Source organism: Elaeis guineensis, chromosome 5 (genome assembly GCF_000442705.2).
Source record: "Elaeis guineensis isolate ETL-2024a chromosome 5, EG11, whole genome shotgun sequence".
Taxonomy (NCBI): Eukaryota; Viridiplantae; Streptophyta; class Magnoliopsida; order Arecales; family Arecaceae; genus Elaeis; species Elaeis guineensis.
In genome coordinates this window covers 93,463,872-93,535,960 of record NC_025997.2, presented here as the reverse complement: position 1 = coordinate 93,535,960, position 72,089 = coordinate 93,463,872, and the positions used below count along the sequence as shown (strand labels likewise).

Sequence of the window (72,089 nt, the reverse complement as noted above, 5' to 3'; positions counted from 1 at the left end):
TTTTCTCTCTCTAAAATTTTCTCTCTCTAAAACCTTTTCTCTCTATCAATTTCTCTCTCTTGATCGATTTATCAATGAAAAAATTCTTTTAATATTTCTGATCTGATGAAGAATCTTGATCCATGATTGTTGGGTAGTGTATTGGCACCCATCTTGATCAGATCATGAATCTTTAGATTTGATCATCCATGATCCCGATCTAGTCATGACTTGATTTGATCATGTTGATTTCACCAATCAAGATATTGGACCAATCGTAATGTTGGATTGTGTCACCTGATCAATTCGAATTGTACCTCATGAATTCTCTCTCCTCTAATTGTCTCTCTCTACTTGATTTTATGAAATCGATGAAGAAACCTCGATCCTATCCCTTCGAATCCGATTTGATCTGATAGTCACACTTTGGATCGTTTAGGTCCTAATTAGATTTTGATTAGATGAAATTAGATGATCGGACCCAATCGAAACCGTTGAAATATGGTATTCGTATTCTTTCTAATTATTGAAATTGATTATGTATAGAATTATGGATGTTTGATCATGGGATATCGCGATATGATCTACGAATAAAATTTTTGAAAAAAAATTGATAGAATTATGTAGATTTATTGGAATACGTTCGAGGTAAGTAATGTTTCACTTTTTCTAGATTTATTGATCAATTATAATGTATTTTTCTGACATGATTTATAAAACGATGCATAAATTGGATGAATGGTATTTTGTTATGAAAATATCTTATTTGAAATGTTATGATGAAGCATGATTGAACATATTGATTCCATGATGTATTATATTGATTGATTTCGATACTACATGATTATATATTTTATTATTGAAATTAGAATATGAAACATGATTTATGAAGAATTCTGATATAAGAACAATATGAATTGACAACCTGACTATGTAAAAGATCCCACCAATGGGGGCATATACGCTGGCAATTGATTTGTCCTGAGGGTTTACGTCGTCAGAGAGACCAGCAGTTCTGAAGGACTTTGCTGTCAGATGATTCGCAGCTCACCACAAGAAGATACGCGGTGTTATGACCCTACCACAGAGAAAATGTGGTCATAGCTCATGGTTGACGAAAAGAATTAAATAACGAAAGAAATTAAAATCTCGAAAGAAACTTAAATTTTGAAAAAGAAATAAATTTGGCATGAACTATATTACATAATTAGAAATTAATTTCGAATTAATGAACTCGATATGCTTATTTTTTATAAATGATTATTTACTTAAATGTCTGATGAAATCTGTTGAAAAGTGATCATTGCTTACTAGGCTGTCTAGGTCATTACCTCTTATTTTATTATTTTTACAAATATTGAGAAATTAAGATGATACAAGATATGAATGAAAAAGTGATCAGAAGTAGAATCTCCATACTTTTATTTTAAATTGAAAATCTTATTGAATTTGATGTAAGGTCTATGAATCATTGTTGAATTTATTGAGATATTAAAGAAGAAATTTAGATCATTATGTTTTGGATTTGAATTATTGACTAATTATTCCACTGTTGTTTTAAGATAACATGATAAGATGCCTTGCATGCTTATGGGAAGAGTTTTTTATGAGTATGCGGCGGTTGCCATGACCCTCGATTCACAATCTTGGGTCGGGGGCGTGACAATTAATATGGTATCAGAGCGTTAGTAGATGAACTAAGATGTGTATAGAAGGAGTGTTAGTAGATAGACACTAAGGATATTATGGTGTAGATCTTTGATGATTGTAGTGGGAAAAATCTTTATGAACTTTTGGTTAAATACTAAGATTATGTATGAAAGGATCGCAAGAGATTATGACATATAGAATTTGAAATATGATGGATGATCTATTGATCATGATATGATTAGTTAGATTTTGATTGAAAGTAATTACAAAAGAATTGACATAAAATTTTATTGTGCATTATGGTTATTAATTTGATCATTGGTTATTCAAGTGAATCGTAAGTTCAAATTCGATGTGAGAATAATACTATGATATTACTTCTAGTTGAGAAGTTGACTATTATTGGCAAGATAAAGATTTGATAATAAAATGCTGTTCCAGAATGGGCTAAGAAAATTTTTTTTATGATGCTTGATTGGAATATTTATCGAAAGTGAACTTGGTATGTAGATCATATATAAAGTGGCATATTAGGGTGAATGCATATTTGGAGGTATTGCAAAGAAGCCTATTTCTTATTGATGAAATTGATTTTGAGATTGTAGGATATTCATCATATTGGAAGCTTTAATCATCATCCTTAGATCTAAATAATGGATCTTATTATGTCTCTTGGAGACTACATGATGTGTATGAAATTTTAATTTAAAGATTTCGTATCTAAGTTGATCAAGAGATTTTCTGATATTATTGTTGAGGTTGTTAATGAAAAATTGATATCTTTAGATTAAGATAAAAGATCTGATTTATATTTATTTAAAATTATTAAAATTATGTGAATTTATAATTGAGAAATTTTGGATTTAGAAATTGATATGGAGTTCCTTTGCTTTTGTTAACGAGGTCCCTAATTGAAACTACTATTAAATAGAGATTTAATTTTTGAGGCTTGTATGATTGTTGTGAAAAGTGTGGAAAAATTCAGTGCAGGGATAAAATGATAATTTTAAAATTTTTTTAAAATCATAATTTTACAGTAAAAAATTATTAATTAATCTAATTAATTAATATAAATTTATCTGACATTAGGATCTAAATATGATATATAGCATGCATGCATTTAAATTTGAAATTCGAATTTGAACAATAAACACTTTATTGTAATGTGTTCAGAACACAATACCTTTGTGCGGATAGTAGATCGTCGCAATCTGATCATCGTCGGACGAGTCTAATCATCACAACACAGCCACACAACGTGTCTGGTCTCTGCGGATCATCCATACGAAGCTCCCGGTCTGATCGACTCCTCATGAGTGCTAGCTCGTTATAGAGCCCTTTTGACAGCCGATGCTGATCGAACTCCTTCGATCGATGTCTGTCGATTCTTCGGATGTTTCAGATCATTAACAAATGTGCTTGAGAGGGTGTTGAAGATCTCTCTGAGATTTTGTGGGCTCACAACACTCGTAGCTCACTTTCTCACTTCCCGAACCCCAAGCTAAAACTCTAGGGAACTCACCGGAAATCTTGCACCCACTTTTCTTTCTTTTCTTTCTTTTTCTCTTAGAAGGATATGGACTTCCTTCTCATGCACAAGACTTCTCACGCTCCAGAATTTTTCTCCAAAAATCTTCTTCTTGCATGCCCCACTCTTCTCCTCCTTTTATAACAACATCAAACGTCTTATCCAAAAGAAAGGATAAAGATGAGTAATTGCACATTTGAATTCAAATCAAATTTTGAATTCAAATGGATACCAATTCATCCTTTATCCACTAAAGGCGTGAGGCATGGCTTAAATTATGTATGGAGTGATTTTATGAGAAATATTTTCTCATGTAATAAATGGGGCGTAAAAAAAAGGGATAAGGCGCAAAGATTGATTGCCCATTCAGATTCAAACTTTATTTTGAATTTGAATGGCCAACTAATCATCCTTATCCTTTCATATAGCACATTAAAGTGGGGTGTGGAGAGGGCTTGGCGTGAGAAAAAAATTCATGAGAAGTTCCTTCTCATGAATTCAAATGGGTGCAATGGAAGTGAGGTGGCGCATGGAGATTGGGTCAAGGTGGTTTAATTATTTAAACCAACCTAATTGAACCAAATAAGTTAGGTCCAATTAGACTAATTTAAATCCAACTTAATTAGGCTTAATTAGGCTCAATAAAATCCTAATCAAATCAGAAATTGACTAAGCCCAACCCCTGATCAAATCAGGGATCAAACCATCTTGACAATTAGGTCAACTCTTAACCTAATCGGATCAAACCCAACTGAATCCAATTCAATTGGACTTGATTCAAAAATAATTACTCAATCAAATTGAGTTAATTAGTGATCAAATCACTAATTAAATCTCTCATAAATACTGAGTCCAAATCCAATGGGCAATCGGGCATCAGAATTCATCGATATGTAACCCTGATCGAAAAGTCCGAACCAGTGAAACTTTTGACCCTGGTATCCATAATGTATGGAACTCATGATCAGAGAATCCTGATTCTCGATCATCGAGTTCCAAACATGTAGGATTCTACATCAGCCATCAGATCAGATAGGAACCTCTAATGTGTGTGACCCCGCAGATTCAAACTTAAGCCGGTAGCACAGGAACCAATTTCTGTACTAATCGAAATGACAATCTAGCAATGGTACCCGACGTTCGGATAGGTCGAAGAGTCGCAATCGCAACACTCAGAACCTACATGAATATGGTTACTGTATAATTCATCCTTTTGACCCCTGTGTTTAGGATGACTCAGGATTAAACTGTCCATCCTGATCAGATCATCCGAATCGTGCTCAACTCAAACAGTTCTGTGACTCCTCACAAGGACTACCCTGGCCAAGATTTTACTAAATTGAAATACGACTGTACACAGCTCCTAAACTAGAGTGGTCAATCCCATCTTGACACACGCACCGACAAGTCAAGTACTTGACTACACCCAGCAGCCTTCCATCACTAAATTAAAAATTCAGGTAGTCTAGTGCCTAAGTGCAGTGAGTTGCTTGCAAGTCACCGTGGCGGTCTCAGGTCGGAGGGATATTTATACCCATATTCTATCGGAGCAAATCTTGACAGCAGAAATAGCTCTGGAGTCGATCACGTTCAGTGCAGATGTATCCTTACATCTCACCTGTATGCCGTACCAGTATCTCCACACTCATTGGTTAAGAGGACAATCAACCTATATGGCACACAACGACCTATGCTTGATAAACGTTGTCGTCCTTAGTAACAACGTATCATTTGATCACGAACAGATTTAAGGACTAAACGATAAATCCTCTTTTGTCGAGTCTAAATAGTCCTAAGGACTTCACCACAACATAGGAGTTCATTAGAAGATGAAATATTTTGTGATGAAAAATATTAAAATAATTTTTATTAATTCATAATTTATGTATAAATACAAAAATGAGCACAACCGTCAACAGACTGACGATTGGCTTTGGGATACTATTCCCAACAATCTTCCACTTCGCCTAAAGCCAATCGATGCAGTATCTAATACCCATTCTCGATTTGTAGTTGTCGAACTCCTTCACCGCAATGGCTTTAGTGAATGGGTCAGCCAGGTTCTCCTTCCCATCGATCTTCTGAAGATCGATGTCACCTCGATCCATAATTTCTTGGATGAGATGGTAGCGGCGCAGAATATGCTTCGTCTGCTAGTGTGCCTTTGGTTCCTTCGCCTGAGCAATGGCTCCAGAGCTGTCACAGTAGAGCAGAACTGGACCAACAAGGGAGGATGCTACTCCGAGCTCGGTGATGAATTTTCTCAGCCACACCGCTTCTTTGGCAGTATCTGATGCGGCGACATACTCTGCCTTGCAAACTGAATCAGCCACTGTGTGCTGCTTGGAACTTTTCCAGCAGATAGTCCCACCATTAAGGATAAAAATAAATCCCGACACACTTTTGCTGTCATCATGATCAGACTGAAAACTAGAGTCTATAAACCCTATAAGTCTCAAATCCGATTCACCATTAACAAGCCACTAGTCCTTAGTATTTTTTAAATACTTCAGGATGGTTTTAACAACCTTCCAATGATTCTTCCCTGGATCAGATTGATATCTACTCACTACCCGTAGTGAGTATGCTACATCTGGTTGTGTACATGTCATGGCGTATATGATAGATCCCACTATCGAAGCATATGGAATCCTACCCATACGCGCTCTCTCTTGAGAGAGAAATTCTATGGCCTATCGGAAGATAGCCTTTCTTGAAATTCTCCATGCTGAACCTCTTCAGCATAGTATCAATGTACGTGGACTGAGATAAACCAAGCAACCTTTTAGATCTATCCCTATAGATCCTCATCCCTAGGATGTAGGAAGCTTCCCTCAGATCCTTCATGAAGAACTGTGACGACAGCTAAATCTTTATTCCCTGTAATGCAAGGACATCATTCCCGATTAAGAGAATGTCATCCACATACAATACAAGAAATACTACTACTGGACCATTAGCCCACTTATAAATGCATGGCTCTTCTCCATTCTTAATGAAGCCATACATCTTGATCGTCTTATCAAAATGTATGTTCCAACTCCGTGATGCCTGCTTAAGTCCATAAATGGACCTCTGTAGCCTGCACACCTTAGACTTATCTGTGGATGTGAATCCTTCAGGTTGTATCATATACACCTCTTCATCCAGCTCTCTATTTAGGAAAGCTGTCTTCACATCTATCTGCCAGATTTCATAGTCCAGATGGGCAGCTATCGCAAGCATAATCCGAATGGATTTGAGCATTGCCACAGGAGAAAACGTCTCGTCATAGTCTATACCATAACGTTGACAATATCTCTTGGCAACCAGACGGGCTTTATAGGTTTCCACCTTTCCGTCTGTGCCTCTCTTCCTCTTGAAGACCCACTTACACCCTATGGGTTTTACTCCTTCGAATGGGTCAACCAATGTCCACACATCGTTGACCTTCATGGACTCCATTTCGGATTTCATGGCCTCCAGCCATTTTTCAGAGTCGGATCTCTGCATTGCATCCATGTAGGTGATCGGATCCTCATCATTTTTATCAAGTTCGATAGGATCGCCATCCTGGATCAAGAAACCATAGTATCTGTCCGGTTAACGTGGTACTCTATCAGATCGCCTTAAGGGTGCTTGAACAATGGGCTCCGGATCTGATCTAACCAAATTCGATTTAGGTTCAGCAACTTGTGTCAATTTTTTTACCTGCCGAATTTCATCAAGTTCGATCTTAGAGGCAACAGTCCCTTCACCAAGGAACTCCTTTTTCAAAAAGATTGCCTTAAGGCTGACAAACACTTTTTGCTCATCAGCTAGGTAGAAATAATATCCTTTGGTCTCTTTTGGGTACCCTATAAAATTACACTTGTCAGACCTAGGTCCAAGCTTGTTCGTAATTAAACGTCTAACATAAGCCGGATACCCCCAAACCTTAAGGTGCGAGAGTACTGGCTTACGTCCTATCCATATCTCATATGGCGTTTTGGTTACAGACTTACTCGGAACTCTATTTAGAAGGTAACAAGCCGATTCGAGCGCATATTCCTAGAGAAAGATCGGTAGACCAGCAAACCCCATCATGGATCGAACCATGTCCAACAAGGTCCGATTCCTCCTTTCAGATACACCATTATGTTGTGGTGTTCCAGGAGGAGTCCACTGAGAGAGAATCACATTCTCTCCAAGATATGTCAGAAAATCATTGGAAAGGTATTCACCTCCTCGATCAGATCGAAGAGTTTTAATATACTTTCCAGTTTATTTTTCTACCTTATTTCGAAATAGTTTGAACATTTCAAATGACTCCAATTTATGCTTCATTAAATAGACATACCCATACCTCGATAGGTCGTCTGTGAAGGTTATGTAGTAGAAATATCTACCTCTTGCACTTAAGCTCATGGGTCCACATACATCAGAATGTACCAAATCCAAGAGTTCACTGGCTCGCTCACCTTTTTCAGTAAAAGATGATTTGGTCATTTTACCAAGAAGACAGGACTCACAGATTGGAAGTGATTCATAATTACCTACTTCAAGAATTTCTTCTTGAGCCAACCAATTTATCCTGTTCTTATTGATATGACCTAGCCTACAGTGCCAAAGGTAAACTTCTGACACATTATCTATTCTAGGGTGTTTACCGGAGGTTTGAACCACATTAACAGGTTGTGATAGAAAGTAAATTCCATTATTAAGTTGTCCAACAAATATTGTAACACCATTCAAAATGATATTGCAAACATTTCTTTTTATTAAAAATTGATAACCGTTCATGGCCAAAAGGCCTACAGAAATAATATTTAATAAAAAACTTGGACAATAGTGATATTCACTCAGAATTATATTTCGAGAATTGATTACAAGGTTCATGATTCCTAATGCTAGAACTGGAACTTTGCTTCCATCTCCAACATTCAGGAATCTATCACCTTCATCAAATCTCCTACTGACCTGCAGACCTTGCATCGAATTGCAAATATGATAAGGGCTTCCGGTATCCAATACCCAGGCAGTAGTATCACAAATGAAAAAGTTGCAAGGTGTTATCATATAAGTATCTTGCTTCTTCTTCGGCCTGTTCGGGTCCAGGGAGGCAATGTATAGAGGACAGTTCCTCTTCCAGTGCCCCTGCTTTTTGCAAAAGAAGCACTCCGTCTGGCTCTGGTCATGCTTGCATTTCTTGGTCTGACCCTGTGCAGATGTTCCAGCATGCAGCTGCACCTTCTTATTCTTCTTCTTCTTGTTCTTCTTCTTCCCTTTCTTTAAGGGTCGACGATCAGAAGAAGACCCTCCCACAACATTCATTGACTCCTTATGAAGTTGGTGATCCTTCTCAAAGTTCTGCAGCAACCCCAACAAATCATGGTAGTTCACTGCAGGCTTTGTCATCCGAAAATGAGTAAGGAAGGGGAGGAAGGACTTGGGCAATGAATTAAGGATTGCATCTTTACCGAGCTGCTCGTGCAAGGGAAAGCCCAGTTTACTTAGGCGCTCAATCATTTCGATCATGTACAGTACATGATCAGTGACTGAGGCTCCATCCCTCATCCGAGCATTGAAAATGGCACAACTAGTTTTGTGCCTTTCAACGTCGTCAGGCGTGCCAAAGGAGTCATTCAACATTTGAAGCATCTCCTGTGGCTGGGCATTCTCGAATCTGCGGCTAAACTCATTATTCATTGCCGTCAGCATAATGCACCAAACGGTGGTGCGATCGTTGAACCACTTCTGATAAGTGTCTCGGACCGTTCCTCTAACGTTCGAGCTGGCTCTTCAGGTGCCGGATCCGTTACTACATAAAGGATCCGCTCATGCTCAAGGATGATTTTTAATTTTCGATATCAGCTATCGAAATTAGGTCCCATGAGCTTGTCATTATCTAATAATGACCGGAGGGACAGGGTAGTGGCGATAGCTGCATAAAGAAAAATCAGACCTCTATTAGTACATAAATTATAAATACTAAAGACTTGGACTTTAGTCTAAAGTTTCTCCCAGTATTTTTATGAACTGGTAGCCTCAACCTCTAATTTGAGGAATTACTTTAATTTCTTAGTGGGTACTAGAATCCACACAGACTACACACGAGCCCAACTTTGGTTGGTCAACCCATGTGCATCTATGGATAGGTTCATAACCAGTTATTTCTCTAAACAACTTCTAGTAATTGATTTTGCCCCAGAACCTAATCAGTAGGCTTTGGCGTTCACAGAAAAGATCTGGTTAGGTCCAACCATTAACATGATTTGATTTGGTGAATCGGACCAACAAATAATCAGGCTTGACTTTGGCCGGCCAACCTGATCACCATCAGAAAGACTCAAACCAAATTATCATATTATGAATGATAATTTCATTAGTCAATAAGCACCAGGCCTTTGGGCCTCCAATGATTATTAAACTAATGGACTCATTATCACTCACTTAATGGGAGGCTATGACTTAGTTATCAATATAACTTAATCATTTTTAGGGACCTAATAATTTTTTTTTTTGAAGATTTTATTAAAGGATAGATGAGAAGAAAATATCCAGCCAATTTCAATCCTCCCACTGACTTCACCAAGTCAGATTAAAAAGGATTTAATTAAAGCTGGCATTAGGAGCACCTAAATCAATCAAACTAATTTACCTAATGACATGGGTGAGCCCTAATCATCAAGTGATCTAATCAAAATCTAATTCACCAGGTTGGCCAGGTAAGTGAGATCAGTGGTGGAGATAAGCCATTAACTCATCAGAGATCAAATCACTGCGAGTAGCTCCCGCTTAAAAATCACTGGTCAAACTGTCAAACTTATCTTAGACACCAACTGGTTCATTAGTTTTAATTTGATCAACTTAGTAAATAGGATTTCAACGCGTAGCCATGAATTAAGTCTATCTTGGTCTAGTTAAAGACATGGACCCATTCAACTACAACTATTGGAGTTGAGTCTAGAGTATCCTTGACCTAATCTAATTCAACTTTTGATTAGATTTGACCAATTACTCTAATTTAGTCTATTTCTTTAAGCTAACCTTAGGTCTAACCCAATTATGGATCTAATCCATCTAACCCATTGACCCACAAGTTTATACAATTGTCTTAGGTCTTAATTCACAATTCTAGACCTACTAGACAACATTTAATTCTTTTAATTAAGTATTTGGGCTGATGGGTCAGGATTTGGTATTTCGAAAATAATTTTTAAATTTAAAAAGTTTTATTTTTTGTTCACCAAATATGTTGACTCATTTCACAAATAGATCAGCACATTTCATAAATAGCAATCCTATTGCTAATTACATAACAGAAAATAACTCAATCAAAATAAATCATGAATATTCTTTTAGATCTAATCTAACCATTCATGATAAATTTCGCAATTGAACCTTTACAATTAATTCCTTTCGCTGCTTCATCTGCATGGGATATAATTGCAGCGGCACCCCTACCGCCATAGGAGACCCCATCGAATGGGAGGAGAGGGCCTTTAAACCCTCATTTTCTCCTATTACCGGATGGCCATGGCAACCAACCCAATTCGATTACTTGCTACTTGGATCAAGTATATCTAAATATACCAATTTCAAAATTTAAATTTTAAATTTCAAATTTTAAATTTTAAACTTCAAATTTCAAATAAATTTCAAATTTTAAATTTTTGAATTTTAAATTTTGAATTTTAAATTTTGAATTTTAAATTTAAAATTTTAATCAAATTTTAAATTTCAAATTTCAAATTTTGAATTTTAAATTTTTGAATTTTGAATTTCAAATTTTAAAATTCAAATTTTAAATTTTGAATTTCAAATTTTTGAATTTTGAATTTCGAACAACTTTCAAAATTTAAATTTTAAATTTTTGAATTTCAAATTTTAAATTTAAACTTTTAGATTACAACTTAATCTACGCATGCAAATATATATATCATATCTAAGAACCCGCTCTGATATCATTTATGGGAAAATTTAGTGCAGGGGTAAAATGGTAATTTTAAAATTTTTTAAAATCATGATTTTACAGTAAAAAATTATTAATTAATCTAATTAATTAATATAAATTTATCCTACACTAGAATCTAAATATGATATATAGCATACATGCATTTAAATTTGAAATTTGAATTTGAACAATAAATACTTTATTGTAATGTGTTCAGAACACAATACCTTTGTGCGGGTAGTAGATCGCCGCAATCTGATCACCGTCGGGAGAGTCTGATCATCGTGATGCAGCCACACAATGTGTCTGGCCTCTGTGGATCATCCACACGAAGCTCCCGATCTGATCGACTCCTCACGAGTGCTAGCTCGTTGTAGAGCCCTTTTGACGGTCGATGCTGATCGAACTCCTTCGATCGATGTCTGTCGATTCTTCGGATGCTCTGGATTGTCAACAGACATGCTTGAGAGAGTGTTGAAGATCTCTTTGAGATTTTGTGGGCTCACGACACTCGTAGCTTACTTTCTCACTTCCCGAACCCCAGGCTAAAACTCTAGGGAACTCACCGGAAATCTTGCACCCACTTTTCTTTCTTTTTTTTCTTTTTCTCTTGGAAGGATATGGACTTCCTTCTCATACACAAGACTTCTCACATCCCAAAATTTTTTTTCAAAAATCTTCTTCTTGCACGCCCCACTCTTCTCCTCCTTTTATAACAACGTCAAACGTCTTATCCAAAAGAAAGGATAAAGATGAGTAATTGCACATTTGAATTCAAATCAAATTTTGAATTCAAATGGACACCAACTCATCCCTTATCCACTAAAGGCGTGAGGCGTGGCTTAAATTGTGCATGGAGTGATTTCATGAGAAACCTTTTCTCATGTAATAAATGGGGCGTAAAAAAAAGGGATAAGGTGCAAAGATTGATTGTCCATTCAAATTCAAACTTTATTTTGAATTTGAATGGCCAACCAATCATCCTTATCCATTCATATGGCACATTAAAGTGGAGCATGGAGAGGGTTTGGCGTGAGAAAAAAATTCATGAGAAGTTCCTTCTCATGAATTCAAATGGGTGCAATGGAAGTGAGGTGGCGCATGGAGATTGGGTCAAGGTGGTTTAATTATTTAAACCAACCTAATTGAATCAAATAAGTTAGGTCCAATTAGACTAATTTAAACCCAACTTAATTAGGTTTAATTAGGCTCAATAAAATTTTAATCAAATCAGGAATTGACTAAGCCCACCCCTGATCAAATCAAGGGCCAAACCATCTTGACGATTAGGTCAACTCTTAACCTAATCGGGTCAAACCCAATTGAATCCAATTCAATTGGACTTGATTCAAAAATAATTACTCAATCAAATTGAGTTAATTAGCGATCAAATCACTAATTAAACCTCTCATAAATACTGAGTTCAAATCCGATGGACAATCGGACATCAGAATTCATCGATATGTAACCTTGATCGAAAAGTCCCAACTAGTAGGACTCTTGACCCCGGTACCCATAATGTGTGGAACTCATGATCAAAGAATTCTGATTCTCGATCATCGAGTCTTAAACATGTAGGATTCTACATCAGCCATCAGATCAGATAGGAACCTCTAATGTGTGTGACCCCGCAGGTTCGAACCTAAGTCGGTAGCACAAGAACCAATTTCTGTACTAATCGAAGTGACCATCTAGCAAGGTACCTGACGTCTGGATAGGTCGAAGAGTCACAATCGCAACACTGAGAACCTACATGAATATGGTTACTGTATAATTCATCCTTGTGACCCCTGTGTTTAGGACGACTCAGGGTTAAACTGTCAACCCTGATCAGATCATCCGAATCGTGCTCAACTCAAATAGTCCTGTGACTCCTCACAAGGACTATCCAGGCCAAGGTTTTACTAAATTGAAACACGACTGTACACAGCTCCTAAACTAGAGTGGTCAATCCCATCTTGACACACGCACCGACAAGTCAAGTACTTAACTACACCCAGCAGCCTTCCGTCACTGAATTAAAAATTCAGGTAGTCCAGTGCCTAAGTGCAGTAAGTTGCTTGCAAGTCACCGTGACGGTCTCAGGTCGGAGGGATATTTATATCCATGTTCCATCGGAGCAAATATTGACAGCAGAAATAGCTCCGGAGTCGGTCACATTCAATGCAGATGTACCCTTACATCTCACCTGTATGCCATACCAGTGTCTCCACACTCATTGGTTAAGAGGACAACCAACCTATATGGCACACAACGATCTATGCTTGATAAACGTTGTTGTCCTTGGTAACAACGTATCATTTGATCGCGAACAGATTTAAGGACTAAACGATAAATCCTCCTTTGTCGAGTCTAAATAGTCCTAAGGACTTCACCACAACATAGGAGTTCATTAGAAGATGAAATATTTTATGATGAAAAATGCTAAAATAATTTTTATTAATTCATGTACAAATACAAAAATGAGCACAACCATCAACAGACTGACGATTGGCTTTGGGATACTATTTCCAACAAGAAATTATGACATATAGAATTTGAAATATGATGGATGATCTATTGATCATGATATGATTAGTTAGATTTTGATTGAAAGTAAGTACAAAAGAATTGACATAAAATTTTATTGTACATTGTGGTTATTAATTTGATCATTGATTATTCAAGTGAATCGTAAGTTCAAATTCGATGTGAGAATAATACTATGATATTACTTCTAGTTGAGAAGTTGACTATTATTGGCAAGATAAAGATTTGATAATAAAATATTATTCCAGAATGGGCTAAAAAAAAATTTTTTATGATGCTTGATTGGAATATTTATCGAAAGTAAACTTGGTATGTGGATCATATATAAAGTGGCATATTAGGGTGAATTCATATTTGGAGGTATTGCAAAGAAGTCTATTTCTTATTGATGAAATTGATTTTGAGATTGTAGGATATTCATCATATTGGAAGCTTTAATCATCATCTTTAGATCTAAATAATGGATCTTATTATGTCTCTTGGAGACTACATGATGTGTATGAAATTTCAATTTAAAGATTTCGTATCTAAGTTGATCAAGAGATTTTATGATATTATTGTTGAGGTTGTTAATGAAAAATTGATATCTTTAGATTAAAATAAAAGATCTAATTTATATTTATTTAAAATTATCAAAATCATGTGAATTTATAATTTAGAAATTTTGGATTTAGGAATTGATATGGAGTTCCTTTGCTTTTGTTAACGAGGTCCCTAATTGAAACTACTATTAAATAGAGATTTAATTTTTGAGGCTTGTATGATTGTTGTGAAAAGATACATGATAGATATTAAGGATCTTGATTATAGAAATTTTAAAAAAAAATAATGATTTAAAGTTCTTATATATTCAGATTATGTCCAAATTTAGTGGAGCATCGAAGGATTTTCTCGTTGATTTGACTTATAAAGATTTTGATTTGAAAATTATCGAATTAAATTGATATGAGAATTAAAATTTGATTCACATTGATTATAGTAAATCTATATGATTTTAAATATGATATTGGACTCAAGAGTTAATCAAGATTATTGTACACCAGTAAAGGTATGAATGAGAATCGAAAGTTAATCTTTGACTTCAATTGAAATTTAAAATTTTAAGTCTTTTCTATTGATAAGATAAAAAAATAATTTGATCAAATTTTTTTTTTGATGAACCTAATTAATTTTGATTGTTAGAACAGAGTGCGCAGCTGAAGCATGGTAATCTGGATTACTTTGAGTAAGTCAGGAATGTTGATTTTTTGAGTCAAAAAATTATGATAGATGATATAGTTTGATACAAAAAATTCATTGATATTAAAAAAAATAATATTTTAAAAATTTTGAATTATTTTAGATATCCTAATGTGATTTTTAAAAGTAGTGCTTCCACCTACTATGCTACAAAAATAATTAGCATTCTAATTCTAGGATGAGTGGACCTTTGATTTTTTGATTTTAGATTTAGAATATTTAGAGATAAATTTTTTCTATCCTAAAATTAAATTTTATAATTTTTTATTTATTAGGAAGAATTTGAGATTGTTTATCAAATGATGATTTTGATCTTAAATTATTATACTCAAATATTTAGCTCCAGGATATAATAAAATTTGAAGTTTGAACTCTTTTGATTATTATTATTTTTTTGACTAAATGAAAAAGATTGAAGTTATCTATTGATATTGACGATTGTTCTACAAAAGATGGATTAGAGTTATTTATAATTTAATTTGATAATGAATCGATTAATTAAGAATAGTTAATATTTAGATAAAATAAATTGATATACTTACTTAGAATAGAGATATTGATTTTGATTATAAATATATATATATATATATAGTTTTGATTTAGATCAATTTTTGAGTTATTAATTTTTATTATGAAATGACTTAATGATAAAATTTACTTCAAGAATTAGAATATTTAAGAGTTTGAGGATTTGAGTAAGAAAATTTTGATGACTAGAAATAGTGGTTTTGATTCTAATCAACATCGATGGTATTGATCTTTTCTTTATGAAATGATTAAATGATGAAGTTACATTAAGAATTAAAATATCAAAAGTTTGAAAATAAAATTGAAATGATAAATCTTCAACTTTTGAAAGTACGAATAAGAAAAAATATTTTTGAATTTTGATTGATTAGGATGTCATAGTATAATTTACGAAAGTATGTTTTCCTATCTTATGATGGATTGAAATTAAGAGTGATTAATATTTTAAAATAAATAAATAAATAAATAAATAATGATGGTAAATAAAATTCTTATTTAGAAATTAAGATATTGATTTTCTTTTATTTACAAGAGATAGATTTGATTTTGATCTAGTCATGAGACATTGAACATTAATTTTTACAGGAAATGAGATCATAATTTTAAAATTTTGAAATATTAAAAATCTTTGAGATATTGATCTTGATAAATAAGAAAATGAATGGTTCTGTTTCAGATCAATATTTGATGTATTAACTTTTTTTTATGAAATAATTTAAGAATAAATTTTATATCAAAGTTTAGAATATTGAAATATTTGTGGATGAGATTCAAGTAAGGAAATACGAAGACTCAAGCAAGAAAAATTTCGAGGATGAAATTTCTTTTAGAGGGGAAGAATGTGATACCCAGCCCATATAACAATCTCAGCCCACCAAAGCCCAAACAAAAAAAAAAGAAAAAAATAAGGGAGAAGACTCCCTTAGAGAGTCTTCTTCCTTCTCTCGCCGGCTCCCAATCAGAGTCAGAAAGAGCCCCCCCTCCGGCTCTATTTAAGGAGGAGAATCCTCCTCTCTCCCTCTCACTGAAGATTCGAGACCCAATCGACGACAATCGCCGAAAAATCACCGCGGAGCCCGTCCTTGTACCGTCCATTTTGCTCACCGAAAAAACCTCGCCGGCGTCGAAGGTGAGCCTCCTCTTCCTCTCTTCTCCTCCTTTCTCCACGTGCCCGTGTGCACGATCGCCGACGACTGGAGTCATCGGATTTTTTTGAGAGAGGGATTCGGTCCCTTTTGAATGTTTGGGTGCCGGTGGTCACCGCTGGCCACCAGCTTAGCCCTCCTCTTGCCACTGGGTCGCCCCTCCTCCTGCCGACGGTCGCCCCATGCCGGTTGCACCGCCGGCCAGCCAGCCAACAGGGGATTGTGAGATCCCCTGTTTCGGCCCAAAGGAAGCCCAGGAAGAAGAAAAGAAAGAGAAGAAGAAGAAGGAAAAGAAAAGAAAAAGAAAAGAAAAAGAAAAAAAGAAAAGAAAAAGAAAAAAGAAAAAGAAAAGAAAAAGAAAAAAAAAGAAGAAGAAAAATAAAATAATAATAATATAATAATAATAATAAATAGGATTTTCTCTCCTCTCTCTTCCGTGAAGAAAAAGAAAAAAAAGAAAAAAAAGAAAGAAAAAATAAAATAAATAAATTAATAAATAAAGATATAAATAATAAAATATGAGAAAGAGAGTTTCTCTCTCTTCCCTCTCTCCCTTCAGCCTGAACTAGTATTTTCTCTCTCTAAAATTGGACTTTCTCTCTCTATTTTTTTTCTCTAGATTATTTCTCTCTCTTAAGATTTTTTAAAATTTTGAGAGGAATGATGATGAATTTAAATAATCCTAGTTATGGATTTTTGATCTGCGATCGTCGGACGGTATACCGACACCCACTTTGATCAGATTAGGTATTTTTAAGATTCTATTTTTCATAATTTTATTGAATTATCCACATGATAATCTTAGCATGATTTGATTTGATCGATCGGATTTGTTGAATCATATCATCTGAGAAGTTCAAGATGAATTTTCTCTCTCTAAAATTTTCTCTCTCTAGAATTTTTTCTCTCTAAAGCCTTTTCTCTCTCTATCGATTTCTCTTTTTTGATCAATTTATCAATCAGAAAATTCTTTTAATATTTCTGATCTGATGAAGAATCTTGATCTATGATTGTTGGGTAGTGTATTGGCACCCACCTTGATCAGACCATAAATCTTTAGATTTGATCATCCATGATCCCGATCTAGTCATGACTTGATTTGATCATGTTGATTTTATCAATCGAGATATTGGACCAATCATAATGTTGGATTGTGTCATCTGATCAATTCGAATTGTACCTCATGAATTCTCTCTCCTCTAATTGTCTCTCTCTACTTGATTTTATGAAATCGATGAAGAAACCTCGATCCTATTACTTCGAATCCGATTTGATCTGATAGTCAAACTTTGGATCGTTTAGGTCCTAATTAGATTTTGATTAGATGAAATTAGATGATCGGACCCAATCTAAACCGTTGAAATATGATATCCGTATTCTTTCTAATTATTGAAATTGATTTTGTATAGGATTGTGGATGTTTGATCATGGGATGTCGCGATATGATCTACGAATAGAATTTTTGGAAGAAAATTTATAGAATTATGTGAATTTATTGGAATACATTCGAGGTAAGTAATGTTTCACTTTTTCTAGATTTATCGGTAAATTATAATATATTTTTCTGACATGATTTATGAAACGATGCATGAATTGGATGAATGGTATTTTGTTATGAAAATATCTTATTTGAAATATTATGATGAAGCATGATTGAACATATTGATTCCATGATGCATTATATTGATTGATTTCGATACTATATGATTATATATTTTATTATCGAAATTAGAATATGAAACATGATTTATGAAGAATTCTGATATAAGAACAATATGAATTGACAACCTGACTATGTAAAAGATCCCGCTAATGGGGGCATATACGTTGGCAATTGATTTGTCCTGAGGGTTTACGTCGTCAGAGAGACCAGCGGTTCCGAAGGACTTTGCTGCCAGATGATTTGTAGCTCACCGTAAGAAGATATGCGGTGTTATGACCCTGTCACAGGAAAAATATGATCATAGCTCATGGTTGACGAAAAGAATTGAAGAATGAAAGAAATTGAAATCTCGAAAGAAACTTAAATTTTGAAAAAGAAATAAATTTGGCATGAACTATATTGCATAATTGAAAATTGATTTCGAATTAATGAACTCGATATGCTTATTTTCTATAAATGATTATTTACTTAAATGTCTGATGAAATCTGTTGAAAAGTGATCATTGCTTACTGGGCTATCTAGCTCATTACCTCCTATTTTACTGTTTTTACAGATATTGAGGAATTAAGATGATACAAGATATGAATGGAAAAGTGATCAGAAGCAGAATCTTTATACTTTTATTTTAAATTGAAAGTGTTATTGAATTTGATGTAAGGTCTATGAATCATTGTTGAATTTATTGAGATATTAAAGAAGAAATTTAGATCATTATGTTTTGGATTTGAATTATTGACTAATTATTCCGCTGTTGTTTTAAGATAACATGATAAGATGCCTTGCATGCTTATGGGAAGAGTTTTTTATGAGTATGCGGTGGTTGTCATGACCCTCGATTCACAATTTCGGGTCGGAGGTGTGACAGACATTCTATTAAATACCTAAGTGATGTTATATGATATGCTAGAGTTCTAAATCTTCCATGTTTGCTTATAATTAAAACAGCTGTGTGGTGGATTGATCAACATACTACCTAGAGAGAGAGATGATTTCTATTCTAAAGTTCTAAAAGTTAGCGTGCAAAGATGCTTCTTTTGTTACATATGTTTAATTTTTTTATATAACTATAAATTTTGCGAGCCAATTAATTAGCATAATCTTAAATACGTAAGCAATGTTATACGATACGCTAGAGTTCTAAATATCTCACATTTGCTTAGAAAAGCAATAGTGTGCATGGTGGATTGGTCAACATGCTAGTGAGTTAGACAAAGAGGGTGGGGGGGGGACCTTATTCAGACATATAATCTCTAGACTTAGAATGCTAAGACGCTTCTTTTGTTATGTTTAAGATTTTTGTATAACTAAATTTTGTCAATCAATTAATTAGCATGATAAAGATTATGACCGCCCTATGTGTAACTCATATATTTTGTAGCTCCTCTACCTGGACCCGATCTAGATTGTTGACCATGGAATAATACCCATTTTGCCAGCTTAACTTTATAACGTAGGTCTATAACTCTATGTTATATTGCTTATTGACACAAAATCATCATCACTGTTCTATTTATATACGTGTTTTTTCAGTAATGGGCCAAGCCTTTACCTTGTTGTTGTGATCAGTTCGAAGAAGAGACTCCCAGGAGTGGTCCTAGGTGGGTTTGGAGTCCCACCGGCTCTTTAAGGTGAAAAAAGGCCTAAAACCGGGAGAAAAAGAAGGATGAGAAAGGCCAACAGATCCGAGCCTAAAGTAAGAGACTTGAGACTACTACCAAAAGTCCTAGAAACAAAGGCCTAGGCCCATATTTCTTTAAATGGAAGTGCTTAGAGTTTGCATGCCATAGGCCTATTGAGCATGTGCATGATGCCCAGGGGCTTAGAAATCAAAAGTCTTGCCCCCCAAGCATACCCTAAAATGCTATAACTACAACATGGGTAGTGCAGAGACTTTCTAAGGAGAGACCAAAGGATCATGCTTGGTATCCGCCCACTTAAATGTTTTGAAAATTGTAGAAGTATGTATGTGTGTATAATATCTAATTTATATCCATATACAGTTAGAATAAATTATATAGATCTAATTTTGGTATATGTTTAATACATGGTTTGCTAACCTGGAACCGAACCTCGTGTCCACTAGTCGGCTGACGGTATGAATCAGTGCACCCTCGTATCAGAGTATACCGAGCTTGAATCAATATAAAAACAAAGGAGAACTAGGAAGAAAAAGAAAGAGAGGGAGACGAAGGTCAGCGGAGATACCAATGGTGGCCACCAGAAAGTTGCAGAGGCTTCGTATCAGAGTATACCGAGCTTGAATCAATATAAAAACAAAGGAGAACTAGGAAGAAAAAGAAAGAGAGGGAGAGGAAGGTCAGCGGAGATACCAATGGTGGCCACCAGAAAGTTGCAGAGGCCTTCAAAGGGCCATCGAAGTCTCCAGAGCTCCGCAGTCCTCCATGAGAGAGATAGAGAGAGGGGTGAGAGAAAAAAATGGAGGGAGGGGAAGGCCTACAGGGAGGCCACTAGAGAGCTGCCAAGCAGCTACTATGATTGTTGGATGATAGAAATTCACTCTATAGATGTTGTTGGTTTGTAATAGGAGGATTTGCCTTTGTTCATCTTTTTTTAAAAAAAAAATATGATGAATAGGGAAGCCGGCAACGGATTTGTCCTTATTTCGAACCCACAGCATCCCCAAGATGGATCACTCGGTGGCCTCCCTACTGTCTTCTCCTCTCTCCATTTCTCTCCCTTTCCCCTTTCTCTCTCTAATCTCTCTTGCATAGAACTACGGAGCTCTAGAGGCCTCGATGGCCCTCTTGTAGTCTCGATAGGCCACCGTTGGCCTTTTCATCTTCTTTTTTCTGTTTTTTTTTTATTTATTCCTTTTCTTTTTCATGCTTTATTTTTATTGGTGTTCCGAATTGAATATCTAAATAGCACCAGTTAGCCATTGGTATGGTTTAGCATACCCGAACCATTCGGTTTGAGACAGTTTGGTGAACCATGATTTAATATCTATGTCTATATTTGTATCCACTAAAAAAAATAAAGACATGGATGCAAATATACCAGTATCCAATCCATATTTGATCCAATTTCAATGATATTAGGACAGCTTCCAAATTTTAATTTTAGGATCAAAAGTTAGTTTGAGATTGAAAAAAAAAAATCAAATCTATTTGATATTCTCACATTTTCTCCATTTTTTAGTGATTTTTGAGTGGATTTTCAAGTATTTTTTTGGTGAACTTTGTTGTAGGGTGGGGCAATTGGGATATATTGAAAATATGATATTTTAATTGAAATACTTAAACTGTGATTTGAGGCCATAGTTCATTTTTAGCCTAATCTAAGCTCAAATGGTTCCATTTCAAAAATCATTAAATTTAAGCTAAAAAATGAATGGAGTTAGATCCGGTCAACATGCATATATAGAATTTGATCAAATTGGACTTGGACAAGTCTAACTAGACCCTAAAATTGTTAATTATGATCGAGAGATATAGTTGATGTGTAATTTGGAGAGAATTGGACCATGTGAGTGAATTGATCTAAATTAAGTGAGCTGAAATTAGCATGTTCAGATCAATTAACGATCAATTGATAAAATTGATGGAAGATATGCTTAATTAGACATAGGATTGGTTAGTTGGGGATGTAGTCAAGTAAAAAGGAGAATAGATTGGATTTGGAATAGAATGAGATGGTAGGAATTGATAAAATTAGGTGCTATTAGGTTCAATTGCAAGTGATTAGCAGAAAATAGGGTTTGCCAATATTTAGCAAATTGGAGAAACAAAAAGGAAGTTAGCAAGATAAAAATCTATCAAAATCAAAGAGCTCTTGATTTAGGAGCATGATTCCCATAAGTTTTAAGACTTTTGGCTCAAAAGTAGATAATGTAGGGTCTCTATAATTATAAGAGTATTTTTTTAAAAAGTCTTTATATGGTTCTAAGTTGTCTTTAGTATATTTTGCTCATAAGGGCTTCTAGATTAATCATGTCCCTAATTGCCAAGTGTTCTGAAGGTAAATATTGATAGTGGTGTTCATGCAAGAAGAGCTTAGTGCATTTCACAATTGTATTATATTACCAATTATTGAAGTCATTGAGGCTATACTATAATCCATCTAAGCCAATTATTCACCTCCTGAATAAAGCTTGCATGGGAAATTAATAACTACATTAAGTGCTAAAAGAAAGAGTCATGGGAGCAAGTCCCCTAACATAATCTTGAGTTTCCATCTCATCACCTTGGCATTTCACATTCAAAGTGCTTCTTCCTTTTGTTTAAGTAACCTATCAATTTTGTTTTCATTTCTAACATAGTGCTTTGCTTACTATACATATGCTTGCAAATTTTAGAAATTTTATATATTTGCTTTAAGAAGACAATGGTTTCATAACATAAAAAGGTTCATAGCAACTACTAATCTTCATATAGAGTAGAAGAGAGAGGGTTCTTTTCCATGAATCTTGGAGATTTGGATACAATGAATCTTCTTTGATGATGAAAAGGTTCATAGTGAAGAGGGTTCATAATTGTTGAGCATGCAATCAAATGTGATAATATGTAAAGAACTAGTTGCTTGGTAGCATAGTTACATATAGGTTGGATTCTTCTCATACTTGTGTTTCACTGATTTTTCTCATTGCTTTTAGTCTATGTTGCTATCTGTTCTACATTCTTGTCCAATATTGTGAACTTATTGACCTTCTAATTGATTTTGATGATTCCAAAATTTTGAGTGATTATGGTATTAATTATATATTCATGAGTGAATATAAGATTTTTCAAGTGCTCAAAATGAAAAAATTATCCATAGAAAAAATCTCCTCAAAAGAAGCTAAGTCAAGAAAAAGAATAATTTTAAATGCTCAAAATAACACTCAAACAAGAAATTTTTGGAAGTCTACATGTTGTGAAAGACCATAAAAATCAAGGTGAAAGAAAGCCTCAAAGGTTGAAGTCAAAAAGCAACTCATGCAGAAAAATATTTAGAATTTTTAGTTGGTTGCCATCCAAGTCGACTCAAATTTCATCTGAATCAGCTCAATTAAAAAATAGAAGAAAAGAAGGTTTTGACACACTAAAATTTCAACTGACATATACTTGAGTCGACTCGAGTATCATCTGAGTTAACTCAAAGAAAAAAGGAGAGAAAATTCGAGTAAACTCATAAAAATTTGAGTGAACTTGTAGAAATCTGAGTGACAGCTCGAGTTGACTCGAATTATCTGAGCAAAAATTATAAAAAAAGATAGAGAGAAGTATTTTTAAAAAAATAGACTCGAAAATCATTCGAGTCAACTTGAGCCCAATTCGAGTTGACTAGAGTTCAAATGGCTAGTTCTGAAGAATTTTTAGAAGTATGAAGAATTATTTCTAACAGTTAGTTTTTTACTCCAACGACTAGTCTAAGCCTTTCAATGGCCAAAACTCATTCTCCAGCTAATATCAAGCCTATTAAAAGCTAGAGAATCAATTGAAAAGGAAGTCAAGTAGGTTGAAATGAAAAATTCATCAAATTAAGTGAGGTTCATTGAATAACATTGAAAAAAGAGAAAAGAGAGGATTAAGTACACTGAATTAGAGGATCTTCAAGAGAGATTTTATCCAATATCTTCCACATCCTTTCAAACATCATTTGAAGAGAAGTCAACCTCAAAGAGCAATTCTTCGGCTTCTACTTTGAACTTCAAAGAGTTCAATTTTGTTTTTATTTTTGCGCTGTAAATTATATCTTATATTTTATTTTCTTTACAAATTTCTTTTGAAAAAAAAAATTTGGAGATTAGGCTTGTCCAAACTCAAAATTAGATTTGTTAGGTTTTAATTGGTGATCCCGTAAAATTAATTAGATTGATTGTGAATTTGAAAAATAATTATGTATAGATTTTGGTTGGTGAGCCCATAAAATTAACTGAATTGATTGTGACTCTAAAAAACAATCGATGTATAGGTTGTGGTTGGTGATCTTGAAAAATTAATTAGATTTATTTATGATTTTGGTGAAATAAACATGCTGTAATCAAGAAGATTATAGTGAAATTTTTAAGAGACTCTTAAAAAGTAGACATAGGTGTGGGGTTGCACCGAACCATTATAAATTTATGTTGTTTGTATTATGTCTTTTGTGCTCGCTTTACTTATTTTAATTCTCACTTTACATTCTTACTCTACTTTCATTATTTCAATTCTGCTGCTACATAATTGCATATACTTCACAATCACTTAAGTTAGCTTAATTTGAAGTACTTAATTATTTTGATTGTTGATTTAGTTAAAATTTTTAAACAATCTAATTCATCCTCTCCTCTCCTTTTGGGTTGCTACCTTTCTAGACAACAGAACTATTGTTATGTAATATATAGAATTATAGATAAAACATATAGGTGAAAGTTATCAAGAAATGCTAGTTGATATATAGGTTAAATAGGGCACTTGATGAGCTGATTTCTCTTGTCATGGGCTTATATTTTTGCTTGTATCTTATTAAGCATAGTCCTAAATTTTAACAAAACCACTTTATCGAGAAAAGAACTTACAAATTTTTCTTCATAACTCACTAATTCTTAAGTTTTTAATTCTTAACTTTTTAGGTAAGTTGTATTTTAGTTACTATTCTCATAAAATAAACAAAAATTGGATAAATAAGTAAGGTCTAGCAAAGATCATTTGGATAGAGTTTAAAATTTTATTAAGTTTTTCATATTTAATATTTGTGTTATTTGATTTTGATTTTTTTTTATGTATGTTAGATGGCATCATGCCTCGAGGGAGTTGATTCAAAGGTATGGAGTTTCAATTTTTTTCAAAATGAATCATCTTCTGATGAACCCCAATAGCCCCTATAGCCCTAGTAGCCCCTACAAACCTAATAGTCTATACAACCCCAACATCTTGAGACTCGTCCTTTCTCATTCGTGCAGCAACTCGAGATTGGTTCTTCTTCATCTACACAACAACCTGAGGCTAGTCATTCCTCATTTGCACAATAGCCAGAGTCCCAATATAATCTTTCTACTGATTATCTAAGCTAGGAGGTTCTTATAAATGAGTTACAAATCCAGAGTAATTTAATTAAAATATTATATTTTTATTACTATTATGATTTAAATATTAACTTTCATATGATTTCATTTTATTTCATACATATTTAATTCTTTTGAATATATTTTTTTCTTTTATGTGCTATTCATGAATGAATGGGGTATAAAAAGGACGAGATGGGATCCACACAAGCAAAGGATGTATAGCAGCTTGGTGGTGGTGAGAGAATCATCATCCGATGTAACTAAATAGGGCAGTCCATCAATGAGGTTGAAAGCATAATAGCAGATTTTTTAAGATCAGTTGTATGGAAGGGTCAACCGTGTTCGCTCAACTATGCGAAGTGGAACAATATGCTTCTTGCTTATATGGTTGGACTTCTATAAGTTATACAGATAAAGAAATAAAATTCATATTATATATTAAGTTTTTAATTATCATAAGTATCTAATTTTATTTAATATTTATATCTTTCTTTACTTGTTATAAAACAAACTTGTGCTCCCTTCAAACAACTATGATTGGGTGCTAAGGTCTCTCAACCGCAAATAAAAAGAATTTAAGGGGAAGTTGATAAGAGACTATAAAAGAGAGGGTATGACAAGGAGGATACTTATAATTATCCTCCTAATATATACCCTCATTAGTGGAATGAGCTTATTTACTATTAGTTTTTTTAGAGAGGACAAGTTATGTACACTCTCTTGAAACCTCAGATTTTATTCATTATTAATATAGATTGTATATATGTAAAAGATATGTCGCATTGTTTATTTTATTTTATAGATATATTTTGATATTTTGATATTGGTAGCTGCATGAGTATCTCAATCTATTCCTCAGACATCGAGGTCCAAGAGTTACGCAAGGTGTAGGGATGAATTCGTATACTTATTTTAAATTCTTTGGCATATTACAAACTCTTGTTACACTAATTTGATTTATATTAAAACACTTATTCTTCTTAATGAAACTATGTATCATATATCATGTTTTATGTATCATGATACTTAATAAAACTCTTAGACTTCTTTACTTAAAATTGAAATTTTAATGTTCACATCAAACCATGTATCATGTATCATATAATGTATATCATACATATCTCATATCATAATCACATATCATGGGCCATATATTATGTAACATATATTTTTTTAATAGATGGAAGAACATGAGAAGGAGTCTAGTGAGGTAGAGTTCTATGGGATGACTCATATTCGACGAGATGACAACTCTGTCTAGGAGGAGTCGAGAGATATATTTGTATACATTAATAATCATTTTGTCTAATGATTTATAGTTTCATTTTTTTCAAATATTAAGATATAATTTTTTTCTAAAATATAAGAGAGGGCTACATGCCTTATCGTAGGGCATATTGATGTGTGCTCAATATCTATGGAGATCAGTTGCATCGAGGCCCAAGTGTTCACAAAGTTGATAGGTTTGAAATGTTATGATTGAGTGAGGGCTCATAGGGTTGGAGTTAACCCCACTCAATTGTTTATAGTGAGTAGATATTTTCAGAATACTAGAGAGAATAATAACATTGTAGATATTTGCAGAATGAGGCACAGGTGGAGGTGATAAGGTAGAGTCTTAAAATAAAGATATAATTCTTAAAGACTCAACTTGAGTAGATTACATCCTTTTTGCAGATGTTTGTGCCATCTTAGGCAAATAATTACATAGTTATATTTATATTTTGCATGAGCTTAATGATTTAGAATCCATTATGATTTTTGTATTCTCAACTTTGAAAGTTTTTATATTTTTCTTATAGGTTCTAGATACTTTCAATAGTCATACAGATGATGATGGTCCTTCGTCGATAGACCATTGATGGCCCAACAACTTCTAAAGTTTTTTGGAATTTTATTTGTATATATTTTTATGGTTTTTGACTTGTTTTGAGTTGTAATGGACATAACTGACAATGTATTCCTATTTCTATATGTGACACATTATGTTATTATACGACTTTTTATTGATATGTATTCGGCTAATGTTTAAATTTTTTCAGATTTATATGTTTAGTTAATTTATTTATTTTATTGATAAAATATATTCTATTGTATAGATTTTTATCAATTTATTTTTTATTTTTTAATAAAATTGTTCAATTATGATGATGCTTTAAAGCATTGTCAAAGTATAAATCAATAGTTATAATTAGTATCATTTATTAATGATGCTTATCTACGTTGTAATATAGTGATATTTTTTATAAGTGTCATCTGTTTTGCCAGTACCTCACCTGATGATGCTTTTTAAAAGCATCATCACCTAGTGACACTTAAAAGAGTCATTAGATTAAAAATTGAGATGCTAATGCAATGCTAATTATTCCTATTATGGTAGATTCTCAGCTTGAGTTGGACTGGCTGGAGACTACGACCGATGAGGTGATAGTGATTGGATCTGCAAAATAAGTTTCTTATCAAAGGTGGCTCCGATGGGAACCCTCCGTTGTTCAAGTCAGAAATTGACTGAATATATAAGAAGGAGCACACAAGAGAATTACATATCTTGGAGGTTCTTTGTATTTATAGAGGTGAGAACCGTGGGAAAGAAGAATTGAAAACTATTTCGACTCTTTTGGATGCACTATCCTGAGATCTTTGGCCTAATTTCTCGATCTCGAGCAGTTGCGGCTGTCTTATCTGGTTGATAGCAGTTGCTTCTAGTGGTGGCATGATTTGACAAGATTATATGAGGGTTTTCTTTCAACCTTTCTGAATATGGTGATCGAAGCAAGGGTTGAAGGGGATTTGACTCGATGACCAGCTATGTGTATTATTGGAAATGAGGATCGATGGTGAATACCTAAGTCAGAGCCGATGTAGGGGTTAGAACTCGAAGCTTGATTGGAGATCGCTTCAATGATGAGAGCGATGATCGATAGGTCAGCACACATGTAGATCGGCAATCTGATGTGCATAGAGATGGGTGTCGGCCATCAATGCCAAGATTAGTGGATTAATCATGGATTGATGGCTCAAGAATGGAAGCTGATGATGACATCAAAATTTCTTATGTATAGGTCCGCGACCGATATATGGGTCAGTGGCCAATGTGAGGGTCAGTGGTCGATGTATGGATCGGTGATTGATGTGAGGGTCAGTGGCCGATGTATGGAACGGCCATGATTAGGAATCATTTGTGTCTTCAGATCAGGCATCAAAGTTCCACTGATAACATAGACCATCTTGACTGTTGAAGTTGGGCCCTTCTTGGTGGGCTCTTTCACTTGAGTAGTTAGGGCTTGACGAGGCTTCTTCGGTATGGCCATACCAGAAGATGAATCCGAAGCTTTTCTCTTCTTTAGGCTTAGTTTTTTCATTGCCTCAATCTACTTAGGCCTCATTTCTATGTCAAACAAAGAAACTTTTAAAAAAAGAAAAAGAAAAAAATGGGGGGAGAAAAGGAAGAAGAGCAGATCGGCCAATTCGATCCTTATCTCGGGGGTTAGCTGGACGGAGGCCGACATTGAAGAGAGTCTACCCTGATAGCAACTTCAACAATGATGAAAATTTTCTCCCGTGTAATGCTTTGAAGCACTATTTATTTTTATCCCCCAATTTAGGAGCTCGAAGGTCAGATTTCCCAAGTCAGCCCCAGCTGGCAAACCCCTAGTCCCATATGGCCGAGCAGGAGATATAAAGAAAGCGCCCCTTCCAACCATAAATAGATGAAGGGGTGCCATGGAGTAAAGTAGAAACCCCCTTTTGAGGGAAAAGGTATCACCATGCATCGGCATATAGATGTCTCTTAAAGATGAAAAAGATCAGAATAGATCGACAGATGGCTGAATCTCAGTTAGGAAGCAAACAGCCAAGAAGCTGATGACAAAACACCAAGAATTCGGGGCCATTAAACCCGGGGCCATGCCAAAAAATAGAAAAAAATTAATAACAAAAAGAAGAAAAGGAAGTCTAAGATTGACAGAGCGACTCCACATACAAAGTGAGTCAATCTGGAGGGGAGTTTTAAATCCTACCGACTGGCCTTAAAAGCTCTAGGTCAAATTTGATTAGGATGTCAAACTGGGCCCTAAGCAGACTGAGATCATTTGAATCTAATATAGAGTAATATTTTTCAGACATGAAGTTCTTATTCTAGTGCCCGACACCCAACTCCTTAAGATTGTCTCTTGAAAGAGGATTAGATGGCTCCCTTTCTACCTCTTTCCTTGGTCTACCCATCCTAGTGCTAATGAATAAGTCAAAATCCCAAGAAAAATACAAAAGGAGAAAGGAAGAAAGGGAGGAGTGAATGGACACATGAAGAAAAGCAAGGATGGATTATGAGGTAATTGAGAAAACACTATAAGAGACCAATCTGCGTGATTGAGAGTAGATCTTCAAGAAGATGGTTGAAAGCTGCAATGGAGCTTTGAACCTTTTCTAAAAGAATTTGCTAGGACAAGGAAGAAGAAGAATAGATGAAACAGTAATGAAAAAAATGGAATGAAAAAAGCACACCTATTTATAAAAGCTACGGACGGCCCCTGATCCTGCACCGATTTAACCAAAGCTACTGGATAACCACCATGTGGCTAAGCTGAGTGGACCGAAATAATTTCTTCTAGAGGCATATTTATAGGCACGTCTCCAAGGGCATGCACGATGCCTCAAATCCAATCAAATCTTTAAATAATTGCCGGCTAGTAACCTTTCACCTGACATCCCTTCGAGAATCTTACCGACTCTCTAAGATGATGGTTCGAAGGCTATAGGTGCACCATTTTATCCAAGAAATAGAGGCTTGACATGTATCTTTGATGGACACAAAATAATTCATACTCTCTACACCTGACCCTAGCTCAGACTACGGAGTAGGGGGCATATATTATAGGTGAAACTTTGGTACTTGATCTGAAGACACGAATGGACTTTGATTGTGACCAACCTATACATCAGCCATTGACTCTTATATCGGCCACCAACTCATACATCGGCCACTAACCTATATATAAGGAACTCTGATATCATTGCTAGCATCCATTCTTGAGCCATCAATTCATGATTGATCTGCTGACCTCAGCATCGATGGCCAACCTCCATCTTCATGCACATCAAATTACTATTCTACACATGTGCCGCCCTACACATCGACCATCACTCTCATCATCGAAGTGATCTCCAATTAGATTTTGAGTTTTGACCCCTACATTGGCTTCGACCTAGGTATTCATCATCGATTCTCATCTCTAACAGTACACGTGATGGGTTGTCAAGTCACACCCCCTCTGACCCCTGCTTCGATCGCTATATTTGAAAAGATTGATAGAAAATTTTTGTACAATCTTATTAAATCATGTCACCACTGGGAGCAGCTGGCTATCGATTAGATAAGATAGCTGCAACTGTTCAAGATTGATAAATCAGGCCGAAGATCTCGGGATGGTGCATCCAAAGGAGTCGAAATAGTCTCCAATTCTTCTTTTCTATGGCACTCACCTTTATAAATAGAGGTAACTAAGAGACTCCCAAGGTAAGCAATTCTCTCACACTCTCCTTCCTATCTGTTTAATCGGTTCTTGACTTAAGCATCAAAGAATCCTTATCGGAGCCATCTCCGATCAAGAACTTATTTTGTAGGTCTAGTCGGTATCACCTCATCGATCGTGGTCTCACTCTAACCAGCTTGGCCCAAGCTGAAAATTTGTTGCAATAGTTCCTATAGTAATGATAACCTCTTCAAAAAAAATATTGATACTTTAGTCATTGAGGTAGAACTACATAAGGCTTAGGGAGATGAAATTGGAAAAGAAAATATGCTAGCTGGCAAAGAGCCTAAGCTAGATGAGAGTGATGAGCTCAGAAGCTTAGATAGCTCATTAGCAGTAGAATGTTTACCCTATGTGAGGTTTTCTAAATTGAATAAGGAAATGTATTTTGATAAGCCTATATAGTTAAAAGTTGGCATGGTATTTGCTTAAAAAAATGTGTTCAGGAAGGCTTTGAGATAATTTTTATTTTAGAAGGGTTTGATTATATTTACAAGCACAATGAAAGGGCTAGAATTACATTTGTTTGTAAGAAAAATTATGGGTGGAGGATTCATAACTCTTCCTTATAGAGGGTTAATACAAATTAGAAAATTCTGAGGCCACATATAAGTATGGTAGACACTTCAAGAATCATAATATTTAATTAACTCCAGAAGTTGATCTTAGACCTATATAGAAGATATTAGGTTTTGATATAAAGTAGAGCGCTGAAGTATTCATCACAAAAGTGAAGAAGGAGGTGAAGGTTTAGCTACATAAGGCTCAAGCCTACATGACCAACTCATTACTATCCAAACATGGGGTCCTATAAAGAGCAGTTAGGAAGTTGTGGGAATATTGTGATATTATCAAGAAGACAAACCTAGGTAATATCACGATCATGTAAACTTTGCCTTGGTATGGCTACAATAGGTTTTTAAAAAATTGCATTTATTTCTTGAAGCATGCAAAAGGGGGTTTCTAAATAGATGCATGCCCATTATACCAAGAAAAAAAAAAGGATGCATGCCCACAACTGGCTTTAATGAGTGCCATCTTGAGGAAGCCATGGAGAGACAGCTACTAGCAGTTGTTGAAAGGTGTTGATCCAAGGATTGATTTTGATGAGTACAAAATATTTGAGTATAATACTAATAATTGTATATTCCTGGAGAAGTCAATTTGTTTCATAAGGAGCACAATGAGCTCGAACATTTAAAAAAATATGAAGAAGTTTAGAAGAATAAATTTTAAAGTTGATGAAGTATTTAAAATATTTAGAGTATTTGAAGTATTTTTAAAGCCTTTGAAGTAGAGAAGTCAACCCCCATGGAGTACGAGTCAACTCTCTCAAAAAAAATAAAAAATTTAAATTTTTTAGATAAAATCTCGAGCCAACTCCTACTTATCTCAAGTCGACTCCATGTCTGTACGAGTCAACCCCTATTTAATGCAAGTCGACTCGACTACGACTACCAACCTAACGTCTATTTTTTTATAAACTTTAAGTAGATAAATCTAACTTTCAATGACTAGTTTGATCTCTCGAATAGTTAGTATACTTTCTCTAACTAAATTTAAATATATTTAGGATATAAAATTAATTAGAGAAGTAATCAAAAAGGGAAGAAAAGAGAAAAATATAAATTCTTAATGAGAGCATTGAATATCCTTAAGCAAGTCAAAAAGAGAGAAAATAAGTGCATTGAATTGAGTGAGCTTCCAAAGAAATATCCTTAGCAATTATTGAAAAGCTTTTTATTTATTAAAGAAGAGAAGTCAAAGCTTCAATGAGCATTCAATATCGACTTTAATCGAGCTTCAATGAATTTTATTCTTCTTATTCTCTTACTTATTCTTTCTAACTTCTATTATATATTTTATTTCTTTGTAAGTTTCTTGAAATAAAAACTTATATGATAGGTTTGTCTAAGCCCGTAATTAGATGTTGTGTTAACTAAATCTCGAAATGACTTAGTTAAAAAAATTTAGATTGATTTCCTCTGTAAAATCAATCAAATTGATTATGAACCCAGTAAAATAATCGGATGGATTGATTGTGAGTCCAGTTAAAATATTTATACTGTAATTAAGAAGATTATAGTATAATTTTCAAGTAGGAAGACTTGAAAAGTGGATGTAGGTGCTGGGTTTGACTCCGAACCACTAAAAAATTTTGATATTTATATATAGCTTCTTATTCTTTTACATTGCTTCTTACTTACATTATTGTTTTAATATTTATTGCTTAGTATTCACTTACCATACTTCATATAATTTTTTAATTGTGTACAACTAGTTTAATTTTTTTGAAAATTCACCCCCCACTCTTAGATTGCTACATCTAGGTAATAGAGGGGATATCAATAATGATATTTTTTCCATAGCATGGTCAATGGTTGAGGTTGAAAACAACAAAGGTTGGACTTAGTTTATTTCTAATCTTTTAGGAGATAGGAACAATAAAGGAAAAAAAATGAACAATTAAGTTAGATAGATTAAATATGTAATCCTTCTAATCATAATGCCTTGCACAAATTATATAATGTTAATTTTATTGATTGAATATGTAATCCTTTTTTTAGGGATTAGTAGAGAATTTTAACTTCATGTTACCAAATACTAATCACATATTTAGGGAGTAGCATAAAAAGTTGTACAAGAGAACTAACTTCAAAGATTGAAAAACCCCATTCATCCCACTCTTGGATTGCTATATCCGGGCAATAGAAGAGATATCAATAATGATGTTTTTTCTATAGCATGATCAATGGTTGAGGCTAAAAACAAGAAAGGTTGGACTTAGTTTATTACTGATCTCTTAGTAGATAGAAACAATGGAGGAAAAAGGATGAACAATTAAGTTAGATAGGTCGAATATATAGTCTTTCTAATCATAATGTCTCGTACAAATTATATGATGTTAATTTCATTAATTGAATATGTAATCTTTTTTTTAGGGATTAGTAAATAATTTTAACTTCATATTGCCAAATGTTGATCATAGATTAGGGAGTGGCATAAAATGTTGTATAAGAGAATGAATTTCAAAGATACATTATATGTAGCTGCAAGGGCTTACATATATGTAGCTGCAAGGGCTTGCACTGCACAAAAATTTTGTATGAAGATAAATAAAATGGTAGATTTGGATCCAAATACATCAAAGTCATTTCTAACATCAGACTTATCTTTATCGTATAGACATGCTGCTAGTACAAGATCAAGATTTGACATGATTCTAACTAACATTTGTAAATCATCCAATACCTATTTGTGGAAGCTAGGAACAAACCAACATTACAATGTTAAAGACTATAAGACTACTACTCATGCGGAGATTTTGAGGAATACGTAGGGTATGATGAAGTCATAGAGAACTTGTATGTCCTAACTTCAAGAAGTTGGAGTTAGTAAAAAAGTTGAATGCCATGGAATTTCATGAAATTTCAATTATGTTTACAAAGAAAGAGGTTGAATATTTTGTACATATGTGGAACTCCAATGAGCTGTACATGAAAGCATTTGATCTAATTATTAAATTTATTCTTGAAATGCAATTTAGTGGTTCTCCTATTTCAGATAGTAGTTGCATCAATACTAAAGAGACCTCCTAGTAAGTTTCTTAAGGGATGAGAATGAAGTACATGACTTTCATATAGTTAGAAAAGTGGCACATTTCTTAGGTGTAATGGTTTGGATTGAGGGCACAAGCCTAGTAATCGTAAAGGTCCTGAGAAGGATAGACCTCCAAGGGATCCAATGATCAAATAGAGAACATTTATCCAAGCAAAAAAAGTAATCCATATAGTGATATTGGTGCTAAAATGGTGAGACTTATAAAGAAAACTATTTAAGTGGACACAAGAAAAAGATAGTTCCAAAAAATAGAAGCATCGTTATAAGACATTCCCTTATATTTTAAGTGATAGATAATGCACAAAGATATGTTGCTACTATATATCTAATGAATCTGAGGTACCTTGAATTATTCTGTATTTTGTCATATTTTATTGTCGCAAGGATATATACTATATTATAGTTTGTCACATTCATTTGTACCTTATTTTCTTAGGATACCTCCACCTAGCATCATAGACCAAAAATAGTTCAAGATGGCATACTTACTGCATGAACCCTAAAGATACCACCTTCCTAAAAGAATTTTTTTAGTGTTTCAAGTAGACAAGTAGTGCCAACTTCCCTCTCCTGGTTCGTTGTAGGCAGATTATTCCTATAGGAGACACCATATCATCATAAGGACCGAGTTATAAAGAGTAGCATCAGCTGTAGCTTCTAAGAGTTAGAAGGATCCAAATCAAGTGAACCCAATCTCCAGCTCTAATGAACAATCTCAAAGATCATCTTGAAAAATTTGATATATCAAGACTTTATCTTAAATGCTATGTTTTTGTAGAATTTGATTTTGTCATCTCATTGTTGAAATGATACATTTTTTTAGTGATACTTCTTTATTTTGTGGTGGCCACAATATTTTTCATGATGTGGTCATTTATGAGTTTTAGAAGAAATAATTTAACTTATTGAATATAAACTTTAGGGATGAACGTATTCTTAATGAAGATATTTGAACTAAATATCCTTTGATTTACTGAAGGTGAATGAATTACTAGTACTTTATTCACTTCTATTCTTGTTGTGACATATTTTTAATTACCTTTAGTTAAAATTGATTAAACTATTGTCACAGAGAATGGGTGATTTGATTTCTATGCAATGACTGTGTTTAGTTTAGTGCTAAATTTATTAAAGTAGAGTTGTATGTAGATGATTGGTTCATAGTGCGATGTGTTGATAGTAAAGCTTAGTTTAGTTCCACTCTTGTGCTAGTTAATCTTATTTAAGTTTATTGCAAATTTTTATTAACAACAACTCTAGTATTCTTTACTCCTCCCAAGTGTTTTGTGCTGTAAAGTGTTGAATGATTGCAAAGTAATGGCCAGGTAGTCTTTGTAGTATTTTTAAGTATCAGTTGTATCATCTATATTAGAATGTATTAAGTAAATCTTAGAGAATAAATTGGTTTGATTATTAGACGTATGTGATTTTAAGATTTCAAAAAAATATTATATCATGATATGGTTTATAAATATTATACATCATTCTAGTTTATAAACATCAAAGATACAAAATTCTATTTCTATTTTTTTCAATGATATAAAATTCATACATTTCATTGATGCATGGAAAAATACAAAGGGACCCCTTCAACTTTAGTTTAGAAATACTTAAACTCTAAAAATTGAAACCCACATGATTGCTTCATCTATAAATAGTTATGTCGAGAAACCTTTGATGGAACCCTAGCATCCAAATTCTCTTTCACTTCAGTGCCAACACACCCCCTTTGACTACAAAATAAGCATTTAGGCACTATGTTAAATACCTTTTAGTGGCACTACAAATTTGGATCTTATTCTTTGGCATCTTATTTCATTAGAACAACTTGACGAATGACCTCTCATATATGGTGAGGATGAAAGATTGTGTTACTAAAAAAAAATGCATATCGTTTTCTTGTCTACAATAATAAATTAAATAGATTTATAAAAAATGATAAATGAAAAATTTGTTAGAAATAAGTGAGCACTATATCACATACATGAAGTATCCAACAAAATATTCTCCAAAGTTAGTTGTGGCCCATAAGGTTCTCAAGAAAACTCTTAATCCACTATTATAATATGAAGAAGCTTTTGTTGGAGCTCTTGCAGGAAATTTGGCACAAAGGTGTCATGTTAGGAAATGCCATCACATGGTGATCCGATATATATGTAGAGATTTCAAAAATTTTTAATACGCAGTAGAAGAAAAATTTTAAAATAATTTTCAATATCATTCTAGGACAACTATATAACATAACGATCCTCGTTATGCTAGGACAACCTTATGTCAGAATGATATTAAAATAAATCTCTAATTAGATCTAATCTAATCAAGCATATATATAGAGAACATATCTCAATATAACCCAGATATTATCATGTGTACAAGATTAAGATACATGCAAAAATAAAAAATCTAATTTTTATCTTTGTATGGATAGATCTTCACCGCGATTCGATAAATCATGAATATCTTCATGGTCAGTTGAAGTCGCGATCTGATGATCTATAAATTCTTCAAGATCTTTTTGAAGTCGTACAAGTATCCGATCTCTGCAGGTATCTACACAAGACTGATCTGATAAGAAAATTTTGATCTCATTGGGATACTAGCTCCTTTATAGAGATCGCTCTTTGAATTATTGAATCTTTGATCTTTTTTGATTCTATTCTCAAAAAAATCAAAAAGATCTATAGGAGAATCAAAAAATTAGATCTAATCTAATTTCTTTTTTCTTTCACTTTTTAAGAGAAAGAAGAAGATCTAAAGAAAAGAAGAACGAGAGACACATCTCTTTTCTTTTCTTTTTCCGTCCAACTCTTGGACTGATTATGAAGAAGAAATCATATCCAACTCTTGGATATCTATGGAGGAAAAGATATGTTCAACTCTTGGACATCTATGGAGGAAAAGAAGAGAGAAAACTATGTCCAACTCTTGGATAGAGATAGAGAGGAAGAGACCTTAACAACCAACCTTTAGTTGTAAGAAAAAAGCAAAGAGGCACGCAACAACCGTCACGCTAATCCCCTTGTGCTGCCCCCTCTTCTCTCTATTTTTCTCATGCCACACCCTTCTCAAATTCACCGTGTGATCTCATAAGGAGGTGCCCCTTTTAAACTATATTAGATAGGGTTTGTTAGGGTTTAGTTTGTTAAGAGTCCTAGAAGAGAAGTATTCTTCTTTATTCCCGCCTACACTCTTGTTTTGTGCTCGAAACCTTTATAGCGCCTCTTTTCTCTATGCCATATTTTTCTCCATGGTAAAAACATATTGGGCATCCCATATAGAGGTGGATAAGGAAAGAGAATCTCAGTCCAATGGGACTCTAATTTTTTAACTTAATTTCAATCCGAGTCAAATCTCATTCAAATCTAAATTGAATCAAACCTAATTAGAAATTAAGTTCAAATCCTTTTTGGAGTAGAAAATCTAAATTAAATCAAATCTAATTAGATTAGATCTAATTTAATTCGATCCATATTTGATCAAATCAAATAATTAGCAATATTTATAATTAAGTCCTCCTATAATTTACTAACTCTTAGTAAGTCCTTCATGTAACTTTTACATATAAGTTCAATCATCAATCACATTGATAATTCGATCATTTTGTGATTTAAAATCATAATTCGACATCTCGATCAGTTAGGATCTCTTTTGTATGTGATCCCGTAGGTTCTATTATGTCTGGTAGTGAGATATATTTGATCTCTATCAAAATATCATTGAAACTTCTTTCAATGGATTGGAACAATTCCAACTCTGTCCATCAAGGGTCATTGATCATCAAGACGATGCTCGATGAGTCTCATGATCCACTAATGACATTTATCAGTATGTAGTGACAATCCAACAGAATAAAAGTAATGAACCTCTAGGTGTAGTTACTGTATAATTCAGTTCTTCTATCGTGAGTCTCGACAAGATGAAGGTTATGAAAAATTCATCAAATTTCATCATCTGTCATATGTAAGATTGGTTTGACTCAAGTTCATTTGTGAATTTTTATGAATTTTTTTCAGTATTCACACTTACTTTAGTCAAAAAATTTCTGAACTCAGTCTCGCGAATCATATAGGACTTCTCTTTTTCTACTAAGATCGATAGATCCTATCTTGGTGCATATTCTATTCCTATAATAAACCTACTACAGCCAACATACATCTTAAGGCTCCATATGGCTAGAAAATCGAGTTATGATGTAGTCAAACTGCAGCAAGCTCTTTGTAAACAATCGAAGTACTACAGGTCAAAGAATCATTTACACTATTACAGTATCGAGAATATTACTAATGAGTGAGTAGATATCCAAATGACTTCTCGTGTTGGTCATGCTCAGCACGCTCATTTTCTAACAAGCATCTGTAATCTCATGCAGTATCTTCATACTGTAGATTTGAGATTCATCTATCCATAAAAAAGCGATGCATACACCAATCTATCTGAATCAATCACTATTTCTGTAATGATCCTACGGTCGGAAGTAGTTTATGAATTAACCACCAATAACACGTGCCTTAAATTTTTAACTCTTGAGAATATGTATCATCATCTTATTAATTCATTAGATGATTCATGAACACATACATTACATGAATGATAATTAACTATCCTAAATAATTAAGTCAAGTATGAAATTATATTCTACAAAAAATTAATGTGTCAGTTCGATTGGTCTCTAGGGCATGCATCTAACATGTCATGCTTCTTGATGGCCCAATCTCTTTATTTCCTCCCTTGTGATCTCAATCCCTTTCTCTTTCTGTCTTCAATCTTGTTGACCAATTTAGGATACCATAAAATCTTGAGTTCTGATAGCCCTTGTAATTGGAGCAGATAGTCATGTGACTACCACATGACCCTTCTTTCCTTGATGCCAAGAGAGTATTATGCTTCTTAATGGCCTTATCTCTTTATTTCCTATTAGATGTGTGCCCTAGATGCCAGATTGACTGACACATTCCTGTACAAATGTAAGGGCAAATTTATAATTTTGACTATAAATGAATAAAAGGGTTATTCTACTATCACATTGTGTACATTATGTCTGTGATACATCCTTTGAGTTAGTAGGAATGTTAATTCATATTTTCAAGAGTTAAAAATTTAAGGTATGAATTTACATAACTAACTCACAAATAGCTCCTGACCATAGAATCATCATGAGGATGGTGATCGATCCGGAAGATTGATGTACGTCGCTTCCTTAGGATAGATGTGTCTTGAGTCTACGGTGTGGAGACATCGAAGCGAGAGTATAGGTATTCATTGAGAATGAGAGTATTGAGCGTGACCACCTCGAGCAGTCATAAAGAAGTCTACCTTCTCGTCGATGACTAGCTCGATGCTGCAGCTGTGTGTCTAGTTCTTTGACCTGAGGTGCATCGACAGTTCACCTTGAGTGTGTTATAGTTTGACTACATCATAACTCAGTCTTCTAGCCATTCGAAACCCTGAGATGTATATTGGCTGTAGCATATTCATTGTAGGAACCAGATTGCACCAAGATGGGATCTATCAATCTCGGTAGATGAGAGGAGTAGCCCTATGATGATCGAAAGATCAAGTCCTTGAGCCCATGGCCATGGCAGAGTGAAATAATGAAAAAAAAATTTTCATTAAGATTTCACATCGGACTTGGATCGATCAATTGATTCATATGACTGATGTTGGGTTTGACGAGTTCACCTTAATCCTAATTCAGTCGGGACTCATGATAGAGGAACTCAATCACACGGGTAGCTGCACCGAGAGGTTCATCTTCATTTCTGATGGGTTGCCACCATATACTGCTAGGTGTCACTGGTGAATTTTGGAAGCAATTAGAATGATCTTGATGATCGATCATTCTAATTGTCTGAATCAGAAGAGTTCTGGTCCATCGAAAGGAGTTTCGATGATGTCGATGATGAGATCACGACATATCTCATTACCATATGAAAATAAACCTAACTGGATCATACAAACAAAAGTTAGGGTCTAGATGTCATCAATTGAGCTAGCCTAGTTCGATTGATTTGGATTAGATCCAATTAGGTTCAAAAAAATTATGCTAGCACATGATTGAGCCTAACTTTCTCCTCATATAATCTTTTCTATCTCGACTGAGCTAAATGTGATTTGACTCACCTAGAGAACCTTGAGAAGATTTCTCTCAGTCTGACTGGAGCCAGTCTAGCTCAGAAAGGACTTATCTTAATTCATGAGATGAATTTAAGACAACACCTGCTAATTCCTGTCACCTGCCATTTCTGTTTTAGGACATCGGTCAAACATTGATCCATGGACCTTGAACTGAAGGCCACTTGGCAAGAGGTCATTGAAGAGTTTTTGTGGAGTGTCCACCTGCTAATTTTATCCTCAAAGTGGGTATCATAATCAGATATGACGTGCGCCCCAAGTGGATAAGGATAGAGTCCCATGAGATGAGGACTCTATGCCTTGATCGACTCAAACTGTTGGGCGCCAATCTCATTGTGTTTATCCAGTGTTGGCGCCAACAGTAGGAGGGTTTGGTGGGGTTCTTATCTGATATGATCAAATGACATCACTCCACTAATTAAAATTTTTTCAGAATTAATTAAAATTTTTTGATTGATCGAATGATGTGGCACTGCATAGCGCAGTAGAGTCTATTTAAACCCTATCTGCGCCTAGGGTTTAGAGACTCTGCTCAATACCCAGCAAAAATATGAAACCCCTCTACTTCTCCACACCCCCTCTGCTCCTTCCCCCCCCCTTTTCACGTCTAAGAGGTTGGACATTCATCTGGTGCTTGTCCAAGGTGTGGTGGCTCTCTGATTAGAAGGCTGCAGAGATTTATCGAGAAGCTGCTACTCCAGCTTCAAAAGATCTTTTGAAGATCTTCCAGATCAGATCCAGATCTGATTTTTGGAGTAAAAATTTGCGAGGAGAAGACAATCTAGATCCTGCTCGAGTGGATATCGGTAGAGGTCAGGCGACTGCGTGGCTATTTTAGAACCTCGGACGTTGCTGCGATCATCTACAGGGTAATCTAGTTATCCTAGAGGTATTTTTCTAATCCTCAAGTTTTAGATTTAATTTTAGATTAAATATCAGATAATAAGAATTAGATCTAATAGATCTTAGATTTGAAATATCGTAGGATAATTTTTTTTTAAAATATTTCACCTCAGATCTCATTAGATCTGGAAGATCCTACAAGAAAAAATGTGATTTTTCCTTCAAGTGGTATCAAAGCCAGATTGATGGCTCTATTTCAGATCTAATTTAGATCTGATTTTTATTTTTATTTATTTGATATTAATAAATTTTAGATGTCACATCAAATATGATTGGATCTTAAATCAGAAAATTTAAAATTAAATCTAAGTAGATCTAACATGTATGAGATGCATGACTAGACTAGGAATAGTTTAAACTATGAATAGTCTTGAAATTTTATGTTTTAATGTGATTAAAATATAAATTAGATCTAATTTATTCTCTGATTTTTTGATGTTATAAATATTATATTCAGATCAGAAAATAAAAAATAAAATTTAATTAATTCATAAGATTGATCTGCTGCATGCCTAGACTAGTTGTAGAATTGTTCCAGTAACTCTCTAGAATAGATTTTATATTGAATAGTTCAATTTAAATCTTATTTTTCAGATGTTACATGTGATGTATCAGATCTGAAAGCATGCTAATTAGATCTAACATGTCATGCTTCTTGATGGCCCAATCTCTTTATTTTCTCCCTTGTGATCTCAATCCCTTTCTCTTTCTATCTTCAACCTTGTTGACCAATTTAGGATACCATAAAATCTTGAGTTCTGATAGCCCTTGTAATTGGAGCAGATAGTCATGTGACTACCACATGACCCTTCTTTCCTTGATGCCAAGAGAGTATCATGCTTCTTAACGGCCTTAACTCTTTATTTCCTCCCTCTATTCATAGTTTTTCTTTATTTCTATCTTATGCTTTGTCAACCAATAATAAATGCTATAAAACCTTTAATTTCGATGGCCCTTATAGTGGAGGAAAATAGTCATGTGACTATCAGCCAATCTTCTTTCTTTGGTGCCAAGTACAAGCCTAGTTATAACTAGAGGGAAAGGCATTTCAGGAAAAGCAAGTGTTTATATCACATCCTAGCCTATGGTGGAAGTAAAAGGGCTGGCCAAGTAATAGCCATGGGGTAGCATTAGAAGTGCTAGGTAGAGGGTCTACTCTAGGTAATGGAAGTAGAGTAATACACCAAAATACAAAAGATGGGTTGAGGTCTAGTAGGTCAGGAATAGTGACCGCTAACAAAATCTATTGGATGGTAGATCTGTTTATACCACGTATCGATCAAAAGAATGATGATTGGCTAAGATGATGTAACATGGCAAGATAGGAAGGTTGAGTGAAAGTTAAGAGACAAACTAAGAAATGACTCAAGTCTATATGCTGATTTATCAATTATGTGGCATCACCTAATATAGGCTAAGTGATGACTAAAGAGTATCAGCTGCAATAGTCCAAGCAGTGAGTCACTTTAGATACATGAAGTCTTGGAGAAAGCTAAGGAGAAAGAAAGGTTGATTGTGAATATTGCCTACCTTAGAGGCTATGTGTTGAATTGAGGGCTGATCATGTTGTTTTTTGAAGGTCATTGACCTAACATTGTAGAAAGACTTGAAAGGGCAACATGTAAAAAGTAGACATGGTTATTGAGAGATCATGGTGTGAAGAATAAAGATGAACAATTTAGAGACTAAAATTGACTGTGATAACTGCCAAGACAAAGTAGTCAGAGTGATATTAATTGAAGATGATAGATGTTGGTACCGAAGGTAAACAATTATCTAGTGGTTAAAAGAATATATAAGTATCGAATTGTAATCCAAAAAAAGAGTTCTTCGTCAATCAATGACCAATAGTTCTATTTTTATACTTTCAGTTATCTTTGTATCATTTTTATTTATCCATCAGCCTTTAGTATCTTCAATAGCACAGCATCATAGTTTTACTACTTCTTTTCTTAAGAAAGCAATATTTCTATAGTGAAAGTCTTTGAAGGTCAAAATAGTGGAATCCACTAGTTTCTGTCATTTTTAATTCGAACACCAAAGATATGCATCTATCTATCTCAACCATCTATTGTTTTGCTTACAGTAACAATCGAAGTATCAATTTCGTATGTGATAATCATGTGATAATACTTTTTAACGGAGATGGACGATTAAACTATATTGATAGAAAAAAATTGTATGCATTAATTAAAAATTTTTTATATCAAAATTTTTTTGGTCTAAAGTTAAAGAGTCTTATTTTTCTCTAACAATTATTGATATTAGAAATAACTCAACTTCTTCGGACTAATAGTTAAAAACCTGAGTTCTTAAGAGATAAAAGAGAGAACATTGGCTATACTAGACAAGAAAAAAAAAGTTATCCAGTTATCACACCAAACAGAAGAAAATTGCTTTGCAAGGCAGATATTGATTTTGAGCAATTAAGCATGCCTGATTATTTTTCCGCCCAAATGTTCAACTCAGGTTTGAGGACTCCCACAACAGTGCGGTCCTACACATCATGCCACGTGTAGCCACTTAACAAGAAATTCGCTGTTCGGCAAGGACCAGCCGATCCACTCTACAGCCATAACAAGAAACGTATCTTTGATTGTAAAATGCCACAGACCCAAACAGTGACCCTCCAAGAAACACAGCACAGAATATTAAAGTGGGACCCGCAAAAAATGAAGCCGTAGAGTCCTTTTGTTGGGTTTGTTTCTCTGGTCGCAGTGATAGTTTTCAACTCCTTGACCGCTGCCCGTACCGTATATCTCTATGCATCATACGGTACACTTACCACCTACGTTTTCCACAATGTGTATATATATAGCCGAGGGCCAGGGAGAACGAAATAAATCGAAATAAAAAATATTAAGAGCTCCGTCTTCTCCCCCCGAGAGCGAGAGAAAGAGAGCGCGAAGGAGAGAAGAAGATAACGGCGAGAGAGAGCGAGAGAGTGGGAGAGAGCGCGAGCGAGAGAGGAGAGTAGAAGAGAGGAGAAGAGCTTCGAATCTGATCACCGGCCGTGTTGCGTCCCTAGATCTCCTTATCGGCGCCTCCAATTCCTCGATCTCCGGCCCGGTGAGTACCCTTGGAATCCTTGCCCCTCGTTTGCCTTATCTTCAATTCGAATTACAGGATTTTTGATTGGTTTCTTGCGGTTTTCTTTACTTCTTGATTTGAAACCGTTCATTTTCTTGTGTTCTGGGTTCTTGATTTGTTCTGGGTTGCTGAAAAAATCTCATTTTTTTGGATGTTTTGGTGCAAATTAGGGTTTGATTCTGGGAGCTGGGTTGGGGATTTGGAGGACAGCGGCGATGTGCATCGACAGCCCGGGTGGAGGGCAAAGCTAGGGTTTTGGTGCGCTGGGTCTGGTTCTGGACCTCTCCTAGGGTTCCGGGTGGAGTTCCATGGGAGATGGAGGAGTCACGTGCGCCCCTTCGCAGCATGTCATGGAGAGATTCCCGATTTCGGAGGCGCTCTGTGGAGGCAACGGTGTGCTTGCTTCGAAGCCCTTTAGACCAGAGAAGAACATGAAGAAGGCCGAGAGGGGAGACGTGGCGGAAAGGAAGGGAGATTCGAGCGCAGATAAAGCTCGAAAATTGGACGGGAGAGCAAGGAGAGCGGAGTTGGAGAAGGGGAAACTTGTGCTGGAGAGGCAGCGGAAGGGGGAATTGGAGGAGGGGGAGTTGCAGAATGGGGAAGTGGAGAAAGGGGAGTTTCGGAATGGGGAATTGGAGAAGGGGGAGTTTGTTCCAAAGAAATGGCAGAAAGGTGAGGTGGAAGCAGGAGAATTTGTTCCAGAGAGACGGAGAAGAGAAGAGGTGGAGAAGGGGGAGTTCGTTCCAGATAGATGGAGCAAAAGGGAATTGGAAAAGGGTGAGCTTGTGCTGGATAAGTGGAAGAGAGGTATGGAATTGGACAAGTCAGACTACGGGTCAAGTAGAGGCCGGAAGGTGGAATTGGAGAAGGGCGAATTCGTTCAAGAGAAATGGCGGAAGGGTGAGAGAGAGCACTCCCCGGACGACAATTACCGGAGGAAAGATGGTGGTCGTGGTGACACCGACCACAAGAAGAGGTCTTCTTCAAAGTGGGATGGTAGTGCTCACGAGAGGGATGGTAAGAAATGCTCACGAGCTGCTGAAGAGGAGCCAGGTGAGATCAAGCATGAACATGGCAATGGGAAGAACCGTGATAAGGAGTATAATTGGGGCAGCTGGCCCAAGCGGCATTGCATGGAGTCTGAGAGCAGCAATCACAAGCACCATTCAGAATTCAGTGACCAGTCGGCATTGAAGAGCCGGAGGAAGTCGGAAGAGAGTAACCGCTCCACTTATCCAGAGAGGTCACATAGAAATGCTTCCTCGTCATCCTTGAGGGTTTCATCTGCCAGCAGGTATGCTTCTAGGTACCACGAGTCATCATTGGCATCCCGAGGTTGCCATGATAGACAAGTTCGAAGCCCAGGTCATTCTGATCGATCACCATATGAGCGAACCCATCACCATGACCACAGGGATCGAAGCCCACGTTACTTGGAGCGGTCCCCACGTGACAGAACCCGCCACTGTGATCACAGGGATCGTACCCCAAATCACTCCGACAGATCTCCACGTCAACGTGCCCGGCATCACGATCACAGAGACCGGACTCCAGGATATCCAGAGCGATCTCCACATGATCGTGGACATGATATAGATCATCGAGAATCGAGCAAGAAGAGTAGAGGGAGTGAGAAGCAGCAAAACAGCAGGTATGAGGAGAGGATAGTGCGTAAGGAGCATGGTGAAAAAGATGCCCTCAAGAATAATTCAGTCAGGCAAGCAAACAGGAGCACTTCTGACAGAACTGTTGAGGATAAACCCAATAAAGATAAGGCGCTGCAGAATTCAAGTAGGCAGCCTAGTGAACCTCCTCCTCCCCCACCACCACCATTGCCTCCTCCTCCTCCACCTCCTGTCCTTCCTCCTCCCCCTCCTCCTCCTCCCCCCCCTCCTCAGTCTCAAGGTAACGGGATTCTTGAAGAGCTACAATCGATGGAAGAGGATATGGATATATGTGACACTCCACCCCATGTTACTATGGCATCTGATTCCAGTGCAGGGAAGTGGTATTATCTTGATCATTTTGGTATAGAACAGGGACCTTCCAAATTGGTTGACCTTAAAAGGCTTGTAGAAGAAGGGGTTCTTCTTTCTGATCATTTGATAAAGCATGCTGACAGTGACCGTTGGGTAACTGTTGAAAATGCTGCTTCTCCCATTGTTCCTTTGAACCTTCCCTCTGTTGTTTCAGATGCTGTGACTAAGATGGCAAGCCCTCCAGAAGCCCCTGGGAACTTGTTAGCTGATGCTAGAGATCTTTGTCAGGAAACATCTGTTTCAGTGTCACAACAGGAGGAGATGCATGCTGAGGGTGCTTCAGTTGCACCAGAATTTATTGAAGATTTTCATATTGATGAGAGGGTTGAAGCTTTATTGGATGGTTATACTATTTTAGATGGGATGGAACTTGAGATCCTTGGAGGTAATTTTGTTGAATCTATTGTTTTTAAATTTTTGAATACTTGTGGTACTTGCAATGAGTCGGGTTGTTAATGGGTTGGGTTTGGGCTTATCAGATCCAAATTGTTGAACAAGGCTGGACTCTAGGTCTGGCCCAAAATAGGGTAATAGCCTGGCCCAAATCCTGGCCCACCAACACCCTAAGACTCTATTCACACACTCTTTTCCTCTGAATTCCAATGAATCTCGCTTGATCACATTTTTTCTGTTTCTTGCAATTCCCATTATTGCAGAAGCGTTGAACACGGCATTTGAGCATGTTAATTGGGACAAATGGGGCCGATCTGAAGGTATGATGCTTGAGCAGTTTTTGTTTTTTGATTTCCTTTTACCTTTGATGGTCCCTTTAGTTTATGAGCTAGATCCTTTTATCTTTTCAAGTTCAAAGTTTATTATGGTTTGACTGTCTATTTTTATTTTTGCTAATTGTAAATATTATTTTGTATAGTATACATTATATATCTAAAATATTCAGATGATACAAAGATCTGCTTTACTATAGGGTTGAGCTGAGTAGGATTGAATGACAAAACATGATTCATAAAACTGATTTTCTATGACAGGGTCACTATTATGTTTTTTTTTTTTTTTTTTTTTTTAAATATTTTTTTATGACCCTTATAAGTCAATCCATTTCAAATTTAATGAAACTGTTTTGGTGGATCCTTCTTGCTAGGAGAACTCCTGTCTCTTGTTTTACTTGTTCTTCCGACTTTTTCTGCTTCCTATTTTATGAGGCATTGCATTTAGTTTATTTGTATGCTGATAATTTCATTTTTTATGCAGGTTTTACAAGATTCCAATCTCACAGTTACGGGCTTTCCAAACATCCAAGAGATGAGGCAACTGGTAGAGCTTCTGAAAGCTTCTCCAGGGAAGCTGGCGAAGTTAGACTTGCTGCACCTCCTGAGAGGGATTATGTTATTCCTGTTGGTGGTTCTAGTGATTGGTTTGCTGGCAGGTGGTCTTGCAAGGGTGGTGACTGGAAGAGAAATGATGAAGTTGGTCAAGATAGATCTTACAGAAGAAAGCTTGTCCTTAATGAAGGCTATCCCCTATGTCAGATGCCAAGGTCTGGACATGGAGATCCCCGTTGGCACAGAAGGGATGACCTTTACTATCCTTCACGCATCAAAAAGTTTGACATACCACTTTGGGCCTTCTCATCAGCAGAAGACAATATTGATAGCAGTGACCTAGGCAAAAGTGGTCTTACAAGCAGATCAGGCCAGGTAAAGCTGTTAGCTTCTAAGGGACTAAAAGGAACAACGCTTCCTGTGGTTAGGATAAATGCATGTGTGGTCAAGGACCATGCCTCTTCTGAACCTCGAATGAGAGGCAGAGGCACTGAGCGGCATCCTCCAAGGTCTTCAAGGTCGTACTCCACAAATAGTGATAGAAATTCATTTTATGAAGGTTCATCTCATTCCAGGAAGCTTCATGAACGAGACTTGCAGAGTTTGCACAAATGCAGGACTGTCCTCAATGTTCCTAGGGATCATGTTTGTACCATTGATGAATTGTCAATAGATCTGGGTGATTGGTACTATTTGGATGGTGCTGGTCATGAACATGGCCCATCATCATATTCGGAGTTGCAGGATTTAGTTGCTAAGGGTACTATCCTTGAGAATAGCAGTGTCTTCCGGAAGATTGACAATACTTGGCTTCCAGTTACCAAAATCAGAAAGACTTCTGAAGCTGTCCATCATGAAGAAGCAACCATTCCAACTGCATGTTCTTCTTCTGCTGCTGCTCTTATGCTGTCAGAGGTATCCGGTGGTGACATAAGCAATGCTTCAGATTCATTTCACAGCTCGCACCCTCAATTTATTGGCTATACATGTGGCAAGCTGCATGAACTTGTTATGAAATCATACAAAAATCGGGAGTTTGCTGCAGCTATAAATGAGGTTTTGGATCCATGGATTAGTGCAAAGCAGCTGAAGAAGGAGATGGACAAGCGCATTCCATTCAACTCTTCTATCACAAGGAGCTCTGCTGTTCTAGTTCATGAATTGTCAGGGGACAGGTTTTGGAGATCAGGTATGTTATGTCTTTGATCTTGTGGAAGGGTTTATTTTTACTCTTTTTGTTTCTATACCTTCATTACTCTACCATCCAGGCATGTGTCCAGACATGCTTGTGGGCCTAAAGCCGAACCTGACCTAACTATATATCCAGAGGGGTGGCCTATGTTCTTTCTGGGTCCAAAATATGCTTTTATATTTTCCATCTCTTCTTTTGTTCCTCTATCATTCAAGCATGTCCCTTGATGTGCTTGTGCATAGATGTTTTTTTTTTCACATGCTTCTAGGTGACCTGATCATATACTATCTTTTTGGGTCCAACATTTGTTGTATATACATGTGCATGCTTGTTTATATATAATTGCCTGTTGTATGTAAACACGTACAGATCATACAACCATGTATTTCATTCATCAGTGGGTGCATTTATATCTGGATTTACTCATGCATGCTCAGAGATATTGATAGGTGGTTTTTCTCTTGGTTGCATCAATTTCATTTACTTTTGACCACTGCTCTGGTTTTTCATAAGACTGAATTGCATTGGTTTAGTTTCTGGTTTGACCATTTTTGTGTCTCAAGGCTTTTATTTTCTGCTTATTTAAGCATTGTGACTTTAGTTGTTCTCTGTGAAAGGTGACCATTTGACTTATTTACCTCAATGCAGAGGACGGGACATCTCGTTCTGCAAAAAGAGTGCGACTACTGGCTGATGAAAGTGATGGAGATTATGAAATGGAAGATGATTTACTTGCTGGTCAGAAGAATGACTGTTCTTTTGAAGAATTGTGTGATGAAGCTGATTTTGTTGAAGATATTGGTACAGGTTCTGAAACAGAAAATGAGAGCTGGGGCCTGCTGAAGGGCCATGTATTAGCTAGGGTCTTTCACTTTTTAAGAGCTGATATGAAGTCACTAATCTCCTCTGCTGCTACCTGTAAACGCTGGAATGCGGTAGTGAAGTTTTACAGGAATCTGTGCAGACATGTTGATTTGTCAAATACTGGTCCCAGATGTACTGATTCCATGTTTCGGAGTATCATGGTATGTTTTTAAGTCAGTTTTATCTTGCTGTTGTCTTGTTGTTTATTGCCTTAACACGCTGCTTTCAACTGGTCTTGCAGGGTGGTTATGACAAGAAAAATGTAGCATCTCTTGTCTTAGCAGGGTGTACTAATATAAGTGCTAGTGTTCTTGAAGAAGTCCTCCAGCTATTTCCCTGCATATCTTATATCGATGTCAGAGGATGCAATCAATTTAATGATTTGAAACCCAAGTTTCAGAATCTAAAATGGATAAAGAGCTTCAGTTTGAGCAACATCAAGAATTATGAGGAATCACATTCAAAGATAAGAAGCCTCAAGCAAATAACTGAGAAAAGCTACTCAATGTCTAAAAGTTTAAGAGGCTTAGGCAGTCAACTTGATGATTCTGATGAGCTAGGAGATTTTGGTTATAATGAATCCAGTTTGGTGGATAGAAAGGATTCTTCAAGCCTCCCATTCCGGCAGGGCTTCTATAAGAGAGCCAAGGTACTTGATGCTAGAAAGTCGTCAGCAGTTCTGTCAAGGGATGCACAGATGAGGCGATGGCTGCAAAGGAAATCTGAGAGTGGGTACAGGAAGATGGAGGAATTTATTGCCAACAGTTTGAAGGACATCATGAAGGGGAACAAGTTTGAGTTCTTTATACCCAGGGTACTACCAACAGTACCTTAACCGTTGTAGAAGTCCTAATTTCTTCCAGTATGAAAGTTTACCTGTCAACGTTCTTACCAGTGTTCAATTTTGATATTACAGGTTGCAAAAATTGAAGACAGGATGAGAAGTGGTTATTATGTTCGGCATGGTTTGAGTTCTCTCAAGGATGACATCAGTCGAATGTGCCGGGATGCATTTAAGTAAGACTGCTTGTTTTTCTGATGCATTTGGATTGTAACTAATGTTGAAATGAAATTACTTACATTTTTATGAAATGTCAAAATGTGATGCCTGATTGTGCCCCTTGGGGTTTTGATTTTATTTATCATGCTTTATTCCTTTGTGTTTTCAGGATTCCTGAAAGTGGCTCTTTGAGTTTCTCCATCTTTTTTTAATAGACATACTGATGCTCTTGTTCTGTAGTTTCTTTTTTTAAAACTATTTTATAAAAAAATATGATCAAATGGTGCACACATTATTGCAGAGCAAAGAATCGGGGGGATGCTGGAGATATGAAACAAATTATCATGTCATTTATCCAACTGGCAAAGAGATTGGAAGAGAACCCTCGGTTAATCAGTGAAAGAGATGACATGTTCAAGACACTAAAAGACGGCTCAGATTCAGGATCATATTCATCAGAATCTAAACTTAGAAAGAAGCAAAACAAAGTTATAAATGAAAAGAAGGGCATTAATAGGAGTGTTAACACGTCCTATGCCACTGGTGGAACAGATTATAGAGCCTATGCATTTGACCGTGAGATCAAAAGAAGCCTCTCTAAATTGAAGAGAAGGGACATGGATTCTGATAGTGAGACATCTGATGACCATGAAAACGATTTCTCTGAAGAAGGTGATAGAGGTGAAGATGAAAGTACTGCTTCGGATACAGAAAGTGACTTGGACATGAATTCAGGAGGGATGTGGGATGTAAAAGGAGATGGGTATTTCAAAGTGGATGATTCTTTTGATTCTATCACAGATGACCGTGAGTGGGGTGCTCGTATGACAAAATCAAGCCTTGTTCCACCAATTACTAGAAAATATGAAGTTATTGACAAGTATGTTATTGTAGCGGATGAGGAGGAAGCGCAACGAAAGATGCAGGTTGCTTTACCTGATGATTATTCTGAAAAACTGCTTGCACAAAAGAGTGGTATGGAGGAGTCAGATATGGAAATCCCTGAGGTGAAGGATTACAAACCCAGGAAGATGCTAGGAGTTGAAGTCCTAGAGCAAGAGGTATATGGTATAGATCCTTACACGCATAACCTTCTTCTTGATTCTATGCCAGAGGAGTCTGATTGGCCACTTGCTGATAAACATAAGTTCATTGAAGAGGTATGCTGAGGGAACTGTTGGTCTTTCATTTGCATTCTTCATGTGGTTACTTGTTGCTTGCGAATCTTACCTACGGTTTTTCTTTTCAGTTGCTTCTTCGCACCCTGAATAAGCAAGTCAGGTATTTCACTGGCACTGGAAATACACCAATGGTCTATCCTTTACAGCCTGTTGTTGAAGAAATCCAGAAGGATGCAGAGGATGGAGGTGATGTACGCATTGTAAAAATGTGCCAGGCAATATTAAAGGCCATTAGGAGTCGTCCGGATGATAATTATGTTGCTTATAGAAAGGTACACCATTACCTGTAAAATATTTAAGTGACGCTTTACTCCATTTGCCCACTATTTACTCTTGTTGCTTCTGTTAGGGGCTTGGAGTTGTATGCAACAAAGAAGAAGGTTTTGGTGAAGATGATTTTGTTGTTGAATTTTTGGGAGAGGTATTCATTATTTAGCTGCTTAACGTGATCTTTTTCCCTTACAACCTCTTTACTTATGGATGACATTATAATTATAATCGTGTGGGGATAATGCCACAGTGAGTTTTAGCATAGTTGCATCATGTTAATAGGACGGCTGTTGAATTCTTCTCAACTTCTTTTCCTGTTTCATATTAATCAGGATCAGTTCATGATGAAATGTAGTTTTCAGAATATGAGCCCATTTACGTATTTGACATGACATGGTTGGACACAATTCACTTGCATTAGTTTTACTACTCCGACATGTTTTATTTTATCTGCGTGACTATCGAAATTTCTTTGCAGCAATTTCGCATAAGGGTACATAATATGATGGGTTTTTAGCATCACAGCTTACGATCCATTGACATGCAAAACAAACACCTTTCATCATTTTTCATCACTTGCATCTTTCTAGTGTCATCAAGCCCCTATATCATAAGCTCAAGTTTTCACTCTAAAATCTGTTAATTGTAAAGACTCAATCTGTTAATCATTAACATTCTCACTTGCACAGCCTAGATTTAGTGGAGCTCAATTGTTTTGCCAGTAGGATGTTATGTTTATTGGTTTTTGGTGGCTCATTTATCTCTCAATACTATATAAACTACATTTGAAAAATTAATTTTCATGGTTGAATTGTTAATTAGCAATTTACGAAATATTAGCAGCTTAATGATAAAATTTTGTGAATTAATTAGTGAATTGTGTAATCTTACCGATGTTTCTTTTTTGTTGGTAGATGTGTATGTGTTTGACTGCATGTGCACTGCATGTTCTTTTTTATTTTTGTTTATCCTTTTTCTAAGTGAACTTCTAACGCTTCCATGCTGTGTCCTACTTACTTCTAGTCAAATTTTGGAAACCTCTGACCTCTATATTGCTCCCAAATACCGCTTGCAAGACGTGACTGTAAGTATGTGGGGTTGTTGGAGTCTACTTACTATTGCGCATGCAAAATTCCCAGTTGTTCATATTGCTCTCCTCCATCTCTGTGGATGCTGTGTAGCAGTTCTATCAGAGATCAAGTTCGGAATGCATCAATAATCTTTATCTTATATATATATATATATATATATATATATATATATATATATATATATATATATATATATATATATATATATATATATATATACACACACGTACGTACGTATGTACCTATACATATATAGACACAAATTTATATATACACACAAATTTACACACACACACACACACACACACACATACGTGTACACACACACACACACGTTTGTGTGTGTGTGTATATATATATATATAGAACACACACACACACAGATGTATATGGTTTGCCTGTACAAATCTTCCAGCTTTTGTACACTTCCATGCTTTTCCACAAAGGTGCTTAGGATTCATTTTTTTAGTATCATATCTGAATAGTAGCAATCAAGTTCAATCTATTTGGTCTCAGTTGACTGATCTTTCATCACCATCTGTATTATGGACAAGAGGTGGAGTCAACATTGGTTTTACTGAGCCTTTCATAACACTTGCCTTGTGGTATTCCCATAGTGTCCTGTCTCTTTCAAAACTGTTGTTAGTTGAAACTGCCTCATTGTTGTCCACAATGATTATGTAGAAAGTGACTTGTATATGTCAAGTACTGATGAATTTAGGTGTTCGTAGTTCTTATTTATAATCCTTTTCTTTAGACTAGTTGATTGTCTTATTGCATTGTATACACATCTCAACATGCTTCTATTTATTGTTTTTATGCATTATTGATGTACCAATTTATATATCTATCTCATAATTTAAACAATAAATTTTAATACAAAAGCCGCCTCTAAAACTCTGGTGCATTAATTAAATTTCCATATTTATCATGTCTTTAGTTATTTATTTTGAAACTTTGAAACAACCAAACTTAAGTCTCAACTTGCTTCTTTTCTAGCTGTTTGAGGATAAACATGGATATCAGAACTTCTGGCCTAAGATTGACCCAGAATTTGCTTTGAAACCATTATGATAGCTGAAAATGCGGACAAGCTGGAGACCTTATGGACATCAATTTAATAAGCCTTTGCATCTCACTTGTACACCTTGGTTTTTCTTTTTCATGTTGGCTCTCTAGAATCCAGCCCTTGCTATAACATATTGCACATGAAACTGACACATTGTTACTACAATTTTAGCTTCATCTGGGAGCCATTAAATGGTGACCGTATTCACAAAATGGATTTTGAAGCTTCAACTAGGAGCTGTTACATGGTGACTTTGTATTTTCAATGTGGATTTGAAGATGATATTTTGATCACTATTTTCAGGTTTATCCAGCTTGGAAATGGTTTGAGAAACAGGATGGAATTAGATCTTTACAAAAAAATAATCAAGATCCAGCACCTGAGTTTTATAACATCTACCTGGAGAGGCCGAAGGTGTTTTTCATCCACATTTTTCCATTAAACGACTTGTTCTTAGTTGCAGATTGCATATTCCAGACAGCTGATTGACTTGCCTATTTATATGACAGGGTGACCGTGATGGATATGATTTGGTTGTTGTTGATGCCATGCACAAGGCAAACTATGCAAGCAGAATCTGTCACTCTTGCAGGCCTAACTGTGAAGCAAAGTAAGCTTTATTTTTTAACTTCCATTCTGGTTAACTGATTTATTTCTCTCTCTCTCTCTTGTACGTATGTAAGAACAGGAAACAATTGATAAAGTGACATAAATAATATGCCATTGAAAAGTTTGGAACTGGCTATTCTTTCATCTCTTATTGGTATGACTGATTGGAGTTTCATTTTGACATCCTTAAAGTATGTGCATGAGAGTGAGAGAGAGAGAGATTTGGATATGTTGCATATCTACCATTCAAGCTTCATTGTACATTTACTTGGTTCTGGACAAAGTCTAAACCAGTTGAATTTAGCAGGTGCCAAAATAGGAGTTGGGTCTTGTACATCTGTATGAACTTGGTTTTCAGTTTTTCCCTTTTTTTACTATTAGTCTAGCATATGTGGTAACCTGTACAACTCCATCTGGCTAATGGGGGGATAATCAGATCTTAAAAAATCTTAACATTATTTATCCTTATTTTATTGCTTTGATCTTGTTTTGCTGGTTTTAGCCCATCTTAATAATTGATTTTGTTATTTTAGCAATTTTGATGGATTTTCTCCATGGTTAAATTAGGATTTTTATCATTAGTGATAAAGGCGAAGGCTGTGGAAAGAGTTGGAGAGCTTCATGACTCTTCTCTTATGCCAAGATGCAACGGAAAATTAAGTATCCTCAAAAACCAAAGTTAACTTATCTCTAACACCTTGGATGAAAAGAATCAATTATCAATATACTCCCTGTCATCACCCCACCCCAACTAAAAAAAAAAAGCGAAAAAAACAAGAATCCTGCCACAGCTTAGGGAGGTCAGTAAAGATTAGTTCATTAATTTGCTTGTGCACAACCTTCAGAAGTTGCTGACAGAGTTTTTTTTTTGGTAAGGAAAAAAATAAAAATCTCTGCTTAATTACCAAAAGTAATAGTGTCAACCTAAATCCTGTACTGGCTTCAGTATATTAAAATTCATTTAAGTTTTCTTAGTCAGCATTGAAAATCTCTTTGTCAAGAGGTACAAATAGGCCTGGGAAGGTACCAGCCAACTAGCTTGATAGATGCAGCTAAGCAGTTACGAGGGTTGGACATGCTTTGCTAAACATTGTAACCTAAAAGGCAGCTCAATTCACAAGGCTCCTGTCATTGCAGGGTCTAGGGAGTGTAAGATGTACGCAGCCTCACCCCGGCATATGGAGAGGCTGTTTCTGTGTTTTGAACTTGTGACCTTCAGGTCACAGCAGAGCAATCTTACTATTGCATCAAGGCTCGGTCTCACTAAACCTTTTAACTTGACCTAACTCTATCCCTTTAACATGAGTTTAGGTGGGGATATGTTATTGCTTGTTGAGTATAAATCAGCCAATAATTATTGACTAGTTGAGTAGTTTGAGTATGTCTGTTGACACTAGTGTTTAGTTATTATAACGGGAATTGATGGAGATGTTATCAAATATTGCAAGTGCTCGTATTTTTTTGTATCTTTGTAAAACTTATCTTAAGATTGTTGTTATAGTCCCATGTACAACTTTTGAGAAGTTTCTTTCCTATGACTATGCTACCATATGAAATTATAAAGGATAATTTGGGGACCTTCAGTTTGGTGTAGGTCTGATCAATGGTAAAATTTAAGATCCTAAATATGGAGGCCTGGTTTCTGTGGGTATAGGTAAGAATCTTGGGAGATAGACTTCAAATTAGTAATTTTTGCAAACCAACGAATCCAACCAAATGGGTGGATGCACCGTCGATAATAAGGTGCTACTCTAGTAATCAGAACAGGTGAAGCCCAGACACACCTAAGTGTATATGTTTTAGTTTAACATGATTTGACTTGTTGCCACTGTTGGCTCTCATTTTTTGATATCTTCTTTTCATTGGAAGCCATGTAAACCTAAAAAAGTTAGCATGATGACTTGTATGATTGGAATTTGACTAAAGAATTTGTCTAGAAATGTATAAAACGTCCTGCTTCCTCTTCTTTTTCATTACATCTTCTGAATGACTTTTTTAATTTTCTATTTATTCAAGATTAGATGAACAATTTTTGAATAATGTTTTGCTTAATTGTTTTTTTAACCAATTTCATGCAGTGATTCTTTAGTACTTTTTTTTTTGGTTTCTGTTTTTTCTGTCACAAAATGTTGTATTGGCTAGGCTAATCTCAAATCTTTACTATATCATTGTTGATTGGAGCCTTACTGCTTCTGTCTGTTTGGGACTATCCAGAAAAAATATATGAATCACTACAGAAAAATGCACAATCTGTCTCCCACTCTCTCTTTCTCACACATAAGCACATTTGTAATCTTCAACTGAAGTTTAGATAGTATGCTTTCCTAGAATCTTTTGACTTATGTAAAACTTTTGTAGTTGCAATTTATGTGCGGATACATGGGTCCATGCTTATGCATCCAGTACGTGGTCTTATGCATAATGCTTCTTCACAGCTCATCTTTTGAATATGCTTGGTTTTTCAAGTCAACATTCCGAAAGAGTTGCATTTGTTTCTCACACTCTCTCTGTCCTTTAAAATCTTGTAAATTAACCCTAACCAACAAGCTTTAGCTTAAGTATTTGAATTTGGCATCATGAATCTGCATGCGTCATGTGTTCCTACTTAGGGCTGCATATTTCTGCAGTGGATGGTTGTGTGCAAAATTATTATTAATAGCCCTTCTCTGGACAGTGTTTGTTTCATAGAGTCAGCTTTTCCTGGAAATGCAGTTGTGGATCTTGTCATTTTTATATGTTTGTGCCATAACCTTAAAATGCAAGGCTCATCCCATTGACTCAGTCTGTGAATCCTCATGCAGCTTTCATTCTGACGTGACCTAGGCAGCACCCTCTATTAAAGCAAAGCATCTGTTCCGGTCCTTGCTTGCAAATTTGATCCTCGATATGTTAGGTCTTCTGTCTGACATTTTAATACAACTTTGAGCTCTGTTCTAGCCAAGACTGCCTTTTTTTTTTCTTAAAAAATTCCTGATGCCTATCCTCTCTCTCTCTCTTTAAAAAAAAAATGGCAGAGAACCTTTTTTGGTTCTCGAATTAATCCCTATGTTCTAGATTTACCGGTCATCCATCATAGCATTTTATATCTCTCTTATGCTGATTATATCTGCATGGTTTGTTATCCATTTTCCAATAGTTTGTGTATGTGGCACTTATTGTTTTCATAAACCCAACCGCTATCACCCTGTCCTCATTTTATCGAGTATATTAATATATCTAACCATACTGCTACATAATAATAGCACATGAAAATAATGATGAACATCGTGTTCTGTTTGTCATGTGACAGTTCTCTAACTGTTTATTAGACATATGTTACCTCCTGATTTCTAACAATTATCTAAGTTATTTTTAAACAGGGTTACTGCTGTGGATGGTCAATACCAAATAGGAATTTATGCTGTACGACCAATTGGTTATGGTGAAGAAATAACTTTTGACTATAACTCTGTAACAGAGGTAGGCTTCTTCTTTGATTGACTTTTGGGTCATTGCAGATAACATCCAATCACTGATTCCACATCTTCCTATTGTGCAGAGTAAGGAAGAATATGAAGCATCCGTTTGTTTGTGTGGCAGTCAAGTTTGCAGGGGTAGTTATCTGAATCTGACTGGTGAAGGTGCATTTCAGAAGGTAAAATTATCAAAACAACTATGATATGATTTTATCTTCATTTTGTCTAGTGAAAATTGAAATAGATTAAGCATAAATTTTGATTCTAGATAATTAAATTCGAAAGTTTCTAGCATGTTTGAGTTTTCAAGTATCCAGTGATGATCTTATTTACTGGTTTTTGATGTTCTTTTTTATTCAAATTTTGATCACTGAATTATTCTGAACTGATTGTGGAAATACGTCAGGTATTGAAGGATTGCCATGGGGTGCTAGACCGACATAAATTAATGCTCGAAGCTTGTGAAGCCAAGTCTGTTTCCCAAGAAGACTATATTGATTTGGGAAGGGCTGGTCTGGGCACTTGTTTGCTTTCTGGGCTGCCTGGTTGGCTTGTTGCTTATTCAGCTCATCTGGTAGTTACTTTTGCTGCATGCTTCTCATTTTATCTCTAATTTACAGCTTGTTAATATGTCAGCTGAAGTTCACTTTTAATAAATGAAGGTGAGATTTATCAACTTTGAGAGAACAAAACTTCCTGAAGAAATTCTTAGGCACAACTTGGAGGAGAAGAGAAAATTCTTTTCTGATATATGTCTCGAGGTTGAGAAAAGTGATGCTGAGGTTCAGGTATATTCTGAGCTCCACTCACCTCTTGCTTTCTCTTGTTTATGCGTGACTGGTTCTCTTGCTCCATGTACTAAATTATTTTCATGTAATGGTTTAGGCTGAGGGTGTTTATAATGCGAGGCTTCAAAATGTGGCGCTAACTCTCAACAAGGTGATAATTTTTTGCTATAACATGTAGTTCCTTTTTCTGGCTGAGTGAAATTTTACAACAGAAATTTAGGACAATGTAGGTCGATCAAGGTCTCTTTGAGTGCATTTTATTTAACAAGCTATTTCTCGTGCATGTTAGCAAAGGCATTTTAGATAAATTTCATTGATATACATGTGAATTTATTGGTTTACTGAACTGGAAGAAAAATCAAGAAATTGCTGTAAATACAGTGTAACATAATTCTTGTAAATTTTTTACTTGCTTTAGCCTGTAATATATAGGAGTCATTGCAACTTGATATTAGTGGGTTTTTTCTTTTCCTGGGCCACTGGTCTCAAGCTTATGAATTCAAAATAAATTGCTTATGTGGTCCATCCTATCAGAAGACTGCTGGATGGTTGTGTTATTCTTGATATATGTTGTTGGAGCATTTTCTTTCATAATTTAAATTTTGATTATCAGAGTCGAGCATGGTATCCGCACCATAAAATGAATTATCCATGTTATAGGTATGTATGTATGTATGTATGTATGTAGATGTACATACATACGTACGTGCATGCATACATATATTATGGATATATTTACGTATACATACACATCTATTATGTTTCAATGGCCTACTTGCTGATTTAGTTTATAAGAAAGCCTAACTCCTGTGCTCTCTGTATTCGATGCTGCAGGTAAGCTATGTTATGAGATGCGTGTTTGGGGACCCTAAGAAAGCTCCGCCACCCTTAGAGAAGCTTAACCCTGAAGGCCTAGTTTCGGTCCTTTGGAAAGGGGAAGGTTCACTTGTTGAGGAGCTGCTTCATTCCATGGCCCCCCATGTGGAGGCAGATCTACTCAGTGAGCTCAAGGACAAGATTCATGCTCATGATCCATCTGCTTCTGATAATCTCCAGAGAGAACTTCGAAAGTCTTTATTGTGGTAAGTCTAATGCTGAAGGGCATTCTGGTTCTCATATTTGTATATTTTGCAAAATCCTTGAGCTATTTTCTGTCCATGTTCCAGGCTAAGGGATGAGTTGCGAAACCTTCCTTGTACTTACAAGTGCCGGCATGATGCTGCTGCAGACTTGATTCACATGTATGCCTACACAAAATGCCTTTTTAAAGTTCAGGTATGTTTCTTGCTTTTTCACCAACTTTCAGTTAATTACTACAAATTTTACAACATATTAGTGACCTGACGCTGATAAATTATGCAATCTCAACATACAGGAGTATGCGACTATAAAATCTCCACCAGTTTACATCAGCCCTCTTGATTTAGGTCCCAAGTATGCTGATAAGATGGGGTCTGGTTTCCAGGAATACTGCAAGACATATGGTGAAAATTATTGTTTAGGTCAGCTAATCTATTGGTATAGCCAGACGAATGCAGACCCAGATTGTCGATTGGGGAGAGCCCAAAAGGGTTGCTTGTCATTGCCTGACATCTCCTCCTTCTATGCAAAGTCTCATAAGCCACTGCGAGAGCATGTCTATGGCTCAAGGACCTTGAGATTCATGTTGTCACGAATGGTGAGTGCCTTCCACAACTGTCTTCCTTGCTATTATGCTAATGGTTTCTTTATAGATCATTTGACTGCTTTCTATTTACATGTTATTATGGCCAAGGTTTCAAGAACCGGTACCGAGGCCTTTACCGGTTCCTGGTTGGTACGGTACGGTATCGTATCAGACCATATAGACAATACAAAATAAAAAAAAAAAATTCCACCCAACCAACTCGAACCGGACCAAACTGATACTGTAACGCATCATACTGGATAGGCGGTTCGGGCCGATACCGTACCAAACCGACTGGTTCGGTTCGGTTCAGGCCATTTTTCGAAAAACTGGTTTGAACCAAACTAGTTCTCCACTGGTATGGTATGGTACGGAGTATACCGATCAGTTCGGGCCGGTATGGAATATCATGATCGTGGCAAAAAATGATAGGTTTCTTTGCTGCCAACAGGCCTTCAGTTTTCAAGGCCAACTTGTTGAGGCATTTGGCGCCAACTCATCGGGTTAGCTTCTGATTGAGTTGGTCATAAATCATTCTTTAACTTTGATACTTCAAACCTTGGTCCTCTTATTCCATATAAATGGAATAAGGCTTGAGTAGCTGATTAGTCAGGGGCACAAGTTTTCTGAATAAAAATAACCAAAAGGCACTTGCTTATGCTGGTTATATTGATAGGAAGCATTTCCATGCCTCCAATATGGTGTGAAGCCTCTGATAAAATAATGCGGGATTGGACCTGTGAAACTGCTACTGCTGACTGTTTGCTTTTGGTCGTATCAGGAGAAACAGCCGCAGAGACCATGGCCTAAGGACCGGATATGGGTGTTCAAGAGCAGTCCCAAATTTTTTGGTAGTCCGATGCTGGACGCCGTGTTGAATAAGTGTCCCTTGGACAAGGAGATGATGCATTGGCTGAAAACCAGGCCTAATGTTTTCCAGGGCGCATGGGATGGGTGACGCGGGCCGCTATGCCCCTCTATTTCTGGAACAACCATTAACCACATTCTTTTGTTTCCTTCACAGCTTCTCCTCCTAATTGTGGGGGTTTGGGTTTTATTGCACGGCAGCAGTCACCCCCCCCTCCCGTTGTACAGTTTTTCGCCCCTGTAATTTGTATTGATTATTTAGATCATTGGTTTAAGGTAGCGCTTTTTCTGCTCAAAAAGTTGGCCGTTTTCTCATCACTTCCATGTGTGTATTGATCCAGGATGTACAAATCTTAGTTGATATTGAATGGGGAGGTCGTTTCACGGGCGTGCTCTTTGTTCCAGAAAAAAATAAGCACTATTTTCTTCTGGCCAGCAGGGGTTGTATGGATATTGTTTCCAGGTGTTGATTCATGCAATTGGTAGTTAAAGTGCGTCAGATTTTGCTGATCTAACTTTTAGATAAATCTTGATCATTCTAGTGACTGCGAGTGAACTTGTCAGGACCTCAATCAGCTATATTTTGTGGTAGGGAAATTTGGTAAAGAGCAGTAAATTTAAGTTGGAAGGTGTAGAAAGAAATTAAGTATCTGGCTTTTGAATGAATACTTTATCTCTTAGTGACGTTGGTTGAACGTACTACGGCCTCGATCATCTTTATTTTACATGCAGGAAAACAATTTATATTTTGGATTGGAGATTTGGGAAAACACTACTTAGATTTAAACTATTTATATTTTGTTTGCTGTGCACGCGAGGGAAAGGAATGCAAATGCGGTGGAGGCCGGGTTCAATGATGGTTCGGATCGGTTATTGCATTATGTTACGAGAAAGTTGGCAAATAAAGGTAGAAAGGCTAGCGGGTCCGGTTCCTCTCTTGCAAATGAATGTGAATTTCTTGATCAGGGGTGGGATTGGCTGAATCCAAAGTTGTTCACTTTATATCCCAGTTTAACACAAATATATAATATATATTTGATATAATTTTGTGATTCAATTTTTTTAAGCATGTGATTGGAGTCTGTATTTTATTTAATTCAACAAAATTCCACATTCAAGACTAACCAATGAATTGTGCATGTGTGTAGACAATATGGCAATATCATTTTGTCATGCATATATTTGCTTCATTTTAAAAGAAAAATAAAAGTAAAATAGAAAATCAATTTCTTTTTTGATGGTTGAAAAGAGAATATCTATTAATTGCTTTCATTGCTCAAATATGCTACATAGGATTGCAAGTGGATTGAATTTAGATATGGCTTAGAAGGTTTTCAGTCATTTCAAGAATAACTCAAATGCTTAAAAAAGAGATGCATTACTCTCATATCATTTCAACATGAGGGTATCTAAGATCCATACTATTGATTATGATCTACATCATAAAAAATGCCTTGAGACTAAAACATGTGCCTTAATGATGTTTAACCTATTATATCAAGTGGTGTAAAAATATATGGTTAATGATAAGATATCATGTTTTTCTATAATCTAAGCATTATTTTTTTATTTTAAATGCATACATATTATGACACACAAATGTATCATAATCAAGATCGCTGATTTGAATACCTTGATTATTAATTTTGGATTTGGGAAGGGTCGAAGAGCGAAAGAATAATCAATTTCTACTTTAAAATATATAATTTGAAGAATTTTATGCAGAAAATCAGGAACACTTTCTTATCCCTGGTGCATTAGCTCTCTTTGTATGTAGCTGACTAGCTGTGGGACTGGTAAGGCTCGCATTGTTGATGGGTTTTATACAGAATTTTCGTGATATTTTTGCTGCCTGATCGTGGTCACCTACGAAATATTAAAATTTCCATTTTTAAAATCAATCACTCCACCTTCTCCTCCTTTTCGTAGAATATGATGGTGGTGCACAGTCACTGCCGTAACTTCAGAAGAGTCGAACCTAAGACGTAATCCAACTTAAAGCTGCTCAAAATCCAAACACAAGCATTCCCGAGTTACCACAAATCCCACTAATTTTGAGAGCTTATTGTCCTTCCTCTTTTTTTTTTTTTTTTTTTCTCTTTCTTCTGGTACAGATGGTTTTTCCTTCGACATATGATTTTTATTTTGAAAATTGATTTGGCCCAACTGTGAAACTAAAATCATATATATATCGCAATGTTTCCCCGGTCTGCCACCCACAACTTTTTTCTCACGCATCATCAATTATTGATTTCATTGATTAATTGAATTAGATAATCAATTGAATTAGATCCGAGACTAATTTTGGCCAAGCAAATCTGAATTAGATTTGTTCAAATATACATAGAATGCCATATAAGCATATACAATCTCCCAGCAAACTTTTCGATTCTTGGATTTAGAATGAGTCATCATGGCAATTCGAAAAAGCCTACGAACTGCAATAGACCTTGAAACTGAGATATTAGGCTTTCCATTCTAGGTGAAATTAAAGTCTCTTCTTATTTGGAATTGGTAGTTCTCCAGCGTAATTGAGATAATAAAATTTGCATATATAAAGAGGAGAATACTACAGCATAGGTACGTTTACATAAAAAAATCACATCAAATTTGCATAAATCGGTGCCGTTCTGTTACTATATCAGTACATCCGGTATAGGGACCGATTTGGTGTGTTGAATATTGGTACGACCTCCATATTATGTACCAATATTGAACCGATATGATATAGTTTGGTACAGTATAGCGTATCTTGTTTTAGATGACTTAAGAAAATGAAACATAAAAGTCGTTAGCAAAGATCACACCAGGCATTTGCAGTTAGGAATTGATCAAGTCCCCATACCAAGTCCTGAAGCTTTCAGCATCCATATGCAGCCAAGCAACATCCTTGTTACTGGATAGGAAGAGGGATTTGATAAATAGATCATGGCCCCATTTGATCTTGATCCAGATATGGGCCACCCTAGGCACATCTTTCAGACCACAAAGAAGAGATCATTCATTCCAAATACGATTCCTTTGATGGCAACAGATTTGATTGTAGAGGATTTGCAAAGGAATATCCTCGAATTTCTTTGCTTCCAATAGTATCATAAATTTGCAGCTGAAGAGTCGGCTGCACCTCTTTAGGGAAATGTCTGCTTCTCCCATCAGTGAACAAGTGGACAAGAGTTTTAGGAGTGGGTACAACTAAAATGGAGCAGAAAGCATTCCAAATTTGAGAAGTGAAAGCATAGGAGATAACAAAGTGATCTACAGTTTCAAAATGATAGCTGCAAAGTGATCCAATTAGGAAGAAAGAAGATTTCTCTTGATCCATTCAACTTGAATCTCTCAAAAGAAAACTAGAAGAAGATGGAGAAATCTTGAAAATAGGATTTAAGTCTTTTTTTTTTTTCAAAAAAATTAAGATGCACAGTTTCTATTTATAATAGCGAGTTCCATCCTTACATAACTCGGATTGGATTCCTCTTTCTAGTTCTAGTAAAATATTTTTATCTAAAATAGATGTATCTAATAGAAATAATCTAAGAAAAAAAAAATAAATTCTTTCAAGAGATAGATCTCGACTTCACTTTGTCTTCTATCACTCCATCGAATTCGTCTTGGATTGAAAGTGAAATCTAGTCAAAATTTTACTCGAAAAGAAATCTTTTGATTTGACTAGCCTATTTCAGGCCCCAGATGAATTAATTTGGGTCTAATCGCTTGGGGAGCCATGCATAAAGGATATGGTTTTATATCGTAGATATCGAAAAATTATTGATTTTAAAAAAAAATATATCATCTCAATCGGACATCACATGACAAATTATGACTTTTGAAAATTTAGCTTATGACTCTACCTTTTAGTATGGCGGATTTTGTTTCAGATCCTATCTTGCCCTATTTGTAGCAGGCAAAATAGTCCATATTGATTCGGTGATCCTCTTGGATCACAAAGGATGCAACTCCCAACAAATTGGCCTAATTTTTTTAGGAAAGGTCTAGAGTATTTTGTTTATACATGAGAGAAAGCCAAAGGAAATATTTGAACCTTGATGGTGAAATAATATTTGATAAAGTGGAAGCCAGGTTCTGTTTAACCCCCCTAGTGGTTAGAAACCAAACAAGGAGCTACAAGAGAACTTATCAGAGCCTAGATTATTTGAGCCTTGTTTAAGCTGGAAATCAGACAAGAGCATCCAGTTTGCTCGATTCTTCCAAAGGTTCAGAGGATTGAATTGATGGACATTTAAAATTTCAGGTTCGATGCATGAAGTCAAAGAAGTTTTCCACAAATCTAGATTTTTTCTTGCAATAGGAATATGAATTAGGGAATACCATTTTGAGAGGAACATCAGAGAGAGGACGGAGAGATGTGATAATGTCTTTCCAAATTTTTTAGCATTTCTTACTAAGTTTCCAGCAGGGTAAGAGCTTGATCCTTTTGAGATAAACCCAAGAGATAAATTTCCTCCAAGGGTTGGGCTTGGTTTTGGGGAACCACCAACCACATTTGGCTAATAGAGCATGATTGAAAGATTTAAGATCCTTGATGTCGAGGGCCCTTTTTGCCTTGTCTAAACAAACATTTTCTTAGCTGATTTTTTAGGAGATTCTGTGGACGTTTTTAGAGCCTTTCCAAAGGAAAAGGAAAGCTCTTTGGATGGCATCAATTTTTTAAATCACCCAATCATTGAATAGGGACATAAAATATTTTGGCATAGCTGACAGAGTCGAGTTTATCAAGATAAGTCTACCTCCAAACAATAGAAGTTTTTCTTTCCATGCAGCTAACTTTTATTCAATCTTGTAGATAAATTGTATCCAATTAGATTTGGTTAGCTTGGTTGAGGATAGAGGAACGCCAAGATAAGAAAAAGAAAGGGAGTATATGTATAAGTTATAGTGTATAAGACTCGAACTACAAGACTCATCCAAGGCTGTATATTTGAATCAATGATCTACTTATATTCTCCACATGTCACGCCCCCGGCCCGAGATCGCGAGCAGGAGGTCGCGGTAATCGCCACATACTTATGAAGAACTCTCTCCATAAACATGCAAGGCATCTCATCACGATATCAATGCATCACAGCGGAATAAATTCAAATAATTATTATTCAACTTTAATTCAAGTAACTAAAACAAATATCTTACATCCAATAAATTTTTATTAAAAATAAAACAATAGATCTAAGTTCAATGAAGTTGACAATGTTAAATCTCGCCTCTAAAAGCTCTGTCCCCATATTTCTTCCCACGCTCGAAATTAATTATCTGAATCTGAAAAATAGAAAGAAAGATAGACAGCCCAGTAAGTAACAAATATCTCAACTAGATATTTCAGATATTATATAATTTTCAAGAACAATATTGCAATTAAACATAAAAATATATTTCATACTGATTTAATGCAAATCCAATATTTTCAAATATTCACATATAATATAATAATAAATCCGATTCGATTCAAAACACTCGTAACTCAACAGCCTCGACTATGACCAACGTTTAACCCTCATTGGCGGGGTCCACAGAATACCAGCGCACAACCCTCACTGGCAGGATCCATAAACACCAGCGCACAACTCCCACTAGCAGGGTCCACTGAGTTCCAACAAATAATCTCCATTGGCGGGGCCCACTGAAACATAGTTAGGCTGAGAGCATAAATCCGATCTGTATCAAAACACTTTGTATCATAATATATCATAATTTTTCACTGAACATGTGCATAATCGACGTACCATAATATTTCAAAAGTACTTTTCTTTCAAAACATAATTCATAATTCATGCATAATTTCAGAGAATAATTATTTATTTTCATAATAAATATGAAATATCTCGAGAAGATGATTCATTACTTACCTTTCACGGAGCACTGAATGAATAGATCGACTAACTTCTAGGAAATTCTTCAGTGCCTATTATTCAAAATTATATTTTTATATTAATTTTAATTCAAAATTCAATCTAAACAAATTCTAAATCAAAACCTCACTTAAAATCAGACTCTTCCCTAAACTCGAACAAAATCATCAAATGAAGCCTTACACTATGCTAATCCTAGAGGAATAACTTTAGAGAGAGAAATCCATCAAGAGAGAGAAATAATTTAGAGATAGAAAATTTTAGAAAGAGAAAGTAGAGAGAGAAAGTTCAATTCCAGAGAGAGAAAGCAAGGGTTTAGACTGAAAGAAGAGAGAGAAGAGAGAGAAACTCTCCTCTCATTATTTATTTATTTATTTATTATATATATATGTATATATATATATTTTATTATTATTATTTTTTATTTTTTTTTCTTTTCTTTTCTCTTTTTTCTTCTTTTTCTTCTTTTTTTTCTTTTCTTTTCTTTTCTTTTTCTCTTTTTCTTCTTTTTCTTTTCTTTTCTCTTTTTCTTCTTTTTCTTCTTTTTCTTTTCTTTTCTTTTCTTTTCTTTTCTCTTTTTTTCTTCTTCTTCTCTCGGGCTCCTTCCAGGCCGAACTGGGGACCGGCAGTCCCCTCCTTTGTCAGGCCGTTCAGGCCGCAGTTGCCACACCGGAGGCCGGCGGCAGAGGGGGGCCACTCCCCCGGTCACGGAGAGGCATGGCCGACGGTTGATTGCGATCGCCGGCGTCGAAAAATCTAAGGAAAAGAGGCAAAAACAGGGGTCTCTTTTCCGACCAAGAATCGGCGACTCCCGTCACCGGCAGCCACGCACAATGGCACAGGAGGAAGGGGAAGGAAGAGAGGAAGAGAAGGGAAACTCACCTCGACCTCCGGTGACCCCACCGGCGAGCAATCACGGCGAGAACAAGAGGAGTGTCCGCGGCTCCAAATCGAAAAATAGGGAGAAAGAGAGAGGAAGAGGGTCGATGATCGGCTTCTAGGGAAAGGAGAGGTCTTTTTATAGAGGGCCCTAGGACTTCGAGAGGTCCTAGAACTCCCGTTTTGCCCGGATCTCGCTGGAGAAGAAGACTCCTATCGGGAGTCTTCTTCTCGATTTTTCCTCTATTTTTTTTTTTTGAATGGGCTTGGGTCTTGCTAAATGGGCTTGGGCTTTGGGCTATAACATTCTTCACCCCTAAAAAAAATTTCGTCCTCGAAATTTTTCATACCTGTCATCATTGTATTGGAAGCCTGTGCATTCTGTTGAGTAAGCGCATAAACTCTTCCCTGGATTTTAGAAATCTGTCCACCCCCTTATGTTGTCCTTCATAAGTTCTTTGGCCAACTTGATTTTCTGTATTTAGCGGGCAGCTAGCAATTTTATGATCCATCTGACCACATTTGAAACAAGCACCTGTATTCCAATAGCAATCCTTGTCTGCATGATTTTTGCCACATTTGGAGCACTACTCACCACCAATCTGTTGAGTCTTATTGTCTATTGCTCCCTTAGCTGTTCTTTCGATGTTTTTATTATTCTACCCTTGTGTATCATTTGATTTTGCTCTCTTTCTTTGCTTTCTTTTCCTTTCCATGCGTTCTTCATTGACTTCTCTTTCAATTATCAGTACTTTATTTACCACATCTGCATAAGTTGTCAATTCATATGGAACCACTTATTTTCGAATCTCAGTTCTCAGTCCCATCTCAAACTTGTGAACACGTTCTTGCTCACCATCCACTAATCTCGGAGCAAATTTTGCTAACTCTGTAAATTTTGCTTCATATTCAGTCACACTTGTACCCTTTTGCTTCAAATAAATAAACTCTTGCTCTTTCTGGATCCTTATACTCCGAGAAAAATATTGATCGTAGAATGCAATCCGAAATCTTTCCCAGATAAGTATTTCGCCTTCTTGTTCATGCTTGCGCTGTAGTCGCTGACACCAGTTGTATGCTTCTCCTTGTAGTAAATAAGCTGCATATCGAATCTTTTCTTCATCAAGATACTCTTGGACAGCGAAGGCCTTCTCCATCTCCATTATCCAGTTATCAGCCTCCAAAGGTTCAGTAGTCTCCTTGAAAGCTGGAGGAGCAAGCTTTTTAAATTTTGAAATGTTGTTCCGTTGTACTGGTTGCTCTCCATGTTGTGGTGGTGGATGCTGATGTTATTGTGTATCTCGTTGTATCTGCTGTTGTTCAAGCATTTGCTGCTGTATTTATTGTTGCGCTTGTACCATCCTGATTAGGGTCTGCATTAACTGAGCCATATCTGGTTCCTGATGTGCTCTCGAAGTACTCCCATTAGGATCTACGACTCCCTCCTCCTGAGGGGTGCCACTGGTCAGATGGGGAGTGCTACCATCTCGTGGTTGTGATATCTCTCTTGCAATTCTTTGAGTAGTTCTCGTCATTCTATAGGGAGGCATGATAACCTTGTAGTAGTAAAACCTTATTAGATTCATTTATCAATTTGTTAGGATGGGTTTATTATGATGCTCATACTTTAATGTCCCAATATTTCTAATGTTTACCCACCTACACTCATACTATGTCTAATTTCATGTGTCATAATTTATCCACTTATGCTCTGATACCATATTAATTATCACGCCCCCGGCCCGAGATCGCGAGCAGGAGGTCACGGCAACCACTGCATACTTATGAAGAACTCTCTCTATAAGCATGCAAGGCATCTCATCATGATATCAATGCATCATAGCAGAATAAATTCAAATAATTATTATTCAACTTTAATTCAAGTAATTAAAACAAATATCTTACATCCAATAAATTTTTACTAAAAATAAAACAATAGATCTAAGTTCAATGAAGTTGACAATGCTAAATCTCGCATCTAAAAGCTCTGTCCCATATTTCTTCCCACGCTCGAAATTAATTATCTGAATCTAAAAAATAGAAAGAAAGGTAATGAGCTAGACAGCCCAGTAAGTAACAAATATCTCAACTAGATATTTCAGATATTATATAATTTCCAAGAACAATATTGTAATTAAACATAAAAATATATTTCATGCTGATTTAATGCAAATCTAATATTTTCAAATATTCACATATAATATAATAATAAATCCGATTCGATTCAAAACACTCGTAACTCAACAGCCTCGACTATGACCAATGTTTAACCCCCATTGGCGGGGTCCACAGAATACCAGCGTACAACTCCCACTGGCAGGGTCCACAAACACCAGCGCACAACCCCCACTGGCAGGGTCCACTGAGTACCAACGAATAATTCCCATTGGCGGGGCCCACTGAAACATAGTTAGGCTGAGAGCATAAATCCGATCTGTATCAAAATATTTTGTATCATAATATATCATAATTTTTCACTGAACATGTGCATAATCGACGTACCATAATATTTCAAAAGTACTTTTCTTTCAAAACATAATTCATAATTCATGCATAATTTCAAAGAATAATTATTTATTTTATAATAAATATGAAATATCTCGAGAAGATGATTCATTACTTATCTTTCACGGAGCACTGAATGAATAGATCGACTAACTTCTAGGAGCAGTGCCTATTATCCAAAATTATATTTTTATATTAATTTTAATTCAAAATTCAATCTAAACAAATTCCAAATCAAAACCTCACTTAAAATCAGACTCTTCCCTAAACTCGATCAAAATCATCAAATGAAGCCTTACACTATGCTAATCTTAGAAGAATAACTTTAGAGAAAGAGAAATTCATTAAGAGAGAGAAACAACTTAAAGAGAGAAAATTCTAAGAGAGAAAGTAGAGAGAGAAAGTCCAATTCCAGAGAGAGAAAGTAACGGTTCAGACTGAAAGAAGAGAGAGAAGAGAGAGAAACTCTCTCTCTGATTTTTATTTATTTATTTATTTATTATATATATATGTATATATATATATATTATTATTATTATTATTTTTTTTTTTTTTTTTTTTTTTTTTTTTTTTTTTTTTTTTTTTCTTTTTTTCTTTTCTTTTCTTTTCTTTTTCTCTTTTTCTTCTTTTTCTTCTTTTTCTTTTCTTTTCTTTTCTTTTCTTTTTCTTCTTTTTCTTCTTTTTCTTTTCTTTTCTTTTCTTTTCTTTTCTCTTTTTTTCTTCTTCTTCTCTCGGGCTCCTTCCAGGCCGAACAGGGGACCGACAGTCCCCTCCTTTGCCGGGTCGTTCAAGCCGCGGCCGTCACGGCGGAGGCAGGCGACAGAGGGGGGCCACTCCCCCGGTCACGGAGAGGCATGGCCGGCGGTCGATTGCGATCGCCGGCGTCGGAAAATCCAAAGAAAAGAGGCCAAAACAGGGGTATCTTTTCCGACAAAAATCGGCGACTCCCGTCGCCGGCAGCCGCGCACAAAGGCACGGAAGGAAGGGAAAGGAAGAGAGGAAGAGAAGGAAACTCACCTCGGCCTCCGGTG

At 35.8% G+C, this 72,089-nt stretch overlaps 1 protein-coding gene across 1 annotated transcript; it reads left to right on the top strand.

The window, feature by feature from the left end:
* The first annotated feature begins 44,238 nt into the window (after positions 1 to 44,238).
* On the top strand, positions 44,239 to 62,323 carry LOC105034632 (histone-lysine N-methyltransferase ATXR3). The gene is made up of 21 exons (XM_029261684.2): positions 44,239 to 44,421; positions 44,613 to 46,866; positions 47,138 to 47,194; positions 47,691 to 48,950; positions 49,602 to 49,978; positions 50,059 to 50,631; positions 50,734 to 50,834; positions 51,119 to 51,977; positions 52,067 to 52,270; positions 52,348 to 52,419; positions 54,732 to 54,842; positions 54,938 to 55,038; positions 58,397 to 58,496; positions 58,576 to 58,671; positions 58,899 to 59,066; positions 59,155 to 59,280; positions 59,378 to 59,431; positions 60,115 to 60,362; positions 60,447 to 60,555; positions 60,656 to 60,958; positions 61,728 to 62,323. The coding sequence occupies exons 2-21, from the start codon at positions 44,751 to 44,753 to the stop codon at positions 61,902 to 61,904; spliced, it is 7,212 nt and encodes a 2,403-aa protein (XP_029117517.2). The 5' UTR covers positions 44,239 to 44,421; positions 44,613 to 44,750; the 3' UTR covers positions 61,905 to 62,323.
* Positions 62,324 to 72,089: the final 9,766 nt, after the last annotated feature.

What these genes read in the sequence shown, in the direction of transcription:
- LOC105034632 (XM_029261684.2), top strand. Translation starts at nt 44,751, where the DNA reads ATGGGAGATGGAGGAGTCACGTGCGCCCCTTCGCAGCATGTCATGGAG. An exon ending in GGACAGGTTTTGGAGATCAG is followed by an intron (nt 48,951 to 49,601) that starts GTATGTTATGTC and finishes ACCTCAATGCAG; the next exon opens with AGGACGGGACATCTCGTTCT. An exon ending in CTTCGAAAGTCTTTATTGTG is followed by an intron (nt 60,363 to 60,446) that starts GTAAGTCTAATG and finishes TCCATGTTCCAG; the next exon opens with GCTAAGGGATGAGTTGCGAA.